The sequence below is a fragment of the Bos grunniens genome, chromosome 2 (assembly GCF_055505025.1).
Source record: "Bos grunniens cultivar Pamir isolate PY7600 chromosome 2, Bosgru_T2T1.0, whole genome shotgun sequence".
NCBI lineage: Eukaryota > Metazoa > Chordata > Mammalia > Artiodactyla > Bovidae > Bos > Bos grunniens.
Genome location: NC_141166.1, coordinates 4,866,970 through 4,927,917, shown reverse-complemented (window position 1 = coordinate 4,927,917; position 60,948 = coordinate 4,866,970). Strand labels below are relative to the sequence as shown.

The 60,948-nt window shown below is 51.1% G+C and overlaps 2 protein-coding genes and 1 long non-coding RNA gene across 3 annotated transcripts; 2 read left to right on the top strand and 1 right to left on the bottom strand.

Annotated features, from left to right (window-relative positions):
* Positions 1-23,823: 23,823 nt before the first annotated feature.
* Positions 23,824-27,868, bottom strand: LOC147377309 (uncharacterized). The gene is made up of 2 exons (XR_015136616.1): positions 27,613-27,868; positions 23,824-24,751 (listed from the first exon to the last, which is right to left on the bottom strand). It is a non-coding gene; the product is annotated as an uncharacterized LOC147377309 (long non-coding RNA).
* A 103-nt stretch (positions 27,869-27,971) lies between these two features.
* Positions 27,972-35,522, top strand: MUL1 (mitochondrial E3 ubiquitin protein ligase 1). Its single transcript, XM_086326135.1, has 4 exons — positions 27,972-28,179; positions 31,485-31,572; positions 32,219-32,339; positions 33,581-35,522. The coding sequence occupies exons 1-4, from the start codon at positions 28,060-28,062 to the stop codon at positions 34,302-34,304; spliced, it is 1,053 nt and encodes a 350-aa protein (XP_086182261.1). The 5' UTR covers positions 27,972-28,059; the 3' UTR covers positions 34,305-35,522.
* A 12,259-nt stretch (positions 35,523-47,781) lies between these two features.
* CAMK2N1 (calcium/calmodulin dependent protein kinase II inhibitor 1) lies at positions 47,782-51,903 on the top strand. The gene is made up of 2 exons (XM_086326124.1): positions 47,782-49,012; positions 50,587-51,903. The coding sequence occupies exons 1-2, from the start codon at positions 48,847-48,849 to the stop codon at positions 50,655-50,657; spliced, it is 237 nt and encodes a 78-aa protein (XP_086182250.1). The 5' UTR covers positions 47,782-48,846; the 3' UTR covers positions 50,658-51,903.
* The last annotated feature ends 9,045 nt before the right edge of the window (positions 51,904-60,948 follow it).

The window sequence follows — 60,948 nt, the reverse complement described above, 5'->3', positions numbered from 1 at the left end:
AATGTCTGATAATCGCTAGTCCTATCTGAGAGGCCCACACACGGGTTGAAACACGGCACGGGAGATGGAGGGTGATGAGCAGACTGGTCACGTGTGGGCCTCCTTGTCTGATGACGTGCTCAGCCAGGCTACCCTGACAAAAGACTCCTTGAGCAGACTTGACTCAGGCTCCTCTGAATTGTTTTCTCAGCTAGACCCCATCCTTGTCCCCCATCCTTGTCCCATCCTGCATCACCCAGTTTTAGGAAGAATCTTGTTAAGTCAGTGTAGACAGAATCCTGTACCCTGGATATCTGATCACCCTTGATGATATCTGGTCAAATTCCTCGCCCTCCCGTCATCCCCCTGTTCATCGCTGACCACTCGGGTCTGCCTTTGTGGTTTAGTCAGAATCGCCTCTTAGCTCTGATTTTTCCTCTTAGTAACTTGCCTTTCACCTATACTACAACCCCCACCCCGGCCCGCCCTGAAATGCCCCTTTCTTCCTGTTGTATTTGGAATCAATGCCAGTTCTTTCCTGAGGTTTCCCTATTGCAATCATTCCTGAATAAAATCTTTTTTTTTTTTTTTTACCACTTTTCTTAGCCCTCCCCCCCCGCCCCCTAAAATCTGTTTTTACCACTTTAACCACCATCCAGCTCTGTTTAAAAAAATTTTTTTTTTTTTTTCTGTTTATGGTTTCAGCGGGTCTTTGTTGCTGCACAGGGCTTTCTCTGGTTGCAGTGAACAGGTTTCACTCCTCGTTGGGGTCCCCCGGCTTCTTTTGGCCTGGAGCACGGGCTCTAGGTGCCCGGGCTCAGTAGCTGCAGCGCGCAGGCTCGGTAGCTGTGGCTTAGCGCGGGGTCTCAGTATTAGTACCGTGAGGACCTAGTTGTTCCGCCGCGCGTGGAGTCTTCCCAGACCAAGGACCAAACCCGAGTCTCCTGCATTGGCAGGCGGACTCCTGTGCACTGTACCCCCAGGTTAGTCCCTCATTTCCTGTTTTAACAACTCTCCAGTGTTGAGGTCTGTAGGTCTCTTCTTTTGGGCTGGCCGAAGTCCCCAGGGAGAGCTCCAGGCGCCTCCTGCCAGTGGCGGCGGGGGTGTATAAACCCGGCTGCCAGGATTGCGGGGGCGGAGTGGAGACGGGGCCTCCTGGAGGTCTCACTGGTCAGTAGGTGGGCTGGCTGTTCCGGATGGAGCCTCTGCACCCTCTGTCACCCCAGGAGTCCTCAGCCCAGAGGCACCTGGGGTAGGTCTCCCCAGAGAGGAGAGCTCCGGTCTTCTGAGGCGGGGGGTGAGGTGGGAATCTCCACGCTGTTGGGGAGAGGGGAGAATACCTAGGGCTTCCACTGCAGGCTCTCACTGATCCTCAGTTTTCACACCTGATCTGCTGTCACCAGAGATGTCTGGGGTGTGGGGTTCCTGGGTTTCTGGGGCTCCTAAATGGCAACCCACTCCAGTACTCTTGCCTGGAAAATTCCATGGACCGAGGAGCCTGGTAGGCTACAGTCCATGGGGCCGCAAAGAGTCGGACACAACTGAGCAACTTCACTTTCACTTTCACTTTAGCAGGGCACGACTTGACTCTGAGTTTCCATTATTTCTGCTCCACTGAGCTTGCTCCCCTTTGTCCGCGTTCCTTCCACGCTCAAACATGTCCTCAACACCACTCAGTGGCTGTCATCGTCCCCTTCCTTTTCCTTGTCAGTTTACACCACTTCCGTTCCCTTATTGTCATTTAGGGAGGCTTGGGGAAGGAACGGGGACTTTATCTTGGTTCTCTATGTCGAATGGAAACCTCACCTCAGTGCTCTTCTCATGGTTCATCATGGTGCTCAAGATACCTAAATGCATGTCAATCGATGAATCCACATTTATTTATGTATCCATTCTGTATGATATGGTCATGCCAGATGAAGAAGTTGGACTAATTCCTTCCGGTTTGGACATTCCCTCATCAAAGGAGTCATTTTATTGGGTGGGTGCTCCCCAGGTGGCTCAGTGGTAAAGAATCCGCCTGCCGATGCAGCAGACACAGGAGATGTAGGTTCCATCTCTGGGTTGGGAAGATCCCCTGGAAGAGGAAATGGAAACCCACTGCAATATTCTTGCCTGGAGAATCCCATGGACAGAGGATCCTGATGGGCTACGGTCCATAGGATTGCCAAGAGTCAGACACAACTGATCTACTGATTACACACGCGTGAGTTCAAAACTGGACACCGTGGGGGCACCTGGAGACAGGTAGTGATGTGTAAGACATTTCTGGTGGACCTGGCCTCTAAGGCGGGTCCCAGTGAACCCCACTTCCTGGTGTTCATGCCTGTGTGTGGCCCCCCTCCACCCTGAATTGGGCCGACCTGAGTAATGGAAAGGTTTTCTGGCTGTTACACCGGCTGATTTCTGAGGCTCGAACACGAAATTTAGGGGGGCTTCTGCCTTGTTCTCTCCTGGATCACTCTTGCTGGCCGGAACCAGCTGCTGTGTCATGAGGACACAGGACGCGTGAGAACTTGGCAAGGAGCTAAGGCCTTCCACCAGGTCACCGTCCAGGTGAGGGTGCCACTGTGGAAACGGCCCCTCCTCGCCAGTCAGGCTTTCGGCTGATTGTCGCCGCGGCTGACGTCTACCTTGGGAGAGACCCTGAACCAGCATCATGCTGCCAAGCAGCTGCTCCCCAATTCCTGACTCACAAAAACTGCGAGATAATGAAGTTATTTTTGTTTCGAGCCACTACGCTATGGATTTTTGTTTTAAAATGTTTGTTGGAGTGTCGTTGCTTTACAGTGTTGCCTTAGTTTCTGCTGTACGCAAAGTGAAACAGCTGTATGTGCATATCCCATCTTTTTTGGATTTCTTTCCCACTTAGAGCACCACAGAGCACGGAGTCGAGTTCCCTGTGTTACACAGCAGGTTCTCATTGAAGTGAAGTGAAGTGAGAGTCGCTCAGTTGTGTCCAGTTCTGTGCGACCCCATGGACTGTAGTCTGCCAGGCTCTTCTGTCCATAAAATTCTCCAGGCAGAATACTGGAGTGGGTAGCCTTTCCCTTCTCCAGGGAGATCTTCCCGACCCAGGGATCGATCCCAGATCTCCCGCATTGCAAGCGGATTCTTTACCAGCTGAGCCACCAGGGACGCCCAGGTTCTCGTTAGTTGCCCGTTTTATACACAGCAGCGTGTATGTGTCAGGCCCAACCTTCTAATGCATCCCACCACCCCCTTTACCCCCTTGGTGTCCATATGTTTGTTTTCTACATCTGTGTCTCTATTTCTGCTTTGCAAATGTGTTCATCTACCATTTTTCTGGACTTTTACCAAAAGGAACTGAATATAATCCCGCCTGTCACATGAGCTGCAAAGCTCAGGTTGCGCCCCCTTCTCCCCCTGCCCAGCTTCCCTACAAGGTGCCCTCTGCTCCCATCCCTGGGCCTCAGCCACGCTGTACCCAGTGCCCCTAACCTCTAAGCGCCGTCTTGCCCCCGGGTCTTTTCCACACGCTCTTCCCTCTGGTCCCCATTCTTTCTCATCTCTTCTTCCAGTCTGTTCATCTTTCAAGCCATCTTAGAAGTCACTTCTCCTAGGAAAATAGTTCCCTGAATGAACTGTCCTGACTTCCTTGGTTGTATCTCTCATAACATGTATCAGAACAGTCATTAATTCATTATTTGTGTAATCATTTATTTAATTCCTGCCCTCCTCTACTCCTAAGGCTCCCAAGGCTTTGGGAACTCCTGGGACAGGGAATACATCTGTTTATTATTATTACTATTATTTATTATTAAAAATATTTACTTATTTATGTGTTGGGTCTTGGTCACGGCACGCAGGATTGTTAGTTGCAGTATGTGGACGCTTAGCTGTGGCATGGGGGATCTGGTTCCCCGAGCATGGAGTCTAACCTGGGCCCTCGGCACTGGGAGTGTGGAGCCTTAGCCACTGGACCATCAGGGAAGTCCTCTTAACTCCACACGGCCCTGATTGGCATCTGGAACATAGTAGGAACTCAAAAGATAGTTGCTGAATAGCTGAGTGAGATGTGTTCCCATCATTTGACTCAGCTTTCGTTCTCCCCAGTCTGAAAAAAACAACTTAGAGCCAACCCTTCATTGATGACAGGTCAGTACATTATTCTTAAAGGACATCACATACACTTTTTTTTTTTTTTTTTTAAGTCTTACTTCCATCAGTGACTCATTTTGTGACCTTGGACTGCTTGCCTTTCCTCTCTGAAAAAGGTAGATAGCATTTGGTACAGTGCTTCTCTGGAAGGCTGGGGAACTGTTTCATTTAGAGAGAGGTTGGCAAGTTTTTCAGTGCTCTTAAAGTACAATTTTGTTAGTATCCTGGTGGTTGTAAATGATTATATAAGTGATGAATAGAAATGAACTATGATTTACCACGTGAATATATTTCAGTTATAAGGGGGTGTGTGTGTGTGTGTGTGCATACCTTTTGGTGCTAAATTGGTAAACATTTGTTTGTGCATATTGGGCTTCCCTGGTGGCTCAGACGGTAAAGAGTCTGCCTGCAATGCAGGAGAACTGTGTTTGATCACCGTGTTGGGAAAATTCCCTGGAAGAAGAGAAAGGCTACCCACTCCAGTGTTCTGGCCTGGAGAATTCCATGGACAGAGAAGCCTGACAGGTAATCCATGGGGTCGCAAAGCGTCAGACACGACTGAGCGACTTTCACTTTCATTTCTTTTTAAAGAATAGTTTGCTCTAGAATGCTCATGAACATCCAGAAGTCTGCTGCAGATTTGTTTGAAGCTGTAACTGTTTGACTTTTCTTGAAGCTGTTTTCATTTCTAATTCATTCGGCTCTATTCATTTCTAATAATAACAAACCAATATTTACTTAAGTGGTCAGAATTATGCAAAACCTTTTCCTTTATCAGAGCTGACCCTCATGATTACTTTTGCTAGATAGGAACTACTGATATTTACAATTCCCATTTTACTGAGGAGGGAGCAGAGACTCAGAGCGGTGAAATAACTTCCCTAAGGCCACACAGCTAGTAACTGACAGATCAATGACTAAAATCTGTGTGGCGTGTTCTTAACCTTTGGAAAAATTGTGCATGTGCATTTGTGACTAAGAAATAAAGAGAGGAATGTGACCAAAATTGCTATTCATTCTGAAGTGTTTTCAGCAGAAAGGCGCCCTCAGAATAGCATTAGTCTACAATCAGATGCCTCAGTACTGAGCGGTATGAATGCAAGAGGGGAGCTAAGGTGATGGATGAAAACATTACCTTCAGCGCACCTGTATTTGTGAGATAAGCTGGTGCATCCATCAAATTACAGTCCAGTGCAAAGCGAAGTCATGTTTGCCAAACAGAGCTGCCTAAACCAAAGCTGGTATTTGGATACAGCCGGATCTCAGGAATGCAGGCAAGAGGAGACCCCTACAACCCCCCAGGCCCTGATCAGAGGATCAGGGGTCAGAGGAGGGAATGTCAAGGTCGGCTCCATCTTGTGCTGACACTAACCTCCCTGTGAATCCCTCCAGTGTGGCCTCCTTCATCTAACCACATATAGTCACTCTTTTTTAATTAAAAAATTTTTTATTGAAGTATAATTGATTTACAATGTTGTATTAGTTTCTAGTGTACAGCAAAGTGATTCAGCTATATATATATTTATAAATATATAAATAACATATATTTATTTTTCATATTTTTCATGGAGAAGACTCTTGAGAGTCCCTTGGACTGCAAGGAGATCCAACCAGTCCATTCTGAAGGAGATCAGCCCTGGGATTTCTTTGGAAGGAATGATGCTAAAGCTGAAACTCCAGTACTTTGGCCACCTCATGCGAAGAGTTGACTCATTGGAAAAGACTCTGATGCTTGGAGGGATTGAGGGCAAGAGGAGAAGGGGACGACAGCGGATGAGATGGCTGGATAGCATCACTGACTCAATGGACATGAGTCTGAGTGAACTCCGGGAGTTAGTGATGGACAGGAAGGCCTGGCGTGCTGCGATTCATGGGGTCGCAAAGAGTCGGACACGACTGAGTGACTGATCTGATCTGATCTGATTTTTCATATTCGTTTCCATTATAGGTTATTACAAGATACAGAATATGGGTTCCTGTGCTATATCGCAGGTCCTTGTTTATCTGTTTTATATCTTCATTCACTCAATCAGCCATTCAACAAACGATTTCTGACCACTTGATATGTAGGCACAGGGTATGGAGGAGAAGAAGGCATATGTGCGTCCTCTACTCTGGAGCTTACAGTCATGCTTGGGAGAGGGCTGTATGTCATGGGATATGCGCTAAACGAACAGATGTCCTTGTTGCTCCCAAGTCAAAACCCTCTTTTCCTTCCTAAAGTCTCCTAGGCCACTAGACCACACCACCCAATGCTTCTCTTTGCTCCAATCATCTACCAGCCCCGGGGGCCATCTCTCTTAAGGTCTGAGCTCATGGCTCAGTGTTCTCTGCTCAGCCACTCCTGCTTAATTCTTGGCCACTTCAATATCCATGAAGTGGTCCTCTGACATTCCTGCCTCCCCGTCCCTCCCCTGAGGATCCTGTCTTCCATCCCTCTCAGCACTCATCCTCACTGCCATACCCTTGACCTTGCCATTGTCAAAACCTGCAACCCCTACATAATGTCAGTTTTTTAGTGTATTTATTTTTACTGGAGTGCAATTGCTTTACAGAGTTGTGTTGCCTTCTGCTGTACAATGACGTGAGTCAGCTATGTGCATACATATATCCCTTCCCTTGTGGACTCCCTCTCTGCCCACTGCACCTGCCTAGGTCATCATGGAGCACTGAGCTGAGCTCTCCGTGCCACACCGCCGGTTCCCACTAGGGATCTGTTTTACACATGGGGGTGTATTTATGTCAACCCTAATCTCCACATTCACCCCTCCCTCCCCTACCCCACTCTGTGTCCACACATTCATTCTCTAGGTCTGCATCTCTATTCCTGCCTTGGGATTAGGGTCATCTTGTGTCACTTTTCGAGCTTCTACATTTTTCTAGGTTCTACATTATCTAGGGTTCATACACAGATAAGCCCTACATAATGTCAATTTAAAGCATCCCACAGGGTAAGTGGGATGAACTCCCCAGGTCAGTAGGTGCCCAATATGCTACTGGAGATCAGTGGAGAAATAACTCCAGAAAGAATGAAGGGATGGAGCCAAAGCAAAAACAACACCCAGTTGTGAATGGGACTGGTGATGGAAGCAGGGTTTGATGCTGTAAAGAGCAATATTGCATAGGAACCTGGAATGTTAGGTCCATGAATCAAGGCAAATTGTAAGTGGTCAAACAGGAGATGGCAAGAGTGAACGTCGACATTCTAGGAGTCAGCGAACTAAAATGGACTGGAATGGGTGAATTTAACTCAGATGACCATTATATCTTCTACTGTGGGCAGGAATCCCTTAGAAGAAATGGAGTAGCCATCATAGTCAACAAAAGAGTCCAAAATGCAGTACTTGGATGCAATCTCAAAAAATGACAGAATGATCTCTGTTCGTTTCCAAGGCAAACCATTCAGTATCACAGTAATCCAAGCCTATGCCCCAACCAGTAACACTGAAGAAGCTGAAGTTGAACAGTTCTATGAAGACCTACAAGACCTTTTAGAACTAACACCCAAAAAAGATGTCCTTTTCATTATAGGGGACTGGAATGCAAAAGTAGGAAGTAAGAAACACCTGGAGTAACAGGCAGATTTGGCCTTGGAGTACAGAATGAAGCAGGGCAAAGACTAATAGAGTTTTGCCAAGAGAACACACTGGTCATAGCAAACACCCTCTTCCAACAAAACAAGAGAAGACCACACAAGATAACCTCTGATAAGCTCTCCATTCCATGAGCCATTTCATGGTCAACTGGTTACAACCTTAATTCTGTCTGCAGCCTTATTGTAATTCCCTTTTGCCACCTAGTCTAATATATTCAGAGATTCCAAGGGTGAGGATGTGGACACCTTTCAGGGGACCATTATTCTGCCTCCCACAAACCCCTCAAATGCCTTTCCCTTCCCCTGGGTTATTATTTCTAACCTGAGCAAATCTCATTCCGTCCAACTGTCTGCTTACTCCCTGTCTGCACCCGTGCAGTGCAGCCTTGTTGGAGAAAGACAGAAACCACAGCTCACTCCACATTCATGACCACTCGTCTTTTTTAAACAATTAATTAATTTTTGGCTGCCCCGGGTCTTCATTGCTTTTCTCTAGATGCAGTGAGTGAGGGCTGCTCTTCATTTCGGGGCCAGATTTCTCACGGCGGGGGCTTCTCTTGTTGCAGAGTGGGCTCCGGAGCACGGGCTCAGAAGCTGTGGTTTATGGGCTTGGTTGCCCCCAGTCACGTAGAATCTTCCCGGACCAGGGGTCGAACCCTTGTCCCCTGCACTGGCAGGTGAATTCTTAACCACTGGACCACCAGGGAAGTCTGCTACGACCACAGTCCTGAGTAAGCCCTTAGGCTGCCAGGCGGTTCTGCTACGTTTCCGTAGCGCGTTCACTCTCTCCCTCTCCTGTTTGACGAGCTCATACCTCCTCCTCACTCTTCACATCCCCACGCTTCCTTCCTTGTCCTTACTCTCCGCTGAGGCTCTTGTTTCCTAGTTCCCCGAGAAAACTGGGGCAATGAGAAGCGGACAGACTCTGCTGCACGTCCACCCGCCCACTGGCATCTGTGCTCGTCTCCTCCCTCCCTCTCAGCCGCTATGGACCAACTGCCCAAAGCCAGTCCCCCGCTGGCGCCTGGAGCCTCTCCCTGTTCATGAGCTCGAGGCCATCACTCCAAGGGAGCCCCCCACTGCATCCTATGCTATCATTACCCACCCCCGCTGCCTTTTGGATCGTTTTCCCATCAGCATGCCAGCGTGTTATCATTTCTCCCATCACACAAAACCAAGCTGAAGTAAAACCCTCTCTGGATTTGACATCATCTCTGCAGCTGATCCCTATTTCTTTGCTTCTTTTTTTGTACAGAAAGATGAGAAAAAGAGCTCTTTGCCTCTTGGGTCCAGTTTCTTCCCTCTTACTTTCTTGGACCTGCTCACATCCGGCTTTGGCTGCCGCCGTGCTTCTCAAGGTCACCGACAACTGCCAAGCCGCTATCTCTAGCGGTGGATTCCTAGCGTGGACCTTGCTGGGCTCCCGGCAGCACCTGATACAGCTCACCTCTTCCTCCTGAATGCTCTGCCTTTATGTCCTCACTTGCTGTCCTTTCTCAATGACCACTCGTCTCAGCCGCCTCTGCTGAGTTCTCCCTATCTCCTGGACCTTGAGATGTGGAAATGCCTCATGCTCCCTTAGTGACCTCATCCAGGCCTTTAGCTTGAAATACCATTTTATAAGCTGTGCTTATGCTTAGTCACTCAGTCGTGCCCGACTCTCCGAGTCTCCATGGGCTATAGCCCACTAGGCTCCTCTGTCCCTGGGGAGAGGCTCCTCTGTCCCTGGGGAGAGGCTCCTCTGTCCATGGGGAGAGGCTCCTCTGTCCATGGGGAGAGGCTCCTCTGTCCATGGAGAGAATACTGGAGTGTGTTGCCATGCCCCCCCTCCAGGGGATCTTCCCAACCCAGGAATCGAACCAGGGTCTCCTGCTTTGCAAGTGGATTCTTTACCAACTGAGCTATCAGTGAAGTCCCTTTTTATTAACTAACCACCTCCAAATTCTAAGGGCTTCCTGATAGCTCAGTTGGTAAAGAATCTCCCTGCAATGCAGAAGACCCTGGTTTGATTCCTGGGTCAGGAAGGTCTGCTGGTGAAGGGATAGGCTACCCACTCCAGTATTCTGGCCTAGAGAATTCCATGGACTGTATAGTCCATGGGGTTGCAAAGAGTTGGACATGACTGAGTGACTTTCACTTCACTTCCAAATTCTACCTGTAGCCTGGACCATTTCTGAGTCCATTCTCTTTCCTAACCTCCACTCTTGGACGTCAAATAAACTTCTCAAAATTCAAGTGATTAAAAACTGGGATGGCCATGCCAGCCTCTCAGTTAGTTACTCAGGCCAAGAGTTTTAGCATCAATCTTGACTCCTCTCTTTCCCTCACTCCCTTCACCAGTCTGAACTGTTCATGTCAGCTCCACTGCAGATGTATCCAGGATCACCCTTCCTGTCCCCTCCACTTCTCCCACCCTGGTCCACCCACTTTCTTTTTCTTTTTTTTTTAAAGTGTGTCTGACTCTTTGCGACTCCATGGACTGCAGCATGCCAGGCCTCCCTGTCCATCACCAATTCCTGGAGCTTACTCAAACTCATGTCCATTGAGTTGGTGATGCCATCCAACCATCTCATCCTCTGTCATCCCCTTCTCCTCCTGCCTTCAATCTTTCCCAGCATCAGGATCTTTTCAGATGAGTCAGCTCTTCGCATCAGGTGGCCAAAGGATTGGACTTTCAGCTTCAACATCAGTTCTTCCAATGAATATTCAGGACTGATTTCCTTCAGGATGGACTGGTTGGATCTCCTTGCAGTCCAAGGGACTCTCAAGAGTCTTCTCCAACACCACAGTTCAAAAGCATCAGTTCTTCGGTGCTCAGCCTTCTTTATGGTCCAACTCTCACATCCATACATGACTACTGGAAAAACCATGGCTTTGACTAGATGGACCTTTGTTGGCAAAGTAATGTCTCTGCTTTTTAATATGCTGTTTAGGTTGGTCATAACTTTCCAAGGAGCAAGCGTCTTTTAATTTCATGGCTACAGTCACCATCTGCAGTGATTTTGGAGCCCCCCAAAATAAGTCTATCACTGTTTCCACTGTTTCCCCATCTATTTGCCATGAAGTGATGGAGCTGGATGCCATGATCTTAGTTTTCTAAATGTTGAGTTCTAAGCCAACTTTTTCACTCTCCTCTTTCAGTTTCATCAAGAGGCTCTTTAGTTCTTTTTCGCTTTCTGCGATAAGGGTGGTATCATCTGCATGTCTGAGGTTATTGATATTTCTCCTGGCAATCTTGATACAGTCCATGGGGTCGCAAAAGAGTTGGACCCAACTTAGCGCCTACAAAACAACAAAATCCTTAACTTGATCACATCTGCAAAATCCCTTTTGCCACATAAGGTGATGCATTCACAAATTCACAGGGATTAGGATGTGAACAACTTTGGAGGGTGGTAGTATTAGTCCCCTCACCTAGCCCACCTTCTAATAAACCACATATTAGTAATACTTCATCAGCTGTCTCCTTGAGGATCTGGGCTCCTCTGGAAGGATTTCTGCCTGTATCCTCAGTGCCTAGGGCTATTCATGGCTAATAGTGGATGCACAATAAATATTTTCTTGAAGGAACATCTGTTGTTTTGGCTCTGATTGTGTTTGCCTGTTCTTGAGATATGTGCCACCAGCAACAGTGCCTCTGTTTGAAATCACCTGCCCCCAATGTGCCAGGCAGTGTCAGCAGTGGCCTGGGCTGGCTTTGGGGACTGTGTTGGGCAGCTCCCCAATCCAGGCAGCCTGATGGGAGCTTCATTTCCCTTCCATCAGCATTTTTTTTTTTTTTTTACCCCAGGCTGCTTCAGTGCACTTCAATTCTTTGATGTTTATCAGAGTCCCCGAGGTGGGAGGCTTGGTTCCGCCCCGCCACTCCAGGAGATGTCTAGAAAGAGCCTCGTCTCTCTCAGATTTGAGCCAGAGATGCATCTTCAGTCTCGCAAATGGTATTTTGTTACCATGGCAACCGAACTTCTAAAAAAACGGATGTCAAGTAACATGCGGATCCCAGTGCTCATGGCAACCGCCATTCTGCATATTTTGGGGAGAAAATGTGTCCCGCCTTCTTCCTGCCTGTGAGTTGAGGAGGGGGAAGGTGAGCTTAGCAGCACCAGGTTTCCTTCCAGAATTGATGGATTTTGGCAATAGCAGGGCCAGAGGCCAGACCCCGCACCCCACCCAGGGTGAAAGCCTCTCCTACAAGGTCACATAACCAATGCCTCTCCCTACCCCCTGTGCTTGAAAGGAGGTCTGTCTTCCGCTCCTTCTGCCTCTGATGCTCAAACCTCTGGAGACATGCTCGGGTTCTACCAGGTGTGGTGCATACACACCCCACTGCGGGCTAGCTGTAGGGATCACTCTTCACCTGCTCTTGCCTTTACTGGCTCTTGGATTCACTCATGTGGCCCATCAGGAAATGTTCGCTAAGAGCCCACCATGTGCCAGGTCCTGGGCTGGAGCACGGAGGCGACTAGGACGTGATTCAGGCTGCGAGCCTCTTTCTCCAGCCTGGAACCTTTCAGGGGAGATAAGTAAACACTCAAATTACTCCGTGGCTTGAAAGAGGCAAGCATGAGGCACAGGCAGGAAGGGAGTGATTAGCTCTGGCACAGATGTTGCTGGGGGTGGAAATCAAAGAACCCAGCTTTGTTTTAAGTTCTTTTACAGAAAAGATTGGCCACACTATGTATATTCGAGGAAGATTTAAGAAAAGATCTCTACCAAGTTTCCCAAAGACATTTTGGACTATGTACTCCATTCTCTTAACCAAAGATGCATATTTTCCCTGTTATGATGTTTCTGAAATCAGGATGTGTTTTTATCGTCAACCATATATTCAATGAAATGTTTATTTCCCTTTGTTGTTTATTCCCTAAGTCCTGTCTGACCCTTTTGTGACCCCATGGACTAGAGCCAGCTAGGCTCCTCTGTCCATGGGATTCTCCAAGCAAGAATACTGGAGTGGGTTGCCATTTCCTTCTCCAGGGGATCTTCCTGACCCAGGGATCGAACTTGATTCTCTTGTATTGGCAGGCGGGTTCTTTACTGCTGAGCCACCACGGAAACCCTTTCTTTCCCTACTTTCAATTAAATGGGTGGTGTGTCTTAGAATCAAGGAAACATGAGATTTCTCTTTTTTTCCCTGTCAATATTCATTAGTAGCTGAGCCTGAGACTTGAGAGAATCTTCCTGGCTTGGACTCCTGCTCATATTTCCTCCCTGAAGAAGTGCAGGCTTTCTCATTAGAGACACCTGGGTTTGATTCCTGCGTAGGGAAGATCCCCTGGAGAAGGGATAGGCTACCCATTCCAGTATTCTTGGGCTTCCCTGGTGACTCAGACGGTAAAGAATCCATCTGCAATGCGGGAGACCTGTGTTCGATCCCTGGGTTAGGAGGCTCCCCTGGAGGAGGGCATGACAACCCACTCCAGTATTCTTTCCTGGAGAATCCCCATGGACAGAGGAGCCTGGCGGGCTATAGTCCATGGGGTCACAAAGAGTCGGACACGACTGAGCGACTAAGCACAGCACAGCACGTGGTTCCAGACAGAAGGATTTTGAGGGGCTTCTCTGCACTGGGCAGTTAAGTTAACGAGGGTGGGTTCTGGAGTGGCATTGCCTGGGTTCAGTCCACGTCCAGGCTCCATCACTTTCCAGCTGCGTGGCCCCCTCACAGCCTCAGCATCCTCATCGGCATGGTTGCACTACTACATACTGTCAAGGCTGTGATTCTTCAGTGTATCCATTCTGACAAACCAAAGCCTACCCGCTAAATACAACAAAACAGAAAGATGAGTTTACTGCAAGGCTTTCAGCCTGTGGGCTGGAAACTCAAGGCCGAGAAAGCAATGAGTTCCAACTGCTCACAGACCAAGGGATTGCTGGGTGGGAAATGCTGCAGATACCTGGCTTTTTTCAGCTGACGGGTTGCCTTAGTGGTCTTTCCCTGCCTTGTCTCTCTCAGATTTGAGCCAGAGATTTCTCTGCAGTCCTTTCTAGCACATGGGTGTGTTGCTTCTCTTCCAGCCTCGACAGCTGACGGTCACATTGGTGACTTTTCAGCAGTTTCTCTTACTCTGAAATGCCTCTGCTTACAAGCGCCTTGCTGCTTACAGAAGAGAGTTCAAACTCCACAGTTCCTGGCACCTAAGGCTTTGGACACAGATTTACTGAAATAATGAAAGGACCTCCACGATCTGGCTCTAATGTATCTTTTCAGTCTTTGTTGCCACTACCTCTTCCTGATCGGGGGTGGTATCTATTCTGTAACTCAACTGGTGCAATTTTTAGAAACCTCAGGTTATCAAGCTGTGTTGTTTAAAAATAACTGTTTAAATAGAAAAATAACAAAGACTAGAGTGTCTCAGATTTAAAATACTAAGAGTTGTCTTTGCCCATCAGACCCTCCACTCTTCTGGTCCTAACCTTCAGCCTCTAGACCACAGGGCTGAGCACATGTCCCAAATCAGGCAATTATATTATCCTTGGCCACAGTGATTGGTCTAGGCACAGACATATGACCCAGGGTAGCCAATGGGAAGTCTTCCCTGAGATTTTTTTTTTTCCTTCATGGTCCCCCTCTTTGCCTCATCTGTCCCAGTTTTTCTTGCAAAATGAAGACCTTAGTCTAATGCTGCTTGCAACTGTGATCTAACTGAAAGGAGAAAGACTAATGGTGGTGAGAGACTGAACTGAAAAGGCAGAGAAAAGCAGAAGAAAGGAGAGGGGAGGGAGGAAAGGGAGAAAAGGAGAGAATTAGCAAATACTGGTGTGTTTGAGCCCTGGATCCATGTGTCCTAGAGACCAGCTTCACCATGTGCTTCTTCTGCTTAGAATGTTCAGTCTATAATTTTCTATTTTGGCTTAAGCTGGTTTGAATTGGGTCTGACTAGGACTGCAGCCGGGCAGGCTTGCTTGTATACTCCTGAGAATGAGCGCCCTTAAATTTGTACCCTAGACTCCTCCCGGTTGCGCCTTAGTCTTTAGCCTGAATTAAGTTTCAATGACTTGTAACTTAATGAATTATTGGCTAATAAAAACTCTGCTTATATTTTGTCATTGCAAGCTAGAAACATATCACTTGATCAAATTAGCCAAATTCATTTAAATACTAATGGGCATAGCCTGAAGAACACAGACAACTGGGTCAGTGTAGTAGGTTTCTAGGTAAGAAAGTAAACCGTGGCCCATTTCACAACTGCCAGCACCTGGCTTGGTAACACAAGCCACGAATTAGGCAACATGACTGTGTTGATTATAACTTGTCCAGATATCATTTGTGACTTCAGAGCTCCTGTCTCTCTAACTTGTCTTATGGTTGGTAGAATGGATGCCGAGAAGTCATCCCTCCTTCCTTAGGTAACGGCGCCCAGAACAGTGCTTGTTACATAGAAGGCACTGAACTGTTATTTGTTGGATTAAACTGAACTGCACCTTGATCTCTGGGCTCCCATCTTCTCGTACATGTCTAATAGCGAGTGTGTCATTTCTTCTTGGCTTGCTCTTATTGTTCAGTTGCTAAGTCATGTCTGACTCTTTGAGACCTCATAGACTGTAGAATGCCAGGCTCCTCTGTCCTCTGCTATCTCTCCAAGTTTGCTCGAATTTACGTCCAACGAGCGGGTGATACTATCTAACATCTCATCTCTGCTGCCCTCTTCTCCTTTTGCTTTCAATCTTTCCCAGCATCGGGGTCTTTTCCAATGAGCTGGCTCCTCACATCGGGTGGCCAAAGTATTGGAGCTTCAGTGTCAGTCCTTCCAATGAATATTTAGGGTTGATTTCCTTTGTGACCTCCTTGCTGTCCAAGGGACTCTCAAGAATCTTCTCTGGCACCACAGTTCAAATGCATCAGTTCTTCAGTGCTCAGCTGTCTTTATGGTCCGACCCTCACATCTGTATATGACTACTGGAAAAACCATAGCACTGACTGACTATATGGGCCTTTGTGGGCAAAGTGATGTCTCTGCTTTTTTAATATGCTGTCTAGGTTGGTCATAGTTTTCCTTCCAAGGAGCAAGGGTCTTTTCATTTCATGGCTGCAGTCACTGTCCGCAGTGATGTTGGAGCCCAAGAAAATAAAACCTGTCAAGATTTCCGCTTTCCCCCCTTCTATCTGCCATGAAGTGATGGGGATGGATGCCATCATCTTAGTTTACTTAATGTGAGTTTCAAGTCAGTGTTTTGCTCTCTCCTTGACGAGCAGGTGCTTTGCCTCCCCTGGCTTCAGTGATTAGCTCAGGGATGGACATGTGAGCCGAGGCAGTCCATGAGACTCAACTCCAGAATTTTTCTCGAAACTAGTGGGACCAGAACCAGCTGTGCCTGCCAGTAGTACTAACTCCTGCGTTTGTCAGGGGAATAAAAGGGACCATCTCTTTTAGCCTGTGCTTCTTAAGAGAGGACTTCCCTGAAGCCCCTCCGCAGACCTTCTCTCCCAACTCATTGGCCAGAACGGGATCACATGTTCATTCCCAAGCTGGTCCCTGGCAAGGAGGAGACCACCATGACTGCTGGGACCGAGCCACGGCTGGCCACCCTGCCGTACAAGTCCCACAGCGGGTGCTTTATTGATCCCTTCCTCCCCAGCGCCGACAGTCTGTTCTCTCTTCAGGTTCCATCTGCCTCACACATGGACAAGTCCCTTCCACCCCTGGGAAAAGCTCTTCATTTGACCCTACACCCTTTCTAGCCACCAAACTCCTTTCCTTCCTTCCATCAGAATTAGGTAGGCTAATGACTTGCAGAACTCAAACGGTGTTGCTGAGGTGTGCAGAAGGACTCTGTATTCAGCCTCTCTCAAAATGGACAAAAGCTCAAGAAAGGAGAACCAGGGGCAAAGGAACCATTCAAGCAAAAACTGGGTGACCATCTCTGGGTCAGTGTAGAAAGGCTTCTCCTACTGGGAGTGAGCTTGGACTGATTTTATTTGTTTATTGAGCACCTACGATATACTAGGTACTGGGCTCAATACTGAGGATGTAGCAGTTAGCAAGACAGAAATATTCCTGGGGTCATTCAGCTTAGAGGTTAGCAGGGGAGACGGGCCTTGAGTGAATAATTATACAGACAAATATACAGTTACAGGCATTGTAAGATGATCCTTAAAATCCCTTCGAATCAAAGACTTATGATTTTCTATGTCAAATCCTTAGCTCAGTGCCTGGCGCGTGGTAGGTAGTTCAGTAATTGCTACTATAGATGTTCCCTGCCCGCTGAGCCTACGGGGAATGCTTCTCTCCCCCAAACTCCTACACTCTTTGTGTCTGGGTACTGTGTGCGTGCATGGGTGCTGTCTCTTCAGTCGTGTCCGATTTTTTATGACCCATGGACTGGAGCCCACCAGGCTCCTCTGTTTGTGGAATTCTTTGGGCAAGAATACTGGAGTGGGTTGCCATGCTCTCCTCCAAAGGATCTTCCCCCACCCAGGGACTGAACCCAGAGCTCCTGTGTTGCCAGCACTGCAGGCACATTCTTTACCACTGAGCCACCTGGGAAGCCCTGTCTGAGTAGTAATATTTGCTTTTCAGCAGTTGTTGTCAGTCCCTCAGGCATCTGTGACTCTTTGTGACCCCCATGGACTGCAGCATGCCAAGCTTCCCTGTCCATCACTATCTCTCGGAGTTTGCTCAAACTCATCTCCATCGAGTTGGTGATGCCACCCAACCATCTCATCCTCTGTTGTCCCCTTCTCCTCCTGCCTTCAATCTTCCCTAGCATCAGGGGCTTTTGCAATGAGTCAGCTCTTTGCATCAGGTGATCAAAGTATTGGAGCTTCAGTTTTAGCATCAGTCCCTCCAATGAACACCCAGGACTGATCTCCTTTAGGATGGACTGGTTGGATCTCCTTGCAGTCCAAGGGACTCTCAAGAGTCTTCTCCAACACCATGGTTCAAAAGCATCAATTCTTCAGTGCTCAGCCTTCTTTATGGTCCAACTCTCATGCCTGTACATGACTACTGGAAAAATCACAGCTTTGACTAGATGGACCTTTGTTAGCATTCAGCAGAAGTTTTATTATTAAATTTTGAATTTGTTTACCTGGTGCCTCTAACTATAATATTAACCTACCAAATGACCAGATTCAACTAGTTAAGAAACAAGAATTATTCATATTGATTCACTTCTTTGCCTATGTTCTGCAAGCCAAGAACACAAATAGTGATTAAAAAGAGAAGAATTCCTAATATATCTCCAGCAGTTTCCCATATATCAGCTTACCTGGGCCAACAGCAGTCCTGTGCAGAAAGCAGGAATGTTACCCTCCCTTTTCCACTGAGAAAAGTAAGGCTTAGAATATCAAATGGTTTTTCAAACTGCGGAGGAGAATGGTTCTTCCTTCATTTTTTACTTATTTTTAAAAGTTTTATAAAAAATTTATTTGCTGTTAGTTGCAGCACGTGGGATCTTCAGTGTTCCTTGCAGCAGGCGGGATCTTCTGCTGTGGCATGTGGGATCTAGTTCCCTGACCAGGGACCAAACCCCAGCGCCCTGCAGTCTGAGTCTTAGCCACTAGACCCCAGGAAGTCCCTCTTCCTGCAATTTTCAAGCCTCTTGAAAATTGGAACTCCTCTAGAACTCCTGCTGGAAGACACCAGGGGAATCATCTACTCCCATTTTCCCATTTTACAGATGTTCTCATCTGTAAAATGAGACTCAGGTAGGTGCTAGACTTGACGGCAATCACATGGTTAGTAAACCAACGAGCTGACGGAAGACTCCTAGCACCTGACTCCCAAGCCTGAATTGAGTCATCCTGTCCTTATACACTGAGCGATAGCTGCTGTTAATAATTAAGGGTGGGTGGGTGTTAAGGGTGGGTGAATGGGGGATGGGGGGGGTGAGGGTGCAGGGACGAGGATTCGGGATTTCCCAGGTGGGGCTGGAGGCAGAGGTAGTCACAGGGCCTGGGGCTTGCTTGGGCCCCTGATACAGCCCCACTGGGGCCACAGGTAGCCTCAGGGTTCCCCTTAGGTCTCCTGACCTGGGCCACTATTCCTCCATCTCCCTTCCCTAGGCCCTAGGCCCTCGTGGCGTCCTGATTGCCTTCCACATTCCGTGCTCTTGGAGCCCCGCTGTGGCTGAAAGTACCCACTGCAGCACTGATTGCACCTGTTCCTGGGGGAAATAGCAGAGCTAGAAAGAGGGAGGTGAAGGACCCTTGGCGACCATTTTACAAATGGTTTCCCCTTTTCTCGGGGGAATCCTGTCTTCTAGGCATTTCCCAAATGTACTGTTCGTGACTAACTCTTCGAATAGGAGTAAGGTGTGTGGTTCAGGGTCGGGAACGACTCCCACCTGTCACCAAGCAGTTTCTAGGGCCAAACACGAACGAGGGGAAAGTCGGTAGAGTTTAGTGCTTGGGCATGGAGCTCTGGAGAAAGAAAGTGTAAGCTGCAGCTTCACCTCAGTGATCCCCATCTGTAAAGTGGGGATGGAAATAATGCCTAATGAGGTTCCCTGGCAGTCCAGTGGTTAGGACTTGGTGCTCCCCATGCCGAGGACACAGGTTTGATCTGTGGTTGGGGAACTAAGATCCCACCTGCCACTCCGCACGACCTAAAAAAAAGTACCTAATCAGTTTGTAGGCAGATGGGAGAATGCCATGGACAGGGCAGTGCTTGGCACACCACATACAAAAATTAACTTGTGTGATACATAGTGGTTAACATAGCAGATCCTAAGAGTTCTCATCACACAGATAATTAAAAAAAATTTTTTTTAGTGTCTATATGAGATGATGGATGTTAACTAAATCTATTGTGGTCATCATTTCACAGCATATGTAAATCAAATCATCATGCTCTATACCTTAAACTTACACAGTAATGGATGTTTTATTTATTTCTCAATATAACTGGGAAAAAAAAATAACTTCAGATAGATCATAGCCCTAAATGTAAAACATAAAACTATCAAACTTTTGGGAGAAAACCTAGGAGAAAAATGACTGTAGTCTTAGATTGGGCAAAGACTTCTTAATGCAATACTGAAAGCATGATACATAAAAAAAAAAAATTGACAAACTGGATTTCATAAAAATCAAGAACTTCTGCTCTTCAAAAGACCAAGAGAATGAGAAGTCAAGCCACAATACTGAAGAAAATGTTTGCAAATCACATATTTTGTAAGGGATTTGTATCCAAAATATACAAAGAATGCTCAATAATTAGCAAACAAAACAACTCAATTTAAAAAATAGGGAAAAGATTTGAGCAGATACTTCTCTTGCAAAGATATGTGGGTGGCAAGCAAGCACATAAAAGATGTTTGATGTAATTAATTATTAGAAAAATGCACATTAAAACCATGATGGGGTGTCATTACACACCTACTAGAAGAGGGGTCCCCAGCTCTGGACCATGGAGTGGTGCCGGTCCACGGCCTGCTAGGCACTGGGCCACACAGCAGGGGGTGAGCAGGAGGCCAGCAAGGGAAGCTTCATGTGTATGTACGGCCTCTCCCTGTCTCTCATTACCACCTGAGTTCTGCCTCCTGTCAGATTCTGCATTATGGTAGTGGTCTATTTCATTATACACCACCATGTAATAATCATCAGTATCAGTTATCAGTTTAGTTGCTCAGTTGTGTCCGACTCTTTGCGACCCCATGAACTACAGCCTGCCAGGCCTCCCTGTCCATCACCGACTCCCAGAGTTTACTCAGACTCATGTCCATTGAGTCGGTGATGCCATCCAGCCATCTCATCCGCTGTCATCTCCTTCTCCTCCTGCCCCCAATCCCTCCCAGCATCAGAGTCTTTTCCAATGAGTCAACTTTTCGAATCAGGTGGACAAAGTATTGGAGTTGCAGCTTCAACATCAGCCCTGCCAATGAACACCCAGGAATGATCTCCTTTAGCATGGACTGGTTGGATCTCCTTGCAGTCCAAGGGACTCTCAACAGTCTTCTCCAACACCACAGTTCAAAAGCATCAATTCTTCGGCGCTCAGCTTTCTTTATAGTCCAACTCTCACATCCATATGTGACTACGGGAAAAACCATAACCTTGACTAGACGGACCTTTGTTGGCAAAGTAATGTCTCTGCTTTTTAATATGCTATCTAGGTTGGTCATAACTTTCCTTTCAAAGAGTAAGTGTCTTTTAATTTCATGGTTGCAATCACCATCTGCAGTGATTTTGGAGCCCCAAAAAACAAAGTCTGTCACTGTTTCCACTGTTTCCCCATCTATTTGCCATGAAGTGATGGGACCGGATGCCATGATCTTAGTTTTCTGAATGTTGAGCTTTAAGCCAACTTTTTCACTCTCCACTTTCACTTTCATCAAGAGGCTTTTTAGTTCCTCTTCACTTTCTGCCATAAGGGTGGTGTCATCTGCATATCTGAGGTTATTGATATTTCTCCTGGCAATCTTGATTCCAGTTTGTGCTTCATCCAGTCCAGCGTTTCTCATGATGTACTCTGCATAGAAGTTAAATAAGCAGGGTGACAATATACAGCCTTGACGTACTCCTTTTCTTATTTGGAACCAGTCTGTTGTTCCATGTCCAGTTCTAACAGTTGCTTCCTGACTTGCATACAGATTTCTCAGGAGGCAGGTCAGGTGGTCTGGTATTCCTACCTCTTTCAGAATTTTCCACAGTTTATTGTGATCCACACAGTCAAAGGCTTTGGCATAGTCAATAAAACAGAAATAGATGTTTTTCTGGAACTCTCTTGCTTTTTCGATGATCCAGCGGATGTTGGCAATTTGATCTCTGGTTCCTCTGCCTTTTCTAAAACCAGCTTGAACATCTGGAAGTTCATGGTTTACATATTGCTGAAGCCTGGCTTGGAGAATTTTGAGCATTACTTTGTTAGCGTGTGAGATGAGTGCAATTGTGCAGTAGTCTGAGCATTCTTTGGCATTGCCTTTCTTTGGGATTGGAATGAAAATTGACCCTTTCCAGTCCTGTGGCCACTGCTGAGTTTTCCAAATTTGCTGGCATATTGAATGCAGCACTTTCACAGAATCATCTTTTAGGATTTGAAATAACTCAACTGGAATTCCATCACCTCCACTAGGTTTGTTTGAAGTGATGCTTGGTAAGGCCTACTTGACTTCACATTTCAGGATGTCTGGCTCTAGGCAAATGATCACACCATTGTGATTGTCTGGGTTGTGAAGATCTTTTTTGTACATAATAATGGACTTCCCTGATAGCTCAGTTGGTAAAGAATCCACCTGCAATGCAGGAGACCCTGGTTCAATTTCTGGGTTGGGAAGATCCCCTGGAGAAAGGATAGGCTACCCACTGCAGTATTCTTGGGCTTCCCTGGTGGCTCAGCTGGTAAAGAATCTGCCCACAATGTGGGAGATGTGGGTTTGATCCCTGGGTTGGGAAGATCCTCTGGCAAAGGGAACGGCTACCCACTCCAGTATTCTGGCCTGGAGAATTCCATGGACTGTAATAATAATAGAAATAAAGTGCACAATAAGTGTAATGCGTCTGAATCATCCTGAAACCATCGTCCCTCCTGGGTGTGTGGAAAAATTGTTTTCCACGAACCTGGCCCCCAGTGCCAAAAAGGTTGGGGACCACTGTATCAGGATGTTTAAAATCAAAAGACTGATTATACCACATATTGCTGAGGATGTGAAGGATGTGGGGTTCTCACCCACTGCTGGCTGGAATGTGAAATGGCACAACTGTCTTGGGGAACTTCTAGGTAGCTTCGTAAAAAGTTTGAATACACGTCTGATGCACGACCCAGCCATTCCTGTCTCAGGAGTTTACCCAGGAGAAATGAGAGCATCTGTCCACACACAGACTTAGACACGCATGTTCAAAGCAGCTTCATTTGTGATAGTTAAAAACTGGAAACAATCCAAATGTCCATTAACAGGTCAATGAATAAACAGACTGTGGTATGTTTACACCATGGAACATTATTCAGCAGTAAAAAAAAAAAGAAAAGGCATAAACAGTTATTGACATGCAGTAATATGGATAAATGTCAAAATAATTATTCTGAGTGAGAGAAGCCAGAGAAGACAAAGTACACAGCATGTGATTCTATTCATATGAACCTTTAGAAGATGCAGACTTACAGTGACAGAAAACAGCTCTGTGGTCACCTGGGGATGGGATGGGGTTTACTTCATTATAAAAAGAAAAAGGTCTCCCTGACACCCTGCCTGAGGTCAGACAGCATGTCCTGCATCGTATCCCTGTGTTCCACTGTGTCTGGGGGAGTACAATGCATGGGTTAAATGGTCATGAAAAGTATGCTGACACTTGATAATTCCTAACAATGATTAAGTTAAGGGCTCTCCCATGGGAAAGCTCTGTAAGGAAAGTGAGTGACGACCTGACGTGATTGTTAACCTTTTTAAAATTTCCTTCGGCACAGCTGTGTGGCAACATTAGCGCAGGAGGTCTCATCTTTCAAATCTCCCTGGTGCCCAGACCCTGCCAGTGTCTCACCGGAATGGAGCGCCTGCGAGGGCATTTGCCCAGTGACTCACGGGGAACTCAGGGACTTTGTGACATGCTTCCAGCGGTGGCACTGCCCCTAGTAAACCCCTCCCCTTCCAGCTCCTCCTAGATTCTCTGCCTGGTACCTCACTTTCCTCTTGGGAACTTAACCTCACTTTCTCTAAGTCAGAGGCTCCTGTTTAACTTGTGATTCAGTGAGGACAGTCACGCTGAGCTGAGAATGGTGCCCTGGGGACATCTGGCTGCAGCTGAAAGTGCCCGTCGTCCATCACTCCTAACAAGGTCCACATGACGGAAATCTCAAAATGTCGCAGTAGTCCAGCCTGGCTACTGAAGGATTTCAGCCTTTGGCCAAAAAAAAAAAAAAAAAAAGGCAGAGCTATTTAAGACCAAACTGCTTTAAGAATGACAATCTTTTATAGAGTACAAACTTATGTAGGGGAAAGGGGGAAAGATAAATTAGGAAGAGGGATTAACAGATACACACTACTCTACATTAACAGGTAAACAGTAGCACTGGCAACTGCCGGGGTCCAGCCCCGTGGAGTCAGGGGTTTCCAAGGGGAGACGGCATGTTAATTAAAGATATAAAGAGTGGTTAAATAAGGATAGCTCAGTGAGAAAATTTAGTGGACAAAAGAGGCTGAAAAATTCAGCCAGAAGGTGAGAGAAAGAACGACATGGTGAGACCAAGTTTCAGTGAACAAGGCCCGCACTTTATTTTCCAAAGTAGTTTTTATACCTTAAGTTATGCATAGAGGATAATGGGGGAAGGGGTAGAGTCAGGCAGCAAACCAGGCTTTCTTCCTGCAAACTTATCATATGCAAAAGCTTAGGTGATTTGCATCATCTTCTGGCCCGGAGGCCTGTTAACATTTTAAGACCCTTTCTTCAGAAAACTTATTTTTCTCTAAAGGTGATTAGTCAGGCGCCACCCTCCAAAAGCATTAGATAAAGTTACACTCCTATAGGGCAAAGGTGTGGTGGGCTATAACAAGAAGAAGAATTAACTCAATGGTTGAAGGTTACAAACATTAAAGCTACTACTTACATGAATTATATTAATCAATACACTGCCAGGGACACAGTAGGTAAGGGATATGGAAACTTAGCAGCAAACATTGGTCCAACAAGTGAAAATCCCTTCACCAATACAATTTCTAATCAATCTCTTAACTGCTCAAAGGAATCTGTATTTAGACAGTTTAGAATATCTCATGCCTCTCACAGCTGGGAGGCTCTGAACAATCACATGTGGCCAGAAAAACCTATTCAGGCAGGCTAGAGGACTTCCAAAGGAGTTTGTAGGTTGAAACACTATCACACCCAGGAACTTTATTAACTGGAGCTGTAAGCTAACTCTTTTTTCAGAGAGAGGTAATTGGGGACAGCCCCCCGTAAAGTCAGAGGTGTAGGTGACAGCACAAAGCAGAAAGTAGGCAGACTCTGGTTTTGGGGGTATATGCTTGAGAATTTCCAGGGGGACTCCTGAGGCTCGATCCCGCCTTTGTGTATGCCGAGCCTCCTCCCTCATGACCTTTGCCACGTGCGGAGTTCCTCATGCTGGCTCCCGGCAGGCAACTACATTCAACACCTTGTAATAACCTATAATGGAAAAGAATCTGAAAAAGAATTGATACATGTGTAACTGAACAGATAAATACGTATAACTGAATACATATGGATACATGTGTACAATTGAACCACTGTGCTGTACACTGGGAACACTGGAAATCAACTACAATTTAATTTAAAAAAAAAAGGAAATCTGGTGTTGGACCCTCCCTTTTCCACCTGGCAGGTTATAGTCCACAGGGTCACAAAAGACTGAGCAACTGAGCAGGCATGCATGCCACACCACATAAAAAAATAAACTCTAAACAATAAGAATGAGAACCCGTATCAATCTAGACGGGTGGGATGGGGAGGGAGATGGGAGAGAGGCTCAAAAGGGACGGGAAGAGGTGACTCATTGGAAGACTCTGATGCTGGGAGGGATTGGGGGCAGGAGGAGAAGGGGACGACAGCGGATGAGATGGCTGGATGGCATCACTGACTCGATGGACGTGAGTCTGAGTGAACTCCGGGAGTTGGTGAGGGACAGGGAGGCCTGGCATGCTGCGATTCATGGGGTCGCAAAGAGTCGGACACGACTGAGCGACTCATCTGATCTGATGGTAGATTCATGTTGAGGTTTGACAGAAAACAACAAAATTCTGTAAAGCAATTATCCTTCAATAAAAAAATAAAATTTAAAATATGGGGGAAAAAAAGAATGAGAACCACAAAACTCTTAGAAGAGAACATTGACAGAACACTCACTGACATAGTTGTGGCACTATTTTCTTGGATAAGTCTCCTACGGCAACAGAAATAAAACCAAAAATGAACAGCTGGGGCCTAATTAAACTTGAAACTTGTGCACAGCAAAGAAAACCATCGACAAAATAAAAAGACAATCTATGGAATGGGAGAAAATATTTTTAAATGATGTGACTGACAAGAGGTTAATATGTAAAATATACAAACAGTTCATATAACAATATCAGTATACAATATCATCAACAACAACTACCTAATCAGAAAATGGGCAGAAGACTTGTATAGCCATTTTTCCAAAGAAGACATACAGATGGCTAACAGGCACATGAAAAGATGCTCCACACCACTAATTATTAGAGAAATGTAAATCAAAACAACAATCATATCACCTCACACCTGTCAGAATGAGTATCATCAAAAGTCTACAAATAACAAATGCTGGAGAAAATGTGGAGAAAAGGGAACTCTTGTACACTGTTGGTGGGAATGTAAATTAGTACAGCCACTGTGGAAAATAGTGGCTCCTCAAAAAATTAAAAATAAAGTTATCCAGAAATTCCACTCCTGGGTATATATTTGGAAAAAACAAAAACACTAATTTCAAAAGACAAATACACCTCAGTGTTCATAGCAGCACTATTTACAATAGTTAAGACATGGAGAAGGCAATGGCACCCCACTCCAGTACTCTTGCCTGGAAAATTCCATGGACAGAGGAGCCTGGTAGGCTGCAGTCCATGGGGTCGCTAAGAGTCGGACATGACTGAGCAACTTTCCTTTCACTTTTCACTTTCATGCATTGGAGAAGGAAATGGCAACCCACTCCAGTGTTCTTGCCTGGAGAATCCCAGTGAGGGGGAGCCTGGTGGGCTGCCATCTGTGGGGTCGCACAGAGTCGGACATGACTGAAGCGACTTAGCAGCAGCAGCAGCAGCAAGACGTGGAAGCAATCTGAGTGCCTAGCAACAGATGCCTGGATTAAGAAGCTGTAATATTTCACTCAGTCATTAAAAAAAGGCTGAAATACTGCCATTTGCAGCCAGTTGGATGGACCTAGAGAATATTATGCTTAGTGAAGTGAGTCAGACAGGGAAAGGCAAATTCTGTAAGATATCATTTATATGTGGAATCTAAAAACAATACAAATCAATGTCCATGCAAAACAGAAACAGACTGAGAGATGTAGAGAATGCGCTTGTGGTTACCAGAGGGGAGAGGGAAGTCAGGAGAGACAAAACAGGGGTTATGTGATGAACTGATACAAACCACCAAATATAAAGTAGATAAGCAAGGAGGATATACTGTACAGCACAGGGAACTATAGGCATTATCTTGTAATAACCTATGTGGAGTATAATCTGCAAACATATTGAATCACTGCTGTACAGATCAGAAAACATTTTGAAATCTGCTCTATAACTGTGCGGTGAGGATTAAATGGTTTGATGTTGGTAAAACTTTTTGTCACAGTTCAGTTCAGTCGGGTCTGACTCTTTGCGACCCTATGGACTGCAGCATGCCAGGCCTCCCTGTCCATCACCAACGCCCGGAGTTTACTCAAACTCATGTCCATTGAGTCAATGATGCCATCCAACCATCTCATCCTCTGTCCTCCCCTTCTCCTCCCGCCTTCAATCTTTTCCAGCATCAGGGTCTTTTCAAATGAGTCAGCTCTTCGCATCAGGTGGCCAAAGTATTGGAGTTTCAGCTTCAGCATCAGTCCTGCCAATGAATATTCAGGACTGATTTCCTTTAGGATGGACTGGTTGGATCTCCTTGGAGTCCAAGGGACTCTCAAGAGTCTTCTCCAACACCACAGTTCAAAAGCATCCATTCTTCGGCGCTCAGCTTTCTTTATAGTCCAACTCTCACATCCATACATGACTACTGGAAAACAACAGTTGTAGCTATAATTATAAATTAGTAAAGTAAGTTGTTATGTGTGGTGCTGGCAGATTAAGGAGTTACTTTAGTGATCTAACCTCCTGTCTTGGAGGTAATAAGCTGTGCAGTCCGGTAAATTCCTCTCCAGTAGCAGTGTGACTTTGAGCACACGCACTAACCTCTCTGGCCTGTCTTCTCATGTGTAAAGCGGAAGAATAAAAGCCAAGACCCAAGGTTTGCCCTGAAGCTTAAATGTGTACTTCCCGTAAGTGCTTACCTGACGTTCTTTCCTTCCAATCCAATGGCAGAGTCATCGAACAACGCCTGCAATAATAATAACCCCAGGAAAGCAGAAGCCCTGAAACAGTGGCACCGCAAGCGATACAATTACGGCCAGAGTTGAAGCGGTCGCGGAGCGACGAGAGATCGCTCAAGTTCCGCAAACCATTCCGCACTTCCAACTCCTGGAGACCCGACTCCAGCGGAGGCAGCTGATGCTTGTCCATTACCATGGCAACAGCACCTTCCGGTCTGTTGTGCCCGCCCTCCCCCTCCCCCTTCCGGTTCCGGGTCCCCTTCCAGTTCCGGGTGCTGTGCCTTCGGCGGGCGGCTGGCCGCGGGCTTCCGGGAGGAGTCGTCTCCGGGGGTGTGGTTCCGGGTGGCGGGAGGCTGAGGGGCGAGGGGTCGCTCCAGCGCGCCAGCCTCGCCAGGGCTCGGCGCAGCCATGGAGAGCGGAGGGCGGCCCTCGCTGGGCCAGTTCATTCTCCTGGGCACCAGCTCTGTGGTCACAGCCTTCCTGTATTCCGTGTACCGGCAGAAGGCCCAGGTCGCCCAGGAGCTCAAGGTCAGTGCCCCAGCCCGCCCGGCCTCAGCCGGCCATGCCGCCCCGGGGGAACGGTGAGCCCCCCGACCTGCCGTGGGCCGCTCCACCCTCGGGAAAAGACCCCACAGAGGAACCAGGCTCGGACGGCGTCGCCCGGCCCCCAGGAGCCAGGATCAGAGTTCGGGTCGCGTGATAACGGCTTCCCTTCCTCCTTTCTCCCAAGTTCTTCTCGTTGCTCAGAATAAATCTTGACTTCATCACTTTATTGACGAAAAAAATCTTTATTGAACACTTGCTATGCTCCAGGCGCCGAGCCTGGGTAGAACAGACAGAAATTCCTGTCTTCATGGAGAGTGCATTCTAATCCAACCAGACAGACAGTAAAACAGTCAATCAGATGGTGTGACACGTGGGGATAAAAATACAGCCTAGTGCAGGGAAGAGAGGAAATGGGAGTGCTGGAGAAAGGGAGGTTTGCTCTTTTAAACAGGGTGGCAGTTGAGCAGAGCCCAGGAGGATTTGAGGCTAGCGTGCAGGTGCCTGGGAGGGGACAGCTCCTTGCTTCTGCAGACTCTGCCTTTTTATATTATGGCCATTTAAAAAATATTGCTCACTTTCCTAATGCAGCACCTGACGGTTTACACAACATATTCCCATCTTGGTTTTAGTTCTGCTTCACAGTAATTTGAGGTAGATGAAATGATACCTCCAACCTGCCAATCAAGAAATCGAAACTCAGAGGAAAGGTCTCTACAGGGTCAGTTTGGAGCTTAAACTTAGGTCTTTTGATTCCGAGTGTAGGGTTTTGTTGTTGTTGTTGACTACATTTCCTTATTATGAATGTGTGAGTGGCTCATGAGAGATGAACCTCATTAGCTAAGAAATGGCATCTTATCCTTTCTTCCTTCTAGGTTCTAACTCAATGGTTAACAGAGAATAGACACTCAGTAAATATTTGTGGATTTGTTTGGGGTGAAATTTCTTTTTTAAAAAGGTGAATTTCTTCGAGGCCGTGCCGGGCTTTCTCTAGCTGTGGCGAGCAGGGCCAGGGGCTACCCTCTAGCTGCGGTGTGCAGACTTGTCCTTGCAGTGGCTTCTCTAGCTGCAGAGCATAGGCTCTGGAGTGCAGGGCTTAGTTGCCTCGAGGCAAGTGGGAATCTTCACGGACAGGGGATCGAACTGTGACTCCTGCATTGGCAGGTGGATTCTTAACCACTGGACCACCAGGGAAGTCCTGGCTGGAATATTTTCATAATACAGCAGGGCTTAATTTGACATTTATTTGGAAGACGGATGCCTCAGCCTGACACGCTTCGTTATCGTCAGATGATTTGCGTTGAGAGCTTAGACTCAAGTGTGTGAGTTTTGGAGCGCACCTAGTTACCAGGGAGTTGAGTTTGGGGTGTGAATCACAGCCTGGTGAGATTCCAGCTGCCTTCTCGTCTGCTTGATTAAATTACTTCTGAAATGATTGTCTGTGGTTGTAACTTATACTTCAGTTTCTGACGCTGAATCAGAAATCGCATTGGCATCAAGCTGGCTAGAGGTGGGATCCTTTGAAGCAGTGAGTGCTCAGGGATCCATCTTTGGGTGACCTTAAAAGCTTTGCCAATTAGTTCCTCAGTGAGGATGAAATAACTAGCTCCTGCCTGGAAAAACAGTTGGGACTCTGTCTTAGGCTCTATTTTCTTGATCCAATTACAAAACTTGCCAGACTAGGGTTTGTGTCTTCCCCTTTTACATCTCTCACAGTGATGGGAATGCATATTTATCGCATACCTACTGTGTGACAGCCCCTGGTCTGGATTCTTTCACACCTTAAGTTTCATTTCATTCACATGAAAATCCTGTGAGATTGTTTTGCCCACCTTTTACATGTTTTGAAACAGACTGTGATAAGTTGCCCAGAGTCAAAATAGATGCCTTGAAGCTTCATTCAGTCACAGGCTTTCTGACTGAATTTCACCTCCTTTCCTTCTAAAAAATGTTTAGACTATCCTGTGGTGGATATTTGACTATTTAGGTGACTTAGAGCAAATTACTTCACTTCTCTGAGCCTCAGTTTCCTTATCTGTAATTGGGGGTGATAATGTCTACCGCAGAGGGATGGTATGAGCATTAAATGGGGTTATGCATTTAAAATGCCTAGCAGAGTGCCTGGAATGTAGTACATGTAAGTGCTTAGTTATTCACTAATGTCTTCATCAGAATTGTATTTAGTGCCTGCTACGGGTCAGGCACCGTCTCGGCACTGGGGGACGGCAGTGCACAAGACCAGCAAGGCCCTAGGCCTCCTGAGCTTACAGCCCAGTGGAGGGGGAGACCGACAATAAACGAATAAATGAACCTGAGTGTTAGCTGTTGTTACTGCCCGTTGTTTTTATTACCTTTGCAGTGTACGTGGGTAATAATTTTTATTGACCTTGCTCCTGTTGTTTACTGGGTAGCAATAGCTTAAACTCAGAGGGACCTTAATATGTATCCAGTACTACCCACCTCGTGTCTGGTATCCTTAAGATGGTGTTGATGAAAATACCTGAAAGCAGGAACCGTTTCCTTCATTCGTCCCTGAACCCCTGGCCCCCAGCACAGTGCCTGGTTCAGGAAATGTTCAGTGGCTTTCTTAATTTTACCGTACTTTTGATGGAGCAGTAGCAGGCTTGTTTGGTTCCCAAGTACAGCAGATTGGGATGAGAACAGGAAGGAGTGGAGAGCTGGGGTCTGTGAGGGGAAGGGAGCGGCAGAGGTGACTGTGCTCGCCTGTTTATGATGGGGAAGCGGGCAGACAGAGGAGGAGAATGTTTAGCACTGGTTCACAAAGCCGCGCCCTATAGTGCAAAGGCAGTGCTCTATTAGTGTCTGATGCAGAGCGTGAACTGCCAAGGGCCCGGTGATGACAATAACCTACCACTGCCCGAGCCCCTGCCACGTACTGGGCCCTGGTTTACGTGCTTTTCCACATAAACTTCAGATGCTTGGTTCTGTGGTGTCGAGAAGAGATCAAATTACATTCAGTCTGTGGTATGCAGATTGATGAGTGCCTTTAATATTTTCGTCTTAGTAAGTGAAACTGAAAAGGGCTGTCTGGCCGGTTAACTGCAGCTGGAGTGGAAGTGGCAGCCCCATTTGCAGGTGGCAGAGCGAGGTGCCTGTTGATGTGGTGAAAGTGCTGGGACACAGCTTTGGAATCTGACCGTCCTTAGTCTCTTTCCTGCCTGGTTCCCTTATTCTCTCAATGTGAAAAAAAAGAGTCATTTTCTTTCTTCACTTGTTTGATTGAGCATGTCAGTATTCAACAGTCAGTCCAATCTGTTGTTTCCATTTAGGGAGCTAAAAGAATCCACTTGGGTGAAGACTTAAAGAGTATTCTTTCAGAAGCTCCAGGAAAGTGTGTGCCTTATGCTGTTATTGAAGGTATGTTTATTTATTGGTAAAATGAAAAATAACTCAGTCTTTCAAAGTTTGATAAAGATCTTCCTGGCTGACATTGACGGCCTTTTGTAGCCTTGGGGTGGGGGTTCAGAATTTGGACTTTGGGGTCAGGAAGACCTGGGTTACTGCTGTATGATTGTGAGGAAATTACACAAGCTTTAGAGCCTCCATTGCCCCATCTCTAAAATATACTTTGAAAGTGAAAGTTGATCTGAAAGTGAAAGTTGCTCAGTCCTGTCTGACTGCAACCCCATGGACTGTAGCCTGCCAGGCTCCTCTGTCCACGGAATTCTCCAGGCAAGAATACTGGAGTGGGTAGCTATTCCCTTCTCCAGGGGATCTTCCCAACCCAGGGATCAAACTCTGGGTCTCCTGCATTGCAGGCAGATTCCTTATTGTCTGAGCCACCAGGGAAACCCAGAATATACTTTACAGGGTGGTTGTAACACTGAAACAATGTGATCCATGTAGACTGCTCAGCAGAGTGCCCCCAAAGCACAACTGTTGGTGATAGCAGTGTCCTCACTTTGATTAATTAAACTAACTCAAACTAAAAACAAAATCTAAATTACTTTAAAGGAAAGGACAGAAGAGTTCTACAGAAATAAAATAATTTGTTTCCATTTAGGAGCTGTTCGATCTGTTAAAGAAACGCTTAACAGCCAGTTTGTGGAAAATTGCAAGGGGGTGATTCAGCGGCTGACGCTTCAGGAGCACAAGATGGTGTGGAACCGGACAACCCACCTCTGGTGCGTATCCTTGCTCCAGGGGCCCAAACCTCGAAGATGGTCAGCTGTAAAGCTGACGTCCTGGCCCTGTCTCCATGTCTTCAAGCTGTTCCTGAGAGAGAGCGGAGACCAGTCTCAGTGCCACTGAGATCTCTGCCACTGCAGTCTCCTAGGCGTCTTGTCCAAATGCAGATTCCTGGCCTCTCTTCCAGATCTGCCTAGATAGAATTTCCAGGATAGGGGACCTGGAGTCTGCAGATATGCACACTAAGGGTTGAGAAGCACTGACTGATGGCATGGATTGATGATTTTCAGTGCTCCATGCTGTAACATGCAGTACCATTTTTCCAAATGCTCCTCGGGGGGTTGTGTTTTGGAGTTTTATCTTAATTTTTATTGTAAAAATTAAAAATTCAATTTTAATTTTTATTAAGGCTGCTTAACCTGCGATCTCCTCTTATTAACGAAATTTTAAGTGCAGCAGTGCAGAACCATTAAGTACGGCACGAGGTTGTACAGCAGATTTCAAACTTACTCGTCTTGTAGAACCGAAACTGCACCCGGTGAACGCCAGCTCCTGTTGTCCTCTTTCCGCAGCCCCTGGCAGTCTCCGTTTTCCTCTGTTCGGATGAGTTGGGCTGCGTTAGACACTTCACGCACACGGGGTCCTGCAGTCTCCATCCTTCTGTGGCCGCCTTAGTTGCTTTGCTCGTGTCCCCCAGGCTCACCCGTGCTGTCGCATGTGGCAAGGTTTCCTTTTTCTTTCTTGTTTTAAAGGCTGACTAGTATCCTGTTGTATGTATGGACCGCATTTTCTAAGTACATTCATCGATAGACATTGATGTTTCTGTGTTTTGGCTGCTGTGAATAAGCAGTGAGCCAGGGAGCACAGATCTCTCTTCCAGATCCAGATTTCAGTTCTTTTAGATTCACGATCCGAAGTGGGATTGCTGGGTCATATATGGTAGTTTTTAAATTTTTTGAGGGATTTAAGATAAAAATCGATCTGTGTTAACGGGGGCAAAGGGAAATAAAAAAGAGTAGAGGTGATCTCTGATGGCATATGTTGCCCACTGAGGCGGCCAGAGAACCGGAAAACCTGCGCTTCCTCTTCTGAGGCTCTGGACGAGGGTGGGTCTGTCGTCGTCTTCTCGTGCTCTCAGTTCACGCTTGATCTTGCCTGGCCTTGAGGTGGACTCCACCCCCGTCTGGCTGTGAGGTATTCGCGGTCCTCTGATTTACCTTGGCCCTCATTCCTGCAGGAACGACTGTTCCAAGATCATTCACCAGAGGACGAACACGGTGCCCTTTGACCTGGTGCCCCACGAGGACGGCGCGGGCGTGGCCGTGCGCGTGCTGAAGCCCCTGGACGCGGTGGACCTGGGCCTGGAGACCGTGTACGAGAGGTTCCACCCCTCCACGCCGTCCTTCACCGACGTCGTCGGCCACTACCTCAGCGGGGAGCGGCCCAAGGGCGTCCAGGAGACGGAGGAGATGCTGAAGGTGGGGGCGCCACTCACGGGGGTGGGCGAGCTGGTGCTGGACCACAGCTGCGTGCGCCTGCAGCCCCCCAAGGGGCCGGGCATGCAGTACTACCTGAGCAGCCAGGACTTCGACAGCCTGCTGCAGCGGCAGGAGTCCAGCGTCCGGCTTTGGAAGGTCCTGGCGCTGGTCTTCGGCTTCGCCGCCTGCGCCAGCCTTTTCTTCCTCCTCCGGAAGCAGTACCTGCGGCGGCGGCGCGAGCGGCAGCGGCCGGAGGAGGAGTTCCGGGAGCGCGCGTGTCCCGAGGAGGACCGTCCCGAGGAGGACCGAGAGGGCCCGAAGGGCGCCTGCGTCGTGTGCCTGAGCAACTTCCGGTCGTGTGTCTTCCTGGAGTGCGGGCACGTGTGCGCCTGCACCGAGTGCTACCGCGCGCTGCCCGAACCCCGGCGGTGCCCGATCTGCAGGCAGGAGATCAGCCGCGTGGTGCGCTTGTACAACAGCTAAGGCGGGGCGCGGGGGGACCCTGCCCCGCTTCGGGGGTGTTTATCATCTCCGGGCCCTTACAAGAGCAGTGATGGGGCCGCTACCAGCTGCCGAAGGCCGCCTTTATCCAGCGTGGAGGTGGCCTTTGCCAGCCCGGAGCACAGGCGCAGAACCCCCTGCCCCGCCCTGGCACGGGCTACGGGGGTGCCGCGTCCCTTTCCTGGAGCCGGGTGAGCCCGTGTGTGGCTGAAGAGCTCACCGCCCAAGCGCCGAAGTCCATGGCCTCCAGCTCTTCTGTCCCTGTTGCCTTCTCCCCGCTCCGCCCCCTCCCCCCAGGTGTGGGTCCCTGTGGACCTGAGCCTGAAAGACTGGCCGGAGGGGAGAGCAGAGTTGCCTCGAGGAGCCGCCTGAGAGCAGACTGGGGGGCAGTCTTCCTCCCGCTTGCTTACCCCACCCCCACTCCCCAAGGAAGAGCCTCCAGGCTGGTCATGTGCCCCCCGCCCCTTACCTGCCGGCCTCCCGCGTGTGCACACGTGGATCAGCACAGAAGGGAGTGAATGCAGCGGCCGCCTTCTGCCTAACGGGCCGGGACTCTGGTCGGAGAAGGGAGGCAGGTCGCTGCCAGGGGCACTTGGAACGGTGCCCGTTCATTGTTCCCCTGTGGCGGTGCGAACAGGGCCGCTTGACTGCAGCCTTCCTGGGGCCACAGGACCTAAAGAGGGCGCTGGGAGCACGCGGTCTGCCCTGACTTGGAACTCGGAGGCCTGAACCGGCTGAGGGCTGGCTCTGGTTTTCTCTGCCCAGGCTGAGCTGGAAAGGTCTTAGCCCCAAAGGAAGCAGTAAGGATGTTGCTGTCCCAGCCTGGAGTCTTCTCAGCTCCTCACGGAGACTCCCACCAAGGAAAAGTAGCAGCCAGCATCTTGAGCCAGGGGCCTTGTCCAGGCTAACCCAACCCCGCCACCGAAGAGCTCACGCCCCAGGGGCGTCATCACGCCACCCCATCACCCCTCCCCCGTCCCGTTTGCGTTTGTGAGAGGAGCCGCGAGCCCCTCGCACTGCCTGTCAAGTGTCCAAGGTCACTAAGTCACGTGCACAGCACTTTCTTCTCTCCCTTCCCTGGCTATGAGCATCCATGCCCCGGCCCCCTTCGTGCAGGGGAAGGGGGCGTGCTCTTGGGGCTGGCACCAGCTCTGTGCAGTGTCCAGTGTGGGCAGCACTAATAAAACTCCTTCTCACCGAGTGTGAGCATGTTGCTTTGAACAGTTCGATGGCTAGGCTGATGCTTCCCTGGGGGATGGTGTCCGGTTTTGATAGGATGAACTGGAGACCTTGGCTGCAAGGAGGTCTGGGGCTCCCCACGGTGGGGGCAGCTTGGTGACACTAAAAGAGGGGGGCCGAGTGGGGAGCCTCAGGGCAGCCCGGAGACTGCCTGCAGGTCATGCCTGGCCTCGCCCAGAGCCGTCCTTGAAAAGTGCTGTCCTGACATCCTGAACACAGGCTGTGAGGCTTCACCTGTTGCAAGAATGGGACAGGTGGGCACTGGCGTATGTACGCAGTGCTCTTTCCGACCTCAGTTTCAAGGTGAGTTAATCCTCACAAGGCCCTGCGGGCTCGCATGACATCTCATCCTACAAGCAAAGAAACTAGTCCCGAGAGGGCGTGTTCCCTGGGTCAAAAGCACACAGCTGGTGAGGCGGTGGTCCACATTGAAACTCCAAGCTGTTCAGTCTTCTTGACCCTCCTGCTCACCGGCGGTGGGCCAGTTCCCTTGGTGCTCATAGGGACGCCCCACAAGATACTGTTCCCCATGGTGGTGGAGGAGACCATGCTCTGGAGGAGGAGGCAGATTGGTGACAGCCCACTTGCCCAGTGAGTCCTGTCCAGGGAGGTGTTACGACCCTGGCTTTATATAGAGGCGTTGGGCGGGGGTGGCATGATGGCAGGGGGACTGGTGGGGCTGACCTCGGAGTATCTCAAAAGCATCTGCTGTTCCCTTTAGTAGGCGCTTTGAAAGAGCCCAGGTTATGAGGATGAATGAACTGCTGTGTGTAGGGGTGAGTGGGGGAGGAGGGTTTGTGTTAAATCTATGAAGCGTTCAGCCCTCGGCATGGATTTCATGAGTAAATCTTATCAAGTGATTGAAAAGCAGACAAGGCAGCCTGCCCTTACCCCAGACTGACTCATATCCTGGGCAGACCGATTCTTCTGTCTCGAAGGCTCCTTTAAGGGAGTTGAGGGGCCCATCGTGGGAGACACAGGAGCAGCACACCGTCCCTGCCTCGAGATGACAGCTGATTGGGAACATGAGCTCACACGCGCCCAGACTCCAGACCGGAGGTCCACTCGTGGTCCTAGCCTGGCTGGACTGAGACTGCCCCATGCTCTCCATCACCCACGCAAGTCCCTGCCTTTGGTTTAAGGAGATCCTTTCCAGCAGGCTTGAAGGGGCTTAGACTGATCTGTGGGATGGAAGCCGGTGAAGAAGTGAAAGTGAAGGTTACTTAGTGGTTTCTGACTCTTTGTGACCCCATGGGCTATACAGTCCATGGAATTCTCCAGGCCGGAATTCTCCAGGCCAGAATCCTGGAGTGGGTAGCCTTTCCCTTCTCCAGGGGATCTTCCCAACCCAGGGATCAAACCCAGGTCTCCTGCATTGCAGCAGATTCTTTACCAGCTGAGCCACCAGGGAAGCCCAAGAATATGGGAGTGGGTAACCTATCCCTTCTCCAGATGATCTTCCTGACCCAGAAATCGAACTGGGGTCTCCTGCATTGCAGGCAGATTCTTTACCAACTGAGCTATCAGGGAAGCCCGTGGAAGCTGGTGGTGGGGGACTAACCATGGGATTGTGGTGAATTTCAATTCAACCCTTAGGCCCAGCCACTTGAATCCGACGCAGACAGCATTCAGCCAGGATGGTCTTGAATAATTGCTCCTGGTGTTTTGAAGTTCTTTGCGAGATACTTGATATGGGTGGATGCTCACAGTCCGACAAAGTGAGCATTGTAAACCCCATTGTACCAATGAGAACTTCCTGGTGGGGTTACAGTTTACCGATGGCCACACATCATCACCAGCCTGGCAGTGTTGGGCTCTCCTGGTATCAGGTGTGTTTTTTAGCTTTAGAGTGAACTGAAAGTGGAGGCTATATCACCCCTTTTTGCAGCTTATGTGATTTGCTCAAAGCTATCAAGGTCTGAGCAGAAAGCCCTTTCCCTTTAAGTCACACTGAACCTGAGAGGCTAAGAAGGAAAAGTGTCAGACAGACAAGTGGACGTTACCGGCGCACAGTGGTTTTGAAGCCGTTAGCACCCTGAGAATCACCAGTCACCCCTGGTTTTAAGACCGCAGGTTGAGGCTTATCCTGATGGAGGAGGAGCCAGAAGGCAGGTCCTCGGAGGCCTAATTCATTCAGAATTATGATGGAAAATTCAAACAGCAAGCAACGTGACAAACTGGGGTGAAACTGACACCTTTTGCAACCCAGGTCCTAGCCTGGATGCGGACAGATCTGATGTGGATGAGCACCAAGGGCCTTGGGGCTGCTCAGAGGAAGAGCTGTCAAGTTTTGGTATCCTTGGTGGGCATTTATTCATCCCAGAAACATCAGCTAAATGTGTATTCTGTGCCTGGGGATTCAGAAATGAATATGGCGCAGTTTCTGCCCTCAAAGCACTCGGTGTTGTCTTTTAAAGTGGCCTGATTGTCTGAAAACGAATAAGCCCTACAGATGGATGGGTGATGGCTGTTGGAACATTTTTGGTTCACAGAATGTTGTAGCTGGCAGGGCCTTTGAGATTGGCCTAGTTAGAGCAGATGCCCTGACGGTTCAAAATGAAGCCACCAAGGGTAGGGTATCTTTGCTGAAGGGGAGCCTAGCAGAGAACATCCATCCACAGAGCTGAGAATGATCCATGAGAAACACCAGTCTGACCACACGCCTTCTCTGCTTGGGGAGAAGCAGAGCCTGGAAGGTCCCCAGGCTCCCTGTCCCCTCCAGGCTTAAGCCCTGGGTCCCCTAAGGCACATGGAGGTGTGTGGGCCAGCCCCTGGCCATCCCTCCAGGCCTTTCCCCGGCCGTCTGTCTCTCACCTGTGGCTCAGCCACCCTGAGCCTCTGAGCGCCATTAAGCGCACTTGCCGTTCCTGCCTCCTTGCCTCTGCCATTGCTGAGTCTTGCCCCTGGCATTCTAGTCCTTTCTTCACCTTAGGTGCTTGCTTTCTTCACCTCCTCACCCTTTAAAACTCAGCCTTAGGTGTTCCCTTCAGAAAACCTCTCCTGAACCTCTCCACTTAGGTGGAGTTAGGTGCCCCTCCTCTGATATTCCATTATCCAGTCCCCCTGTTCTTTCTCTGAGCCATCTTGCCCATGTCTTGGGCAGGAACGGTGTCTTATTTCTGCTCCAGCACGATTTTTTTTAGGCTGTCACTCTACACTAATTAGAGCTCACATTAGGGCTTGCTCTTTGCTAAGGGCCTGCAAAGGAATGGACATGATTAATGTCACTTAATCTTCACTGTGAGCTATGTGTTTATATTATTCTTACTTTAAGCAAAAGGAAATCAAGGCTCAGAGAGGTCAAGTATCTCACTCAAGCACCCAGGAAAGACAGGATTTAAGGCCAGGCACGTTGACTCCAGAACCCCAGCTCTTACTGGGGTACATGGAACGTACATGGAATGTACATGGAATGAATGAGTAAATTGGTGAATGAGATGATGGATATGGGCCCGTAATCCTGGAAGGCTGCCTGTGGGAGTTGGGTTTTGGACCAGAGGTAAGGGTCATGGCCTGATTTTAAAGAACAAGGGCAGGGGTGTCTCTGAGTGCCTGGAGCTGCAACGCATTGTGTAAGAGAACACCACGTACAGTGAGCTGCCCAGAGCTGTGAGGGCTCCAGACAGGAGAAGTTGGGCCGGCATTGCTGCCTGCTGGCAAATGGTCTGGGCTGGGAGCTGACTTTCTCTCGGGTTCTGTGGCTCTGTGATCTCCACGGAGTGGTGCAACCTCCCTGAGCTTCAGCTGTGTCTGTAAAAGGAGCAGGCTGGATTAGAAGCTCTCCAAGGCTCCATCCAGTTCTGCTATTTGGCCTGTCTGAGACATAGCGAGTGGATGAGCGAGGCCGCAGGGTGACAGTTTCAAAGCCCTTCTCGGGGCTGCCATCTGAGGCCCGAGGGCTGCCTGCCGCGGCCCCAGGACCATGTTCCCGGAAAGCCGGGGAGATCAGCACATTTTCTCCCTAATTAGAGAGTGATAGCTGATCAATTTTGAATGAGATAAGTTTCCATGTACAATGTCCTGAATTGCTCCCCAGAGCGCTCATTAGTCATTTCTCTCGCAGCTGCTGCCTTATTGTTTTTCAGATGCCAGCCGAGGGACCTGGCATTTCCCTTCCCCGAGCGTGGGTCACATGGGGCCGAGCCAGGGACGCTGGCAACGGTCCCAGGAGCTGCCCCGGCCTGGGGAGGGCCCTCTGCTCTTGACCTTTACGCTTTGCTCCTGCCAGAGCCCTGGCCTCACCTTCGGTGACTCAAATCCAGATTCCTCTTGGATTGGGCTGTGACCCTGGAGGGCCTCAGCTGAACTCCACGAGCACTTATTAAGCCCCTAGCGCACCAGACACCTTGTATCTTGAACCTGAATGGCCTCCAGGCCGGAGACGGGGTACACACCAATATAAATGTCCACATGGCCATAACGCCAGGCCTTCCACCCCGCGACGGTCTTCCCTAGTATTTAAGGTGTTTCATCAGATAGGGCTTCATTCGTGCTTGCAGTACGTTGGCCCTTAATGTGCGTTTCTTCCTGCCCTTCGCCGCCCCAGGGCTTGTGATGGGATTCCTCTCTTGCTGCGATTTCTACCATGGCCTCCAGGTGGCGCTGTGCTCCCATGGTTGCGGCTGCCAGAGGCCTTGCAGGCGACACTGAGGTGGCGCTTCCAAAGGCGGGTGCAATTTTCTCTTTTCCTGGGGGCTGGAGAAGAGGCATGAGAACAGAGCCTGAGAAGGACCTGGGGCTGCTGACACCAGACGCAGCTGGGCACAGGCTGGGAAGGGGACAAGCAGGAATGTTCTCTCTAGTTCCTTTGTCTGCCCAACACACCAGGAAGCAGGGTGCAGATGTGAAAATACTGAGAATCCCAGAAAATTCAGAGGGGGGTAAAAAATCCCACATTTCCCTCCCTATAATTTTCCAGGCATTCACATCTTTAAATATACTAACCATGATTTCTTTCAACAAAAAAATAAGACATGCATAATGCATCACATATTCTTAAAATACCCAGATGACTTCACACCAGTAAAGGATGCTGAAAAAAATTGCATGGCATAGCTTTTGATTTTCCTCCCCAGAAGCTTTTTCTCAGTGGAGAAATCCTGCTTCTCCCGGCCTGGCCTGCTCCCTTGCCATCCTCTCCTCTGTCCTGTATCTGCCTTCTGCCCTCTTGCCTAGGTATCAAGTTTCTCTGTCTCCTCCTCTGCAAAGAGACAGAAGTGTCAACTCCTGTACTCGACAGACCCGCCTCTCGTCTACCCTGTTGCCTCTTGCCTTTGAGTGTGTGAACGAGTTTCTTCCTCTTCCCGTGGATCTGTCTTCCTCTCTGGGCTTTTTTAGTCTCTCTGCTTCTGTTGGATTCCATCTGCTTCTGTGAGTCTGTCTCTCTTTGCGTCTTTCTCACCTGCACCAGGCTCCTCCCCTCCCAGACCTGTCTCTCCTCTTCTGGATGCCCAGGGTCTGGCAGGGCAGGGTGGGGAGGGCTTCTGTGCCCAGGCCCTGGCTTCTCCAGCTGCTGCCCTTCCTACTACCCAGGAGTTCCTAGGAAGAGAAAGCCCCTCTCTCTGCCCTTGCAGGCCCTGGAGGGCTCCAGGCAGTGGGACTTACTGAGTGGAGCTGACCGCTGGGCAGCTGCCCCACTAGGTCTCGTCCTAGGGACCCAGTCAGCACCTCACCTGACCCTCAGTGTCCCCATGAGGCTTATCTGGTTACCCCCACTGTACTACTAAGAGGAAATCTGGCTCAGACAGCGAAGTGACCGCTGGGAGGCCGTGCAGGTAAGAAGGGGTGGAGCTGGGGTTGAGCTGCTGATTTCCCCTCATTTCACTCGCTCATCACCAGGTCCAGCGGACAGAGCTCTGAGCTGGTTGTCGGGAGGCCTGGGCTCTTGGCCCAGGCTCTGGTTCCAGCTGGGCAGCTCGCCTTCCTCGTTTGGGGCTGACTCCTTCCCACCGTGCAGTGGGCCAAGATCCCTCTCTGTCCTGCCGACCTCCCAGATTGTCACGGACACCAAATGACCTTGCATCCGTCGGATGGGGATGTGCCTGAGTAACACCGTGTGGGAACCCGAGAGGCCAGAGCGGCACCTAGGCCCTTGCTGGGAGTCTGGGCTCAGAGGCCCGTGGTCACACTGTTCTTCCCAGAGCTGAGTCCCCATAGGTCTGACCCTCGGTTTAGGGGAGAGTCAGGGTGAGGATCCTGGCTTTAAGGTATAAACAAGCTCTTCTGTTTTTACAGGACACCAGTGGGGAGAGTCATTTACAGGATCCAGTCCTGTGTTCTTTATCTGGAGGAACTTTGCGGTTCAGAAATCCCCTGGAAATTGCATACACAGTTTTCTGCATCTGGGAAGGAGAACCCGTCTCTTTCAGTCGAGTCCCAGAGGGGGTCCTCCGTGTGCAAGACGTTTGGACCATAACCTCTCTACCCTCGGTGTGTGGGTGGGACGAGGTGCAGAGACTAGAAGAGGCTTGTCCCGGGTTGCCTGACTCCCAGGCGTCCGCAGGGAGGCAGTATCACCCAGCGTTTGAGAGGCTGGCCCGGACTCAGACCCGCCGCCTCTCCAGGTCCTGTGTACTGCTCTGGGCTCCTCACTCAACTTCTTGGACCTCAGAGCCCCTAAGGATGACACAAGAGAGAGAGGGTAATCACAGCCTCCTTCTGTGATTACTGAGTGTGGATATGTGTTCCCGGGGTGTGGGAAGCTCTTCCCAGAGACCACACTGTGGTCAGAGGCCTACCCTTTCTGTATGCAGTGGGGTCAGCGCCCCTTAGTCCCCGTTAGCGGTCACGGTTTACTCAGCTCATCCACTGGTGAGGTCAGGGGCTCTTGCGTCAGGAGACTTCAGGCCTCTCAGAAGCCTGGTTAGATATTCAGAGCCCAGGTGCTGAAGCCAGACCACAGATGCCAGCCTCCTGAATCCCCACCGTCTGTCCGCTAGGCTACGGTTATCCCTGGGCTTGTCTGCAGTGCTCAGGGTCACGCAGACACGGCCACAGCTCTCCTGGCCTGTGCCTGAGCGAGGCAACTGTCCCCCAGGATGGTGCGGAGCCCCAGCACCTCCCACCTGCTGGTTCTGGGCTGGTCTCTCAGAGATCCGAGGACCTCCACCCCACCCCTGCCCCCAGCCCTCCCACCCTCTGTGTGAGGATGTACAGTGGCTGAGCAGGGAGAGTGCAGTCAGGACACCAGTAATCCACCCCCCACCCCACACCTCCTGGTGAAACTGGGCTCCTCAGCTGCCCCCACCCGTCCTCACCATTTCTGACATTCTCCTGAAGAGCCCATGGGACTCTCACTTTGCCGGGTTGTTGGTATAATAAAACCTTTTAAAAAATTACCCTCTGATCTTTTTATTCTAAAGGAACACAACAGACTTCATCGTTGCAAAGAGCCCTCTTATTTTGTGACTGATTGTGTGTGTGTGGCTGGAGGTCCCCTCCGGATACTGTTCTGAGCTGTGGCGACGGGCAGGGGTGTGAGACTCGGGGCAGGAGTCCGGTCCCCACCGTGGGCTCTGGCTCCCCCGCCTGTGATGGAGGTGGTGGGACCAGACGAACTCTAGAGGCAGTTTCGTGCAGAGCCTTCTAGCACTCTGGGAGGTCTTTGGAGACCCTCTGGGGAGGCTGAAGGGCCTAGAAGGTGGGTCCTGAGCCCTTAGCTCCCCAGCAGCTTGCCCTTTATCTGCTTTGTATTTACTGAGGTTCCCTGTAGGATTTTATTTGAAGAAAGGGTCTTGGTGATTAAACAAAGCAAAGCAAAGAAGCCACTACTCTTTGAGTTTTTGCAGGGAAGGACTGTGGCTGTCACGAAAATCCTCTGCAGATATTTGCTGAATGAAGGAAAGGTGAGTGAACTCTTCCTGGGTTGTTGCTTGAGTCTAGCTCTGAGCCGCCCCCAGTAGGCTGCTGCTGCTGCTAAGTTGCTTCAGTCATGTCCGACTCTGTGTGATCCCAGAGACAGCAGCCCACCAGGCTCCGCCGTCCCTGGGATTCTCCAGGCAAGAACACTGGAGTGGGTTGCCATTTCCTTCTCCAGTGCATGAAAGTGAAAAGTGAAAGTGAAGTCGCTCAGTCATGTCCGACTCTTCCTGACCCGTGGACTGCAGCCTACCAGGCTCTGCCATCCACGGGATCCTCCAGGCAGGAGTCCTGGAGTGGGGTCCATTGCCTTCTCCGCACAGTAGGCTACCAGGCTTTTTTTCACTGTTTGTGCACATGTGTGTGTGTCTTGGTACGCATGCACGGTGTGGGGAGGGGGATGGGCAGCAGAGGCCCAGCCTTTCAAGGTTGGTGGGGATTGGGCGGCACCAGGTTCCAGTCACCAAGGTGAGAAGGCTGGAGGCAACGTGGGTGTCTATCCAGCCTTGGCTCAGAGGGGTGGTCCCCTGCTGGGAGGGCTCTTGGCGTCTCTGGAGGTGACCCTCTGGCCTTTAGGGAGCACCACATCCCAGCCTTCCCTGATGGGCCATCGAAGGTCTTAGCCAGCCCCATCAGGCTCAGCATTCCCAGGCTCCGCCCCACGGGAACCTGCGCTTGAGCTGCCAGGAGAGTCCCCACCCCCAGGGCTGAGGCATCCTGGAGCCTCCCTCTTCTCTAAGTCTCCCGGTTACTCTCTGGTGCTGCAGACCACGCCTTGGTTTCCCCATCTGGGCAGGAGAGAGGGGAAGGGAACCAGGGAGCAAAGCCAGGCAGAGCATCTGATGCTGGGGCCCGTCTGGAGCTGGCTCTCTCTTTTTCTGTCCTGCGGACCCCAGTGCCAGGCTCAGGGCACGGCCAGGCCTTGCAAACACGCATCTTTAACCGCGGAGGATTTGTGCTAAAGAAGCTCGCTGACATGGTCCCTGTCCTGTGGTTCTCAGTTTGCAGAGCCCCAGGGTTTGGTGAACGGGCTTTCAGGTGAGGTTTGAGGGGGAAGCCCCCGCCTTGGCCTCAAGCAAGGTTTTATCTACTTTAGATTTGACAGACCTGGTTGATTTTGCAGCTGAAAAAAAAAAATGTGATTTTCTCCAAGTTTCCCATTTTGTGATGCAGAGTTAGAGGCCTAGAGGAGAGAATCAGCTTCTTCAGTCACAAAGAGAGTCAATAGCTAATAATTATAACTCCATTTACTGAGGACTTACTGTGTGCCAGGCACATGATACATATATAATCTCCTTCCCTGGAACAAGCCACCAAGTAGGAATAATTATTACCCCCGTTTGACAGGTGAGGAAACTGAGGCGCCATGAGGTGAGATAACCACGGAGTTAGGAGATGACGAGCAGGACTTTGAACTCGGCTTGCCCCCGTGAAGGCCGCTCCCTTCAGCCCGGACTGCTGCGGTAGACCAGGATTCCTTGATGGGTGGTGCACGAAGGGGCCTCCACTGCTGCCTTACTTGGTCTCTCCTCCATCCGGACCTGGCGTCTTCAACACAGCTCTGGACATCTGGCTCAGAGCCAGCCGCTCGGCTTTGGCGGGTAAGGCAGGGATGGATGGACACCCAGGGTACACGTCTGCCTCCGCGTGTGGGGCTCAGGAATAAGGCGATGGCCTACGGAAGGCTGGACAAATGGAGGACCGAGCGAGGCCTTTGAAATGGAGACAGCTGGGGGAGCGGTGGCGTAGGGATGGAGGAGCTCCATACTGATTCACACTTTCTCTCGCAGAGCGTGTGTGTGCTCTTGGAGGCATCACTTAACCTCCAGGAACCTTATCTGTCAAATGGGCCTTCGTGTCCTGGCCCCGCCACTTCTGAAGGCTAAAGGGAGGCTCTATGAAGGGAACTGTCATGGAAACACCTTTCTGACTGCAAAGCGCCATGTGCCTGAGAGGGATGGGTGGTTCAGTAAGGGTGTGGCAACTGAGCCGGGAAGGTGTGATGCTGCCCCCTTTCACCTTATGTGGAACAAGGCAAAGTAAACATTGGGCTTCCCAGGTGGCTCAGTGGTAAAGAACCCACCTGCTGATCGATGCAGATGTGGATTTGATCCCTGGGTCGGGGAGATCTCCTGGAGAAGGAGACAATAACTCACTCTTGCCTGGGAAATGCCATGGACAGAGAAGCCTGGCAGTCTACAGTCCATGGGGATGCAAAAAGAGTCACCAGTGAGCGACTAAACATACAGACAGATGGCTTCTCTTTTTGCTCTCACCCGCTGTGCGTGCCCGGACTCACCAGCCCTCTCTGCGCCTTTCCGTGAGTCTTCCGAACGGTGGGACTGTGGTAGCTGCTCGGCATGGACACTGCTTTGTTATTTCTCGGCCATAAGGAAGGAACCGGGGGCATATGAGATGAGCAGGGTGGTCCCAGCCCCGAGTGCGGTCGCCACTGCGGGGTGTCCACTGTGGGGACCTGGAGTCACATCTGGGAAAAGTGGATTCTCTTGGCTCCGTCACTATAGCCTGTGACCTTGGCAAGTCACTCATGCTCTTTCTGTGAACAGTTAAACAGGGATGTACTGTCTCCTCTTTCTGTCTCAAAATGTGTTTATTTTGAGAAGCAAGGTCAATAACGACTGTGAGGATGCTTTTGGGGGGTAGGGGAGGAAGAAAAAGCCTGATACAAGACTAAGAGCTTCTTTTAACCATCATCCTACTTCTGATGCTTTTGTTTTCTCTTCCAGCGCTTGGCCTGGTGCGAACCTCAGAGCAGACGCTCAGTAAAGCCTTAATGAATGGAGACAGGCGGCTTGTGGAGAGAAGCAGAGGAGGCCAGAGACCTGCGGCTTCTTCCATTGACAAACCGGGAAATTTGGAGCAAGTTCCTGACCCTCTCTGGGCTTCCGTTTCCCGGTCTGTAAACGAGGGGACTGGACTGGGTCCTCTCTACGGATCCTTCCAGCTCTGGGGCTCTGAAGTGGGAATGAATGAAGTGCTACTGTTCCTTCTCACTAAGTCATCTCTCAAGTGTTTGGTGCACATTCACGCTCGGCCTGGCGCTGGAAGCCTGATGTCACCTTATTTTCCTAACGGTCCTGTGAAGCACACAGGCAGCCAGTGAGCCACAGGCCCCATTTCATAGCTGAGATCATGGAAGCTCAGAGAGGGGATGTGACGTGCCCAAAGTCACCCCGCGAGCCAATGGCAGGACAGGGATTCAAGCTCAGGCCTGAGTCCAAAGGCCATGCCTATTGCATCTTCATCCCAGGTTCTCAGCCCCCTTCTTCCCATCTCCCTGGGCGTCTGGCCTGGGGAGGCCAGCTTCTCTTTTAACACAGTTTGAGGAGGGGGCTGGACTGGCCCCTCTCAGGAAGCCCCTTTACCCCTCTAGCACTAAAACCACCCAGAGTTCTAGATTTAAGGGGCAAGTGAAGCTGAGGCTGCCCTTTTGCTGTTGGTGGGACTCCTCGCAGTGCAGCTGGTCGAGCCAGCTGACACTCTTCAGGGGACCACAATGTGTTCCCCTGCCCTGCTCTCATCATGCTCCGTGCCCTTGGCACGGCCGCCCCTTTCGGTGGTCAGGCTGGCTCTGCTGCTAAAGGCGTCTCCCGGGGTAGGGCAGGTGTTGTTGACTCTGAGTGAGGATAACGAGCCCTTCTCACGCACCTTGCCCCCCTCGGAGTTACCATCTGCGAGGCAGGCACGCCTCCCAGGCCTCTGGGGGCTGCCCCCGTGTCTCCTTCCCGGGATCCAGAGCCCGCTCCTCAGCCCCGAAGCCGCCGTGTCTCCCCTGGCTGTTGCTGGAAGGGAGGTCCCCGAGGGCAGAGGGCTGGAGGCCCGGGACGTCCCTAGAGAAGGCAGCGGGCGCCAAGGGCCGGGCATCCCGGGCAAGCCCGGCGTAATGAGGCGCTCCCCTCTCCTCGGGGAGGCGGGGCCACCCCACCTCCGCCTCCACCCCGAGGCCCCGCGGCGGCCCCAGTCCAGAGCCCCGGCAGGGAGCGGGGCCTTCCAGGGCGAGTGCGAGGCACAAGGGGCCGAGCCCCGAGAGTCTAAAGTGGTCCCGTGGTGATGGGGGCAAGGGGCTCCCCGGTTGGCGCCGGCGGGGGAGATGGGTCCACAGGTCGCCGGTGCCTTCCGATTTCTGGCCCAGTCTCTGGCCTCCAGGGAGACCTGCACCCATCTGTCCTTCCCCGTGTGCGCGTCGTGGGCCCCCTGCCCCCCCCGCTCCCGGAACACCCCCCCACTGCCCCCCTCCCCGGCCCCCGGCTGGAGGCAGAGCCGGGGGGTTGGTCCCGCGCGCAGCCGCCGCGCACCCGCTCGGGACCGGGTAAACACTCGCAGGAGGGGGTGCGGGGGGGCGGGCGGGAAGGAGGCTCCCGGAGGCCGCCGAGCCGGGGCGGGGCTCACCGGGGGCCCCCTCGGCGCGGGCAGGACGCGGGTGCCGGGGGCGGGGGCAGGAAGCTAGCCGCGGCCCCGTGACGTCGCCCGGCTTCCAGGGATCGCTCCCCGCGGCCCGGGTCCGCTCCTCCCCGCGCTCCCCCCCGGCCTCGCCTCCGCGCCGCGGCCGGCATATCTCGCTCGCGGGCTGACTCCGGGTCCCAGCCGCCTCCTGCTCCCTCTTCCTCTCCTCCTTCCCTTTTTCTGCCTGGCGATCCCCCTCTCCTGTCGCCCCCCGGCCTCTCGGATCCCGAGCTGGACGTTCCCTCCGCCCCTGCTTCGCCGCCTCTCTCTTTCCTTCCTCTCCTTGTCTCTTTCGGTCAGTCCCCCTGCCTCCCATTCTCTCTGCGTCTCCGCTTCTCCCCGCGTCTCCCTCCGGGTTTCTCGCTCCCCCCTCCCTCCGGGCATCCTCTCCAGCCCCCCGCCTCCCGCCCCCCGTGCCCTCCCTCCTCGTTCGCTCCCCTCCCCCTCCGCCCCTCGCAGCCCCGCCGCTCGCAGCTCCCCAGTCAGCCTCCCCGAACCGGCGCCGCCGCCGCCGCCGCAGGACCGGCCCGCCCGGCTCCCCGGGGTGCGCCCTTCTCGGCCCCGCGCCCTCGGGGCTCGCCGGCACAGCCTCCCCCCCGCCTCCGGCTCTCGGCCCCGCCCGGCCCGGCCGCAGCCCCGCGCCCGAGCGCGCCGAGGATGTGAGTCCCGCTCGCCTCTCCCGGAGCAGCATTCCCCGGCGCGCCGAGCCGGAGCGCAGCGCAGCGCAGCCGCGGGCGCTGGCGGGGTCGCTCGGGCCGGCGGCGCGCTCCCGATCCAGCGGCGCCCCCACCCCACCACCACCCCACCGCCGCCCCGGGCCTCTCGCCGGCGCCGCCGCAGCCGCCGCCGCAGCTCGCGGGCCGTCCCCGGCCGGCCGGCCCCGGCCCCAGTGCCGCTGACCCTGTCCGCCGCGGGCGGGGACGCGGGCGGAGGAGGTGCCGCCGCGGAGCCCCCGGACGCGACCATGTCGGAGGTGCTGCCCTACGGCGACGAGAAGCTGAGCCCCTACGGCGACGGCGGCGACGTGGGCCAGGTCTTCTCCTGCCGCCTGCAGGACACCAACAACTTCTTCGGCGCCGGGCAGAACAAGCGGCCGCCCAAGCTGGGCCAAATCGGTCGGAGCAAGCGGGGTGAGTTCGCGCCCCATTCCCCGATACCCGTTTCTCGGGCACCCCGGCCTGGTGGCGGTTCGCTAGGGTTTCCAGCACCCGGGGGACCGTTCCGACCCACTAAAATCTCGTCTCGCAGAATTGCGGGGAGTGGGGGGTGGGGGATCCCGCACTGCGGGTCCAGCTCCGGCTGGCCTTGGGAACCCCTCCCCCTCAGCCTGATCCGCGTTTGGGGTCACCCAGGGGGCGTGGCGGCCACTCGCTGCCGCAGGGGGCCGAAAGGTTTTCCCAGGTCCTTGACCGTGCCAAAGTTTGCGTTCTGATTTCTATCCCTTGCCCCCTTTTGCGCAATGTAATTGCAGCTGCACTCCATCTACAACCCGTGTGTGTGTGTGTGTGTGTGTGTGTGTGTGTGTGTTGGGGGGGGGGAGTCCTAGGGCTCCCCAGGGGACGGCGAGGGGACTGCGGGGGTAGGCCCAGTTCCTGCGGGGAATACGAGGGGCTTTCGGATCGCAGGGGCTTTTCATTGTTACTTGGCAGGGGGAGGGGGTTTGCGGAGCCCCGGCGCTCGGCGCGGGAGCTGGAAAAGCCCGGGAGAGACGGGGACTCGGCGAGGCTCCAAGAGGAGCTCCAGAGGCGCGGGGACCAAGAGGGAGACCGACAGTCGCCGGGAGAGACCGAGGCACAGAGACAGGGAGGGAAGCCGCGGGCGGAGGCAGGGGGAGGCCGGGAAGAGCAGAGCCCGAGACAAAGCTCGGGAGAGAGCGAGCCAGAGCCGGGGAGACCGCGAGCCGGGGACGCGAGTCTAGGGGGGACGCAGGAGCCGCTGAAACAATGAGGGCGACTGACACCCCGGACACAGAGAGAGAGGCCTGGAGACCTCGACAGGTGCCCGTCGCGCTGGGAGGTGATGGAGAGACCGAGGATGGGCAGGCTAGGCAGAGATGGAGAGAGAGGCGGATGCGGAGAGGCGGGAGAGCCCCCAGCCGGCAGCGAAGAGAGGCTCTCACCTCGGAAGCGGCGAGTGCGGAGAGGACAAGTCCGCCAGCAGGCAGCGCGGAGGGGCGTGGGGGGTGGGTGGGGGGCCTGGCCCCAGCGAAGCCTGAACCCCCGACGGGCTGTGTGACCGGGCCCCTGACGTCCCCGCTGGCTCGCGCACCTCTGAACACCGCCCCCCCTCCCCAACCCCGCCTTGGCTGCCCCCGCGCGGCGCTCGGGGCACCTGGGCAGGGTCCCAGCCCTCTTTCTGACCCCGGAGCCTTCTTTCGAAAGAGATGCGCCCTCCAGGATGAGTGGCGGTGGGGATGCCGTGGGGGTGAGAACCAGGCTGGTGCGCGCCCGGGCTGCAGGCAGGGCTGCGGGTTTTGTGCCCTTTCGGCTTCCTGTTCTCAGAACCGTGCTGGGACGCAGCCTCGGGGTAGAGGTGGGTCAGAGGAAAGCCAGAGAGGGACCCCTGGCTGAGATGAGGAGGATGGGGCTGTTCGGCGAGCTTGGAGCCCCCTCCCTCTCTTTCCCTCCGTCTCTGCCTGTCGGAGACCCCCCGCTAGGCCCAAGTAAGAGCGCTCACTTCTGCTTTTCTCCCCATTTTTTTGCAGTTGTTATTGAAGATGATAGGATTGATGACGTGCTGAAAAATATGACAGACAAGGCACCTCCTGGTGTCTAACTCCCCCAAAGACAATGAGTTAAGGGAGAGAATAAGAGTGAGACCGGCGGTTAACAGTTATTGGCAAAAGAGCATGAAAAGAGAAAGCACTTTGAAATTGATTACTAGCTTGCTACCCGCGAGGAAGTCAACAACCTGTATCCGTGTCAGGCCGGGAGACAGATGAGGCGTGAGAAGGAGAAGGCTCTGGGCTCCTTTGCAAAAATAAAAGTGAAAAAAAATTTTTAAAAATTAAAGAAATCACTATATACACACATGTAAAGAAATAAAAAGAAGTCTCAGTTGCAGCTATTTGTCAAAGTTAATATCCATTTCTTTTTATATACAGTGAATATTGCGCAATTATAGATCTGGATTTTGAACCACTTAAATAATGAAGCAACACCGGGTGTTTTGGGGTGTTGGCATTCTTCGCTGATTTGGCTGTTCCCAATGTTTACATTATTTAATCTTGCAAAAATGATTCTGTGCACTTGGATGTGAAATGCTGTCCAGTTATTTTTTTTTATGTTATCTTTGGATGTACAAAACAAATCAGAAAATGATCTCTATAGATATACCATCCTATTTTGGTCATCTTTTGAAGTTATCAAGAGTGTGTTTAAAACAAGAAGAGAACTTTTTTAAGGAATCATGCATAGAAGGAATCCTTGCTTTATTTTAAAATGAATTGTAAAGCTGGTGTTTCTTTGTTGCTACAAGCTATTTGCCCAAGTTAATGCAAACGAACACATTTTATATGTCAGGAAAAAAAAAACACATAAAAAAAGCAAAGAAAAAAAAAATGCTTGAGCTTTTTCTAACCTCTCCCTGCAGTCTGTTGTGTGAGCAGCCTGTTTTTTCCTCTAATATTGTGTCAGTTTATTCTCTTTAATGGACTGTAAAAAAATGTAATCACAAGAGTGCCAAATATCTTGAAATGCCAAAAGGCATTTTGGTTTCTTTTCTTTTCCCTGTGCTGAGTCCACGTAAAGGAATGCTTGGAGTGTCTTTTTCTGTTATTTATAGGGGTTCTCTTAAGGCACACCAGCTGCCTGTTTTGCATGGTATTTGCAAAAATGCCTCTTGCGTGAGGAAATCTTCTACCATTTTTTGTTGTTGTTGTTGCAACTTTGGACCTCGAGAGGTTTCTTCCTTACCCTACCCTGCTGTCCCCTCTTTTCTTAATTCGATATTCTGTATGTTGCACCTTTAACCAGCACACAGGGCTATTTCTCCAATGTACAATAAAAGAACTGTTCCTGTGTCTCACTGCTCTCTTTTCTCAGCTTCGGTTGGGAGGGAAGGGGGGACTTGCTTTTTGTCTCTGCTGGCTGGAGAAGGGAGGAGGGGACAGTAGCTTTGGTTGGAGAGGCAAAGAGGCGGTGTGGAGGCCACCGTGGGTTGGGCTCAAATGACAGAAAAGACGAGCTGGATTGGCAAGGCCATCCCCTAAGGGCAAGTGCATCCGATTTGGATTTGGATTTGCGTTGGGCTCTCCCCGCTTCCCTGAGGCTTCCCTGGTGGGGTGTGTTGGCTGGCAGGGAGTCAGTCTTGTGAAAGGCAAAGTTTGGAGGCGGGCAGACTTGGATTCAAATCCCAGCTCCTTTCACTTCCTGGCTCTAGGCATTCAAGCAAGTCTCTTCGTTTTTGGTGGCTCAGACAGTAAAGAATCTGCCTGCAATGCAGGAGATCCAGGCCGGGTTTGACCCCTGGGTCGGGAAGATCCCCTGGAGAACGGAATGGCAACCCGCTCCAGTATTCCCTGGAAAATCCCATGGAGCCTGGCAGGCTACAGTCCATGGGGTCGCAAACAGTCGGACACGACCGAGTGACTAACACACACTTCACTTCTTGGAGCCTCAGTTTTCAAATCTGTGAAATGGGAATAATGCAGCTCCCACCTCAAAGGTTGATGGGAGGATGAACACAGCACCCAGCGCACAGTAGCACTCAGCATGAGATGCCCAGACCATCCATCATGGGCCACCCCTCTTCAAAGGTGGGACTGAGGGGGAGCTGTGCTCTTTCCTGGCACCTTTGCCTTCCCAAGTCCCCAGGTCCTTGCTGGAGGGAAGAGCCTGGTCCTCTGAGGCCCACAGCCCGATTCCATTGTCTCAGGCTTCCCAGACTCTGCGGCCCTCCTCCAATTGCTGCTCAGAAAGTCTCCTTATGAAAAAAAATTCTCAGCCCCTTGTTGGACTCAGGACAGTTAATCGCAGTGGAGCAGGCCCTTAGGGGAGGAGGGGTTCGGAGAAAGATTTTGGCTGAAGAAAGGCCGGGAGAGTTTTGTTTTTTTTTCCTCCTGGGCTGTTCAGCATCCAGGAGTTCCAGTGCGGGGAGCTTTTAATGTGTTTGTTGTAAAACTGTCTGCCAGGGAGTCACAACACAGATCTTGGTGGCAGGAGCCTGAGTGTGACTCAGACATCAGGTAAGACAGGCCTGGGGGGAGCGGGGAGGAAGAGGAGTTCCAGAGGGCCTGTGGGGAGTGGCGGGGGTGGGGGGGGTGGCTCATCCCGCTTCTCAGGAAGTGGAGGCCCAGAGCCTGGGGAGGCGGGGGAACCCTTCGGAGTCCCTATCTGTCATAATCGGGAATGGCAGGCCAAGTGGAGCTGGCGGGGCCTTCAGGATGCCGGTGGGGGGTGGGGGTGCCAGCTTGATCTTCCCAGGGGCGAGACTCTGTTCCCAAACCTGGCCCTCGTCCCTCCTGACCCCAGAGAATCCCAGGGCTCAGAGCTGATCACCTTTAGGCACCGGGGAGCCCAGCTCTGGAGAGTTAGGGGGCGGGCCCACCCTCTGAGCAGCAGCAATTTGCCAAGAGGGGTAAGAGCCAAAGGAAAAGATTCTTTCAGAAGGTAGGTCTCTGTCCGCACCCAGGAGTAATTACCACTTACGTGATCAAAGCACCATGCAATTACGAAACACCCTCCTTTCTGAGCCTCACAGAATCCAAGCCCAGCAACCCTGGAAACCTACAGCCCTTCTGTCTCTTCAGTAGGTGAGGGACTCGACACCTCAGAGGGGCGAAAAGGACGGCACAACATCTGCACTCGTTGAGCTTTTACTGTATGCCAGGCTTACCACAGCTCTATGAACCATGTCCTGATGAGACAGGAGAAACCAGGGCTGGGAGGGGCATTAGGTGTCTTGTACGAGGTCACTCACCGTGGCTCCATGGGCAAAGACTCTGCCGGCAATGCAGGAGACACAGGAGACGTGTATTCGATCCCTGGATCGGGAAGATCCCCTGGAGAAGGAAATGATAACCCACTCCAGGATTCTTGCCTGGGAAATTCCATGGACAGAGGAGCCTGGCGGGCTGCAGTCCAAAGGGCCGCAGTCAGACATGACTGAGCGAGTATGCACACATATGCACACACGAAGTCGCTCGGCTAGTAAGTCATGAAGCACACTTGAACCCAGAGTCCAGGCTCCAGGATGGGGATACAGAGTCATCTGACCCCAGGCTCAGTCCCAGCTGCAGCCATTGTCCTTCAGCCTTAAAGATTCTTTTGTTGGTTGATTCTTCTCAGCCTGGGCTCTCCCGCTATTCTGACAACAGATAACTGCATCAGGGGTCAGAGGGAGGCAGGGCTGGGATGCGGTCAGCTAAGATCTGGAGCTGCCCTCTGCTGGGAAGCGGGGAGCCCGCGAGCCCTCGGGCAAGGCTCTGGTCTTCTTGATAAGTGATGTATCAAAATGTTCCTGCTGGAGGCCTTCCCCTTTGCCAAGGCAGGATTCTCAAGCTGGGAAGGCTGAATCTGCCCTTCCCAAGCGCAAGAAGGATATAAATCTTTTAAATACACTGGAACATTGGGGCAAACATTTGTTGAGAAGGTACTTTGGGGACTGGGCAGATATCGAATTATACCAAGTGCGGGATATGTTCGAAGTATCTGGTTGGTTAGGTAGCAATAAATATAGAAAAGGCCACTCAAGGTCTGAGGTGGGGGAGGGTGTCTTGAAGCCTCCAGGCATGAATCAAACATCCGGGGTTGCATTATTCCAACTTCACTAACTGAATGCTTGTAATAAGCATCCAGCTCTCTGGATTCCACCTCCTTGGCCTGTCCAGGCTGACAGCCTGAAGGAAAATCCAAAAGCACCTGTAAGGGGGAAATTGGCAAACTCAGTTTTAAAAGAAAGAGACTCAAAAATTACTGCGGGTCTGGAGGCCACGAATGAAGGGGTGAGTGAGGGTACCTCTGCAGACAGCAGGCAGCTGGTTCTTGGCCCTCAGGACCTAGCAGAAGGGGTAGACTTCGGGCTTCCCTGGTGGTCCAGGGGTTAAGAATCCACCTTCCAACGTAGGGGATGAGGATTTGATCCCTGGTTGGGGGACTAAGATCCTACATGCCTTGGGGCAACCAAGCCCGTGTGCCACAACTAGAGAATCAACCTGTGCTGCAGGGAAAGATACCACGTGCCAGGCAAAGAGCCTGTGTGCCGAGCTAAGATCTGACACAGCCAAATAAATATTTTTTTTTTTTAAAGAAGGGGTAGATTTCAGGGTGGCTCCTGGGCACGCAGAGGGCATGAGTTTGGGACTTGGGTGACTTGAATTTGAAACCTCTCATATACTTTCTCGTTGAGACTCAGGGCCAGTTTCTCAAGCTCTTAGGGCCTCTGTTTCTTCTGGAAAATGGGATAGTGCCAAAGGCACAAAGGATTAAACAGGAACTCCCACTCCACCCAAGCGCAGGGCCTGGTGCCTTACAAATGGCAGTCATCACATGATTGCACAAGAGATGCCTACTGCGTGCCAGGCAATGGACTTTCAAGACCTAGCAAGCAGTTCGCAGTATGTGAAGCTTCTTTGCAGATGGTTTTTGGCACCCCAGGGCTGATACTCCAAGGGGACAGAGGTGAGGGGAGGTGAACCCGGAGTGGGTAGGGTAGAGGACTCCTCTTGCCTCTCATTACCCCATCAGTTCCCCAAAGCACCCCAATCAATACGATCCTAAGTAAACCTGTGTGCGTGCTCTCCAAAGGCAGTTGAGAAGAGTCTCCTATCCCCTTCCAACCAGACTGCCAGAAGCCTTCCTTCTCTGGATGGAGGCTAGCAGATACTGACTTCCTGCCCTGGGAAGGAAAGAGTTTAACTTTCTGCTTGGATCCCCTCCATCAACAGGTCCTCCAAGGTTTTCATTCACTTGACAAATACTGACTTAGCACCCACCTTGGGGCGGGTCCTGTGCGAGGCTAACTGAGCATCCGATGGTGAAGAAATGGGAGTTTTCCCTAGGCTTGAGAAATGATGACAGTTGCCATGGCAATGAGGTTGGGAGCCAGGAGCTTGGAGATCCCCCAAATCAGCAGCTCAGATCCTACTTGCTGGCAAAAAGAAGGAAGCTAAGAAAACTGGGTCTTGGGGACTGCCTGAAACCCAAACATGGGATCCACTTTTAAAAAATACAAACTTTTACTTTAGAATAGTTTTAGATTTACAGAGAAGTTATGAAGGTAGTAGAGAGTTGCCAAGTACCCCCAACCCAATTTGTTCTCTCCACATCTGACATTTCCATGATATGACATTTCACAACCAAGGAACCAACACGGGCACAGGACTATGAACTGTAAATCCACCCTTCGTTCGGATTTCCTTCGTTTTTACCTAATGTCCTTTCCCGTTCCAGGATTCCACCCAGGATACTACGTAACATTAAGTCATCGTGTCTCCTTAGGCTTCTCTTGGCTGTGAGCATTTCTCAGATTTTCCTTGTTTTTGATGGAGTCCTGCTCAGGTATTTTGTAGGCTGTCCCTCAGTTGCGGTTTGTTTGAGCTTTTCTCATGCTTCCACTGGGGTTATGGGTTTTGAGAGGAAGACCATGGAGGTAAATGAAGTCGTTCTCATCACATCCTCTCAAGGCTGTGCTATGTGCTCAGTCGCTCAGTGGTTTCCGACTCTTTGCAGCCCCATGGACTGTAGCCCACCAAATTCCTCTGTCCATGGGGATTCTCCAGGCAAGAATACTGGAGTGGGTTGCCATACCCTCTTCTAGGGGATCTTCCCAACCCAGGGATCAAACCCAGGTCTCTCGTATTGCAGGCAGATTCTTTACCAACTGAGCCACCAGGGAAGTCCAGGAATATTGGAGTGGGTAGCCTATCCCTTCTCCAAGGGAACTTCCCGACTCAGGAATGGAACCAGGGTCTCCTGAATTGCAGAAGGATTCTTTACCAGCTGAGCTACCCGGGAAGCCCATCAAGGGTACACGCTATCAACATAATGGATACTGTTGATGCTGACCTTGATCACCTGGCTGAGGCAGCACTTGTCAGGTATCCTCCACGGCAAAATTACTCATTTCCTTCCAGTTTCCGTACAGTGCTCTTTGGAAGGAACTCATTCTGGCCCACTTAAGGGCTGGGAAGTTATGTTCCCTCTCCTAGAGAGGGGAGTGAAAGTGAAAGTGAAAGTCGCTCAGTCGTGTCCAATTCTTGGCGACCCCATGGACTCTACAGTCCATGGAATTCTCTAGGCCAGAATCCTGGAGTGGGTAGCCTTTCCCTTCTCCAGGGGATCTTCCCAACCCAGGGATCGAACCCAGGTCTCCCGCATTGCCGGATTCTTTACCAGCTGAGCCACCAGGGAAGCCCAGAGAGGGGAGTATCTCCATAAATTATTGGGATTTTTCTGCCTAGGCGATATGCGTGACCCACTTTTCAGCTGATTGATGTTGCCCCTGTGTTGGGCAAGTCCACTGGGGTTTAGATGGAATCATGAGTTTCAGGCAAAATGGGGAAAAACAAAAGCACCACGAGACCCAAGGTGCTGCCTGATAACCGATAGATGGAGCCTTACAAAAAAAGAGAAAAAGATTAAACAAAATTAATAAAAGCAACTTCCTGTGGAGGGAGAGCTGTCACCCTGATTAGAAACTGTGCAGAATTTTCTCTTGGAAACCTTCAGGCAGCTGCTCTGGTTTATAAAATCTGCCTATTGGAGGGAAGGCGGTGGGGCGGGGGGGGGGGGGGGGGGGGAAGGTTGTCATTATTCCAGAAACAGAGATTCTCCCAAACCATATGCAAAAATAAATCCTCAGCGACCGGGCTGTATCCGGGGAAACCTGGCAGCTGGGAGACAGGGCTGGAGCTTGCGGGGTGGCCCCCAGGGACAGACAGCCTGTGTCCATGGGCCCTAGTCGCTTCTCCAGAGGGACCGGGAGTCCCAGAAAGACAGTCCCACCTTGCCGGCACTGGGCCCCCACCTTGAGCCCACCCTCCCTCTCTGAGATGTGGACTTGGTTGATTGCACACACCCACGGGTTTGGAGGAAGGTCCTCGTCCCAGAAGCAGCTGTTTGAGGACAAAGGGTCACTAGAGGGGAAGGGAGGTCGGGGAGGCCAGGCGGACCTGGGAAATGGGCCATGGGAAATCCTAGCAGAGCGGTGATGGGGGCTGGGTGGGCGGGGTCAGGCAGTGATGACCAAAAGTTGTTCAGGGAAATAAATGTCTGCAGAGACAGACAGCCCCGTGGCTGAGGGCTAAAAGAGCATGGTCCAGGCGGGTGTTTGGGTAGAGGAAATTAACTAATTAATTAATTAAATCCCTATTCATTCAAGGACTGAACTGCCAGGGGTGGGGTGGGGAGGGTATTATGCTTGGCACTGGGAAGACAGGGCTGACGAAAACAAGGCTTCTTCTGGCCTTCAGAGACCTCAGAGTCTGGTCAATGACCATCTGGTGACGCCAAAGCCTCAAGAGGTTGAGAAGGGGGGTGGGTGGGCCCACAGGAAGCTTAGGAAATCCTTGGGGAACACCAAGAGCATGCCGCCAGCATCCGCAGTGGGTGTCCTGGAAAAGACTGGCAGCAGCGTCCCGACCACAAATGTGTCAGTAACACCCTGTGCTGCTCCTCGCAGGGTTCAGGCATTTTGCGGCTCTGGGGCTCCTGTACCCAATTTGGAAAGCAATATTTACCAGGTGCTGGCTCTAGGCCAGGTTCTACACTTTGTATTTAATTCATTTACTTTTCGCAACAACACTAGGAGGGAGTTACTATTATTCTTCCCATTTTCCAGATAAGGGAAATCGAGGTACAGAGCAGTGAAGTCACCTGCCTAAGGCGGCCCAGCCAGACAGTCGTGGAGCTGGCACTGACACAGGGAGGCTGAGCCCAAGAGCTCCAGTAAAAGCAGAGGGTAGAAGGCAACTTTGCATCGCTCCCGGCAGCCTGGAGAGCAGCAAGGTTCTGGGCCTACGACGCCCATCCTCCCTTGGGGGAGGGGAGGCTGATCCGGTTGGCGGTGAACCCTGGACCAGGCCAGCCGGTTGCCATGGGGACGGCTGGGCGGAGGCCGCCGGCCGAGGCCGGTCGCCCCGCGGGGCAGTTCCGGGGAGCTCCCGCCACCGACAGGGAGTGGCCTGGGCCGGGCACCTGGGGCCGCGTTTTCCCGGCAGACCGAGCCGCATTACTTCTCCCCTCTCGGACAGGGCAGACCACAAGCGCCCTGCAGCCGTCTGAGCCTCCTCCGACCTGAACTCAATCCCCCACGAAGCCGCACTTTATCTCCAGTTCATCTGCGTGAATTATTTACCGTGTCTGGCGGACTCCCCGGCGGCCTCCGCCCTCCCTGCCCCCGCGGCTTGTTCACGTCCTAGTTCGCAGCAGCCCCTCTTCCTCCCCCATTCCGGGTTGGGGGTGGAGTTCGATGGTCAGGCCTCAGGGGGAACTTAGGGCAGAAACTTCCCACCTCAGGCGGCAGCCTCCCCTGGGCATCCTTGACCTGTAAACCAGAGAGAGAGAGACAGAGAGAGAGAGAGAGAGAGAGAGCGGGCGCGCGAGCTAGCTCTGGGTTAGGAGTCAGGAGCATTTGATTGGCCCAGCAGTGCTGCCTATCAACATGGTACATTATTCCCATTTCACAGATGAAGAAGCTGAGGCCTGGAGGACTTTACTATCCTGTCTACAGTCAGGAAGGAGCCACAAGTAGGAGCAGTCCGAGGATGACTCTCGCCCTTAACTCTCAGCCACTGCTAAGCAGAGTGAGGTGATGCTGACCTTAGTCTGAGGGCCAGTGGCACCCGTGAGTGGCCATGCGCACAGGGCAGTGAGCCTCTCCCTTTGCCTAGCGCTGTGCTGGGTGCTGGGGACACAGAGGAGTCGGGTACAGCTCCTGCCCTCCAATTGCTTCTGTCTGGAGTGGGGTGGGGGTAGGGCCCAGGGAGCAGGCAAGCACAGACAGGTTGGTGACTGATTGTGATAGGAGTTGGAGGGCTGGGCACAGACAGCAAGGTCTAGGGCCCTGAGAGGTCTTTCTGTGAGTGGGTAGGGCTTCAGCTGGGCCTCAGATGGGCGCGAGGTGGGGAAGACCCGGAGCAGAGGGAGGGAGGCTGGCAAGTTTGAGGTTTGCCTGAGAAAGGGCGGGTTCTCTGGGAGGGTGGTTGGAACAGGGCATTTATGTTGGCGCTGGGGGGAGGAGGGGCGTTCGGGTCAGATCTGGGGCGGGGAAGAGGGGGCGGTTCTTGAAATGTGAGCTCAAGGGTCACTTTAGAGCAGGGCTTCTCCTGGGGGTTGGAAAACAATTTTGCCCTCCAGGGGCCATTTGGCGGTGTCCTAAGACCTTTGTGGTTGAGACAGCGTGGGAGGAGGGTAGAGCTCTGGGGTCCGTGGGTAGGGGGCATGGATACTGTTAAACTTCTTATGGCGCCCAGAACCATCCAGCCCCGAGCGCACCGAAGCTGAGAACTCTTGGTTTAGAATGTGCTTAAGAGCCTTTACCAGGAACCAAAGTGAGGTTTGGGGCAAGTCCCTCAGTCTCATGCCTCAGTGCCCCCCTCCCTAAAATGGGCTGATTATACTGGCTGGTGTTTGAGGAAGTAGCTGGTCACACCCTAGTACTTTACAGATATGATCTCATCTAATTCTTATAACCCAGGGAGGAGGGTATTACTCCTACTAACAGTCAGCTTCTGCAGACACTTTTAAAGCACCAACCCCTATATTAAGCTCTTTGCAGATACTCATTTATTTAATCCCCGCAACAACTCCGTGAGAAAGGCACTATTACAGTCTCCATTGAACAGAGGCATCAGAGAACAGGAGGCTCCCGAGGATGGTGTTTCGCTTGTTTCCCTCTCTCTCTCTGACCCTTGGCAATCCCGTGGACTGCAGCCCATCAGGCCCCTCTGTCCATGGGATTCTCTAGGCAAGAATATTAGAATGGGTTGCCATGCACTTCTCCAGGGGATCTTCTCCAACCGAGAATCGAACCTGGGCCTCTTGCATTGTGGGCGGATTCCCTACCATCTGAGCCAGTAGGGAAGCCCACCAGCATCTAGAACAGCGTCTAAATAACTGTTGAGCAG

Bases quoted from the DNA above. Each gene is read 5' to 3' on its own strand.
- MUL1 (XM_086326135.1), top strand. From the start codon at position 28,060: ATGGAGAGCGGAGGGCGGCCCTCGCTGGGCCAGTTCATTCTCCTGGGC. The intron at 31,573-32,218 runs GTATGTTTATTT...GTTTCCATTTAG, and splicing joins GCCTTATGCTGTTATTGAAG to GAGCTGTTCGATCTGTTAAA. The intron at 32,340-33,580 runs GTGCGTATCCTT...TCATTCCTGCAG, and splicing joins AACCGGACAACCCACCTCTG to GAACGACTGTTCCAAGATCA.
- CAMK2N1 (XM_086326124.1), top strand. From the start codon at position 48,847: ATGTCGGAGGTGCTGCCCTACGGCGACGAGAAGCTGAGCCCCTACGGC. The intron at 49,013-50,586 runs GTGAGTTCGCGC...ATTTTTTTGCAG, and splicing joins AATCGGTCGGAGCAAGCGGG to TTGTTATTGAAGATGATAGG.